The sequence below is a fragment of the Haliotis rufescens genome, unplaced genomic scaffold (assembly GCF_023055435.1).
Source record: "Haliotis rufescens isolate VD_foot unplaced genomic scaffold, xgHalRufe1.0.p SCAF_30, whole genome shotgun sequence".
NCBI classification, from domain to species: Eukaryota; Metazoa; Mollusca; class Gastropoda; order Lepetellida; family Haliotidae; genus Haliotis; species Haliotis rufescens.
This window is the reverse complement of record NW_025964002.1, coordinates 5,482,724-5,554,812: the sequence shown is the minus strand read 5'-3', so window position 1 is coordinate 5,554,812 and position 72,089 is coordinate 5,482,724. Positions and strand designations below refer to the sequence as shown.

Sequence of the window (72,089 nt, the reverse complement as noted above, 5' to 3'; positions counted from 1 at the left end):
TGTTATCTCACCCATCTACACCTTCATTATCGTAGCTAACTGGCTTCTACAATCAAAACACTGAAAATGAGGTGAGGTGAAATAGGGTTTAACGTCACGTCCAAGATTATTGCACTTTTATAGCGACGTACATGCACGTGTGAGTGTGTGTGTGTGTGTGTGTGTGTGTTTGTGTGTGTGTGTGTGTTTTTGTGTCTGCTTGTACTAGTCCGGATTGATGTTGCCTTATAGTGCTACCCACTGCGATACCATACCGCAGTTTAACGTTAATACCCCATTCAGACACAGTGTACTGAGTCCCAGCCGACCAGTCCTTGTGTTAGCTCCTAAATACCGACGCGCAGACAGGGTAACAACAAGTACCATCTTTTAACAGGGATCCACTGAAATGAGATCTTTTCATTCAAGGTAAAGTTTATATAATGGATTTGTTAATAAAGGTTCACTGTCTGTTTTTATAGATGTGTAACACGCTTCGTCTAAAGTTAATCTAACTAGCTACTACAATCCAAACATGGAAACACAAGCACAACACTAATACGTTTAGTTCTCCACAAATCAAAACATTATATATATAGAGGCCGTTTTGTCCATACGTGATGTCAGTTTTAACTGACCCTATTGGCCGTTTTCTCTTATGCCGTGACCGTTTTCCATTATGCAGTGTTTGTTTGTTTGATGCATTCTGCAATATTCCATCTATATGACGGCGGTCTGTATATAATCTGGACCAGGCAATCAAGTGATACAATGACATGCATCAACCAAGTCAGAGCCTGATCACCCGATCCCCAAGTCACCCCTTACAACAAGCATAGTCGCTTTTTACGGCAAGCATGGGTTGCTGAAAACCTATTCCACCCCGGATCTTCACGCGTTTTCCCTTATGCAGTGGTCGTTTTCCCTTATGCAGTGGTCGTTTTCCCTTATGCAGTGGTCGTTTCCTCTTATGCAGTGGTCGTGTTGTCTTATGCAGTGACCCTTTTCTCTTATGCATTGGTCGTTTTCTCTTATGAAGTGGTCGTTTTCTCTAATTGCCCGGTGGCCGTTTTCTCTTATGCAGTGGTCGTTTTCTCTTATGCAGTGGCCGTTTCCTCTTATGCAGTGGCCGTTTTCCCTTATGCAGTGGCCGTTTTCCCTTATGCAGTGGCCGTTTTCCCTTATGCAGAGGTCGTTCTCTCTAATTATCCGGTGGCTGTTTTCTCCAGTTCCCCGTTAAATCCAACCTTATGTTCCAACATCCAAGAATATATATTTTATAGATCCACTAAAGGAGAATTCTTTGAAAGTCTATATAAGTTTTAGATGGTAATATCGTTTACCTCTCGCATGCACATATACTGAACCACAAAAGAAACGTCACCCCAAGTAACATTGCATAAAAACTTGTCATTTAAATATCTGGGTAACTTTTGTCAAAGTTTCTAAAATCTAACATTTCCTTGTCCGGAAAAATGTAATTTGATGATAAAAAACAAAGCAGATGACAATAAAACCGATCGCCCAAACGCATCACGGCAACGGCAATGGTAACCCGATGCACGTGAGTTCCGTGCAAATTGAAATGCACATGCGTTCCCCCATTTCTTACCCTATACAAATCCACCAAGATCGGATAACATTCATTCGTTATTGAATTGCTACCACATGTCAAGATTGAAAAGAAATCATCGACACCAAGCCCTTGGATGTTTGCAAGCTGGACAAACCGCCCGGCAAGTTGCCACTACATTTCAAGTCCACGTAAGGACCATATACAGGCTCCAACAACAGTACCAAACCACCAACACTCCAGATGACCGACCACGTAGTGGAAGACCAAGGGTCACCACCCGACGTCTGTATCGTCAGATTGTGCGACAGCATCTTCAAGATCGCTTTAAATTGTAACTTCTGCGGAAAATACTCGACTGACCATGGGGACACAAGCGACACATTAGTGCGGACACCGTGCGTCGACGAATGACGAGCAGACACCTCCACGTCACAGGCTACACCGAGGATCCATTGTGACACCACGTCATCGCCGGGACCGTCTTCAGTGGGCAACACAGCACCAGCATTGGCGCCACTAGCAGTGGAGAAGAGTCCTCTTCTCAGACGAGAGCCGTTACTGTATCTCAACAGCAGATGGCAGAGAGAGAGACGTTATTCAGATACTTGTATTGATGAGAGAGACTCGTGGGGTGGTCCGAGCATCATGGTGTGGGGTGGAATTGGTCTTGCACAGAGGGTCATCCCTATGGTCTTCCTGAACATCGGTCCAGGGAGAGGCAATTGTGTCACAGCATCTCGGTACATTGATCAAGTCTTGAGACCACACGCCATACCTCATTTGGTACATAGTCGCAACCACGAGTTTCAGCATGATAACGTCCGTGCCCACACTGCGAGACCAACAAGAGACTTCCTCCAGCCGAATGGCATCAGAACCATGCAGTGGCCTGCCATCAGTCCCTATTTAAATCCCATTTGGCACCCGTGGGACGAGATTCAAAGACGGTTGAATGACGTCCGACCAAGGCCGACAACTGCAGCTGCACTGCGTCAGGCGTTCCTCCGTGTGGACTCAAGTGCCTATGGCCTTCATCAACCGCCTCAACCATTCCGTGTATCGACGTTGCACGGCAGTCATGAATGCACATGGTGGACACACGAGATACTGACCTATGACGCCATTTTCACACAGACTAGTGTTGTGTTTCACTTTAAGAACATTTGACACTTTAATTTCAACTTTGATAAGTTTTGCCAAGTTTCATTTTTTATATATGTCTCAAAGTATGTTTTCAGTGTTTCTCATATATCTATCCATGGTGACGTTTCATTTGCGGTTAAGTATAGGATCGTGTCATTGTGTTTTTAAGAATCCTTCTATGTAGTCATATATATTTAAAAAACAAAAACCTGTTCTCATCGAGCTATGCTCATTGTACGGGGACTGTGTGACAGAAATCAGAAGCGAAAGTGTCGAGGGGTTTCAAAAACCTTGCAGGAGGTATTCTCTGGGGAGTAACATGATCTATCATTTTATTTTCTAAAATGAATATAATTCTCATTAATAATTTATGCCATTTTATTGCTGGCATTATTTCACGGGTGTGTGAGCAAATTGAATATCTGCACACAATGTGGAAGTCTGAAAGAGTGTTGTTTGTCAGGAAAGGTATTTAAGCCAGTTACAACGATGTCCTTGTGTCATGGAAGTCCGATCACTTGCGAAATGTCGCTGAATATTCACAGTGATATTCATGCAATCTAATATTCAAACATCTTACCACTAGACTTCTTTATTTATGTCAAACATTTACGAAATCCAGGTATTGCTACTGAAATTGACATTCGCGGCATGGCCACCCTCTCACTGTCAACAGACGTGACCCAGAAAGCCACGTCACACAAGTTCGATCACGTGATGGGCTGGCTTGTCGCGTAACCGGGATGACACGTGTGGACGATCTCTTGTGAATAAAATAATAAAATCCGAATTAGAGCAGTCAGCAATAGTTTTATATTTCTTGTTCATGTAACGGTCATTTTATGTTTTTAATATTGAAAAAACGATGAAAAAATCCAGCTTATTTACAAGTATGATGCAGGGAGTTGTTCGTCAGGCTCATCGTGACGGGGGCAAAAACTCAGAATGTCATCGCTTGTCCCGTCACTATCGTACGAATCAATACGTATCACCCTAATCCGCGTAGTCCGTGAAGTTCCAAAAGTACTTGCATACGTCGCAATGACAGCAGTTTTTTCGCAGATTAGGTACTTGCATACAGTTTTGGGGTGCCGATTTCACAGTCTGGGGGGAAATAATTCTATTCAGAACGACGTCTTCGGTGACAGCCTTTTCCCCGGCAACAGCGCTCAGAACGTTTCTCTTTTTAGTAGTCACAGCTTCCTTGAAAAGTACTTGTCTTTAAAGAATCCTGCTACATCATTGGCCTCAGTACGTGAAGTGACGTTCTTGTCTACAACTGGCTCACTTCATTCGACTTAAAAACTATTGATGGCGCAAAGTTGATATTGGCGGTGGCAGACATGTCAAATGGGGACTCCACATTTCCTGAAGAAGATTTGTTGGTGTCAGCGACAGGTTGTGAGCTCTAAAGCCAAGTTCACGAACCGAATGTTTATCAACTGAACTTGTGGCATTTTCCCGCATATACTTATGACGTAGGTTGATGTAAATTTTAGCAAAAGGTCCAATGCAACCAACATCCATTGGCTGTGACACATGGGACAAATGTGTAGGCAGTACAAACAAAATAATGTGATGCTGACGTGCCCATTCGATAAGTGGAATAGATACGTGGGATCTATGACCATCGTACACAAAAGAAGTGGACTATCTGCAGACGCGGCGACAGCATGCTTCAGGAAATGCTCGGTCAGATAGCGTTGAAAAATCTCCGTGTTTGACCAGCCAGAGTCGCTCACAGTGCCTGCTGCTCCAGGGGTACTTCCTGAAAGGAGTTCTTCCCGCATCCTCTTGTCCTTAAATACAAAATACGGTGGTATAGAACTACCAGACGCACTGCCGCAACCTATAACAGTTGTACTTGATCTTGATGTTGTGACTGCAGCTGGAGTACTCTCACTCGATGTGACTACTGATGGTGGGGTATGATTCTCCACAATTTACTTTTCATCAACATTATCAATGCGATGAGGGCATGTCTTCAGGTTGTACTTATCCATGATGTGTCCAAGCTCAATAAGTGACGAGTGACGATCTCCGCTGGGGTAGCTTTCGCTCTCTGTATCTCAAGGGATCGTGGCTTCTTCACTGATAGATCAGGCCATCGTTTCAAAAATCCGATGAACCACAGTGACTGAAGTGATAGGCTTTTTTCATCCTTTGACTTCCCTCACTGTGCTCGGGGCTGTACTGGGGCGACTTATACTGTTGTACTCGGGGCTGTACTGGGGCGTCCCTCACTGTTGTACTCGGGGCTGTACTAGGGCGTCCCTCACTGTTGTACTCGGGGCTGTACTAGGGCGTCCCTCACTGTCGCACGCGGGGCTGTACTGGGTCGTCCCTCCCTGTTGTACTCGGGGCTGTACTAAGGCGTCCCTCATTGTTGTACTCGGGGCTGTAGTTGGGCGTCCCTCACTGTTGTACTGGGGCGTCCCTCACTGTTGTTCTCGGGGCTGTACTGGAGCGTCCATCACTGTTGTACTCGGGGCTGTACTAAGGCGTCCCTCACTGTATCACGCGGGGCTGTACTGGGGCGTCCCTCACTGTACTCGGGGCTGTACTGGGGCGTCCCTCACTGTTGTACTCGGGGCTGTACTGGGGCGTCCCTCACTGTTGTACTCGGGGCTGTAATGGGGCGTCCCTCACTGTTGTACTCGGGGCTGTAATGGGGCGTCCCTCACTGTTGCACGCGGGGCTGTACTGGGGCGTCCCTCACTGTTGTACCCGGGGCTGTACTGGGGCGTCCCTCACTGTTGTACTCGGGGCTGTACTAAGGCGTCCCTCACTGTTGTACTCGGGGCTGTACTGGGGCGTCCCTCACTGTTGTAGTCGGGGCTGTACTGGGGCGTCCCTCACTGTTGTACTCGGGGCTGTACTGGGGCGTCCCTCACTGTTGTACTCGGGGCTGTAGTGGGGCGTCCCTCACTGTTGTACCCGGGGCTGTACTGGGGCGTCCCTCACTGTTGTTCTCGGGGCTGTCCTGGGGCGTCTCTCACTGTTGTACTCGGGGCTGTCCTGGGGCGTCCCTCATTGTTGCACTCGGGACAGTTCTGGGTCACGATTCCCATTCCACTAGGCGGCGATCCACGATGATCTACGCGATCTGAAGGAGCGCCATAGATCGCCTTAGAATGAGGCGATATAGGGGTACTTTGATCCGATTGCGATCAGATAGCGATCCAATAGCGATCTATGTGATCCGATAGCGACGTGATGGCGCTTGATCGCCACCCAACCACCCCAAAATGTGGCGATCTTGCACGATCAGTTCCCGCTCCATTCGCGATCCGATGTGATCAGGATGCGCTCCAATGGCGCTCTATTGGCGATCCGATGGCGATCATTGTGATCTATGGCGCTCTTCTCTGATCCGATAGCGATCGAGTGCGATCTATGAAGATCCGTTAGAGCTCAAGTAGCGCTCTAGGCGATCCGATTACGACCTGATCGCCGCAAAGGGGCCTGATCCTATAAAAACCTGTGGCGTTCAGCCCCGCTCTTCAGTTCTGTGCTTGGCAGCAGACGGGTATCACCATGAACCATAGAGATGCTGCCATATCACAAGTGATTTACAATCTCGTGAACCATGCCATCGTGAACCAGCAGATTGCTATTCTGGCCCAGCAGCCTCGAAGAAGAAGGAGAAGGAAGGCTTTTTGGGTGAGACCCTGGAGCGCCATTGGAGCGCCACAGAGTCCAAATCGTGAACCAAACAGTGAAGCACAATCAGATCGCCATCGGAGCGCAATCGGAGCGCCAATGCATCTTCGAGGAGCGCCATCAGATCGCCATGGAGCGCCGAATTTCGGTAAGCCAGCTTTTGTGGCGATCGGCGGCGCTCTATGGTGATCCGATAGCGCTCCGATTGCGACCTTGGCGATCAAGTAGCGCTCTGATGGCGATCTCGGCGACCAAGTAGCGATCTGACGGCATTCTTGGCGTAGCGCCGCGGATCTTTGTGCAGGGGAGTCGACAGGCGGCGACCTTGACGATCATGAAGCGATCCATTAACGGTTTTGGAGATCTAAGCGCTCTATATGGCGATCTATGGCGATTTGTAAGAGCGCCACAGAGCGCCGCTTATTGGGATGGGGTATTAGCAATACCTTGTCAAAATATGATGTTAGCATAATTTATAATGGAAACACAATGGCGTGGTGCCGTTAAGTTGCAGTGCACTATATTTAGTCTACTTGTGTGGAAGGTTCGTCCACAACATTACTCTGCCATCTCACAATCCAGCGATTGACATAATCAGCATCGATTGGAATACGACGGCATGCATCAACAAACCAAGCGCGCCTAACCACCCAATCTCGTAACAGGCTCTCTAAATCGCCTGATCCGATAGATAACCTATGAGTTGGACTGCCTCATCCTGAAGCACAGACAATGTTGCACTGAGTGCAACAGCTTGCACATGCACTATGGTATGGTAGCCGAAAGGGGACATCGCTTTATCGACTTCAGTTACGGCGAGATAACGACAAGAAAGCGTTATTGTTGCGCGAGAAACTTTCGCTTTCTCGTGACCGTACTTCAATACCAATAAGCGATGGCCATCTTGGCCACCATACTACAGGCCGAGTAGGCTAACTTTCCCAACTGTGTGATTCATACTCTAATTCGTCCACGGGCAGCAGGTGCCCGACAGTACTAGACAATAACGGTGGACACTGCTGTCCTATGTGCAATAGGTCATCATTCATCAAGTGCTCATATGTGCAGGAAATACTTTGTTACTTTAGTAATGTGTTTCCTTTTATGATGCGTAGGCATTGAGTAATGCCTTCTTGAAGTGATTCTGTATCGACCGTTTCAGCGGCATTACAACCCTTGCAAGTCCAAGAGAGCTATGTCTAACCATGTATATTAAATGCGTAATACCAGAGGGGTGCTGGACCTGCGCACTCTCGTACCTCCACCCTCCCCCTCCCTCCTTTTCAGACACCTTACATGTTGACTGCCCCCTCGGCCTTGGATGGTATGCGCCCTCTTTACAAAGCACGTTACAAAGCACGTGCCTTTGTATGCAGTCCGTGACACTGTCTGCATATCTCATCCGGGATATTCATTGTGCACACATAGACTTGTTTTCGTCACCTTGAATAATCTTTTCAACAGTAACAGCTCGAGCCCGTAAACAAACCGCTTTCTCCAACTTGATATGCAAAACAATATCAACAATCTGCCATGGTAAAAAACCGGCCCAATGTAAATTCAACCCTCAAAGCTACAATGATTAATACACACTTTCCTACACATGACAGTACTTAAGACACAGTTGCCTACACATGACAGTACTTAAGACACACTTGCCTACACATGACAGTACTTAATACACACTTGCCTACACATGACAGTACTTAATACACACTTGCCTACACATGTCAGTACTTAAGACACACTTGCCTACACATGACAGTAATTAATACACACTTGCCTACACATGACAGTACTTAAGACACACTTGCCTACACATGACAGTAATTAATTCACACTTGCCTACAAATGACAGTACCTAAGACACACTTGCCTACAATTGACAGTCATTCATACACACTTGCCTACTAAACACGACAGTGATTAATACACACTTGCCTACACATGACAGTACTTAAGACACACTTGCCTACACATGACAGTAATTAATACACACTTGCCTACACATGACAGTACTTAATACATACTTGCCCTACCACAACAGTAAATAATACACACTTGCCTACACATGACAGTAATTAATACACACTTGCCTTCACATGACAGTAATTAATACACACTTGCCTACACATGACAGTAATTAATACACACTTGCCTTCACATGACAGTAATTAATACACACTTTCCTACACATGACATTAATTAATACCTACTTGCCTACACATGACAGTAATTATTACACACTTGCCTACACATGACAGTAATTAATACACACTTGCCTACACATGACAGTAATTAATACACACTTGCCTACACAGGACAGTAATTAATACACATTTGCCTACACACGACATTATTTAATACACACTTGCCTACACACGACGGTAATTAATACACACTTGCCTACACATGACAGTAATTAATACACACTTGCCTACACAGGACAGTAATTGATACACACTTGCCTACACACGACATTATTTAATACACACTTGCCTACACACGACGGTAATTAATACACACTTGCCTACACATGACAGTAATTAATACACACTTGCCTACACATGACAGTAATTAATACACACTTGCCTACACATGACATTAATTTATACACACTTGCCTTAACATTACAGTAATGAATACACACTTGCCTACACATGACATTTATTATTAATACACTTGCCTACACATGACATTAATTAATACTAACTTGCCTACACATGACAGTAATTAAGACACGCTTGCCTACACATGACATTAATTAATACTAACTTGCCTACACATGACAGTAATTAATACACACTTGCTTACACACGACAGTAATTAATACTCACTTGCCCACACATGACAGTAATTAATACACACTTGCCTAAACATGACAGTAATGAATACACACTTGCCTACACATTACATTAATTATTAATACACTTGCCTACACATGACATTAATTAATACTAACTTGCCTACACACGACAGTAATTAAGACACATTTGCCTACACACGACAGTAATTAATACTAACTTGCTTACACACGACAGTAATTGATACACACTTGCCTACAATTGACAGTACTTTAGACACGCTTGCCTACACATGACAGTAATTTATACACATTTGCCTACACACGACAGTAATTAATACAAAATGACCTACTAAACACGACAGTGATTAATACACACTTGCCTACACATGACAGTAACTAATACACACTTGCCTACAAACGACAGTAATTAATACTCACTTGCCTACACACGACAGTAATTAATAGAAACTTTGACTCATACGACAGTAATTAATACACACTTGCCTACACATAACAGTAATTAATACACACTTGCCATTTTTGTCACTGATGCGTCAAATTTGAAATTTTGAAAGCTTTACTGATCTATGGTCAACACGTTTTGTAAAAAATCCCGTCGACCCCGGAAAAAGACTCATCACATTGACGTTGGCAGTTCGCTGCTTAGAAAGACTACCAACGATCGAATGCAATGATTTTCTGTGGACCTTCAATAAAGTCATCTGCAACTTGGGCTATAAGATGGATGGTATATTTTATCTAATATCGTAGTTTGCATGCAAAAGATCGAGCGATTTTCAGAATTGAAATGTTGGTAAATACAGTTGGATTTGGTTTGGTTTGGTTTGTTGTTTTACGCCGCACCAGACATTCCAGTGAGTGATAGTATGAGCATCGATCCACGCAATTGGGTACGATGACATGCTTCAACCAAGTCAGCGAGCCTGACCACCCGATCTCGTTAGTCGCCTTTTACGACAAGCATAGTCGCCTTTTACAGCATGCATGGGTTTCCTGCTTCACTGATCTGACGCTGCAAACTCCGTCTCTCCCTTCCCCGTATGTGACCCAACAACGCTGCACAACTCCGTCGCTCCCTTCCCCGTATGTGGCCCAACAACGCTGCACAACTCCGTCTCTCCCTTCCCCGTATCTGGCCCAACAACGCTGCACAACTCCGTCTCTATCTCGCCCGTATCTGGCCAAACAACGCGGCAATGACGTCATTACTCTCTTCCAAGTATCTGGGCCAACAACGCTGCGGCAACGTCGTTTCTCTCTTCCAAGTATCTGGCCCAATAAAGCTTCACTGATCTGACGCTGCAAACTCCGTCTCTCCCTTCCCCGTATGTTACCCAACAACGCTGCATAACATAGTCTCTCTCTTCCCCGTATGTGGCCCAACAACGCTGCACAACTCCGTCTCTCCCTTCCCTGTATCTGGCCCAACAACGCTGCATAACTTAGTCTCTCCCTTCCCTGTATGTGGCCCAGACCAGAAATGGGCTTCACACATTGTACCCATGTCGGGCCCTTCCAAGTAACTGGCCCAACAGCGCTGCATAACGTAGTCTCTCCCTTCCAAGTAACTTGCCCAACAACGCTGCACAACCCCGTCTCTCCCTTCCAAGTAACTTGCCCAACAACGCTGCACAACCCCGTCTCTCCCTTCCAAGTAACTGACCCAACAACGCTGCATAACTTAGTCTCTCCCTTCCAAGTAACTGGCCCAACAACGCTGCAGCAACTTCGTCTCACTTTTCCAAGTTACTTCGACTGTCCCTTCCCCGAATCTGTCCCAACAACGCTGCAGCAACTTCGCTGTACCGTTCCCCGTATCTGGCTTCGTCTTCCCTTCCCGCCCCGACTCCCCCCCCCCCCCTCTCTCTCTCTCAGTTATTCTCTGAGAATAGTGACAGCGAACAAAGTGAGTCAAACATTAAACGGAAAATAGATGACAGTTTACTTCTAAAAACCTTCTTAATGAGAGTTAAGGGGAAAAAATTATTTTCTTTCATTGAATAAAAAAAATAAATAAAAAAAATAAAATAAATAATTTGAAAGTAAGATACAAATCACCGAGAAGATGACTTAAGGCGAAATTTTCAACATATGGATTAAAAAACCCTATCGGAACTATCAAACTACACATTAGACCTGGTACAAATAAAAGAAGAGGAAGTAAGAGAAATAGAAGGCAATGGTATCAGGATGGAGAAAATCCAACAAGTTATTTCTGTCACTGAGAAAATGGAAATTATGTCAGTAAATTAATAATACAGTTATAATAAAAGTTATAATATAGTTATTCGGTAATAAAAGACGACAATTGTACTTTGGAAGAGTTAAGAATTGTTTACTACAAAAATATATACATCTGATCGCAATGAAGACAGAATTTACGTAAAATTCACAAATTTAGAGACTCCAACGTTAGAAAACCAAACGAAAAACTTATTAGTAAGAGAAACCGAGCCTCAAAAAATGTCATTTGCAGTTCAAAACATGAAAAAAACAATAACAACCCTGGTGTTGAAGGCTTTCCGATAGAATGATTTACATTTTTCTAGAAATAGTGAGTGAGTGAGTGAGTGAGTATACTTTTACGCCGCTTTTAGCAATATTCCAGCAATATCACGGCGGGGGACACCAGAAATGTGCTTCTCACTTTTCTAGAAATAACTTTTATTCTTGATATAGAGATTTGTAACAAAAAGCACTTCAGCTAAAGCATGACAATGAAAAGGGGAGTTATATCTTGTGTACCAAAAGCAAATGAAAACAGATCACAGATTGACATAGCGCCTCTCCCGAGGTACGTCAGTTATCACAGATTGAGATAGCCCACCCCAGCAATGACAGGAGGATACACTGCCTCAACTTCAACACACCAGGAATCATATAGTAAGTCTCGGATAATTCCATTAGTGAAATGATAAGTTCCCGTACAGCTTACCAATAGGATTTAGTTTCTGTGTCGCCAGTTACATTCAATGATTTGTGCAATCTCATTAAAATCAGATCTTAGTTCTCGCTATCGCTAAACAAAGATCTGAGGACATCCCATTACGGGTCACGTTAGAACGACCTTTCATCCGACCAATCAAAGCGTCGCTTATCAGATCATGAAAGTGACAGTCCGAATGTGTTTTCTGATCGTGCAACCTCGAAAACGATTTTTTTTATCACGGGGTATTCCAAACGGCAGTTACGGCCCGTACGACTGATTCCGTCAAAATCATCGTCTATCACTCGCTTCCTTGGGATAAACATTTGAACAGAAGAGGCGTTGCACAGTATGTGGGAAGCACTGCCATACAAGCTCAACCATATATTAGACATTCCAGAATGTTTGTTTGTTCAGTTTTCAAACAGGGTCAACATAGTTTTCAAGCGTAGTCTGAAATTGAAGTCGCCAGGTTTGAAACGAGTGTCGTAAAGCTCGAGAAAGCTGCTTTCTAATTGGCTGATGTCGACTTCTTGTTAGTAATTTCAGTGGTCGGTCAAAGTTCGCGAAAGGTCGTTCTGACATGACCCGTTGTGGGAGGTCCTCAGATCTTTGTTTAGCGGCAGCGAGAAGAGAACTTAGATCTGACTTTAATTAAGAAGTGTAGTCAGATGTACACACAGCGACAAAACGAAACAAGGTAACAATTCAAACATATTTCGGCCAAATCCAACTATTTTAATTTGTGGACAAGGTTTCAAGCCGCAGAGGTCTACAAGCATAGATATGGCTACTGATCCCGCTTGGCTAGGCCTCGTGCCCTCGCAAATGTTTCGAAATTTATATCTCCAAAGTTTCAGTATATTAGACTGTTCTTTTGATAATGATAGCAATTATCCCTGTAGTTTATCCAGATTCACGATGGTTAATTCTAACTCGATCGCCGAATGACGAGGGCGACGCCATGTTTGTTTATAAACAGTGAAAGTAATCCCTACTTGACCTTTGATATTTGCATCTCTATCCGCATATGACCCCAACGGATATCGTTTTTATCCGTTGGCTTTATCCTGCCGAGAAACCTACCCATTATATGATAAGTGGAGATATCAGATATGACGTGTGAATTGCAACATTGGCATCAGTATCTGGTTCACAACGATCATTGTCAGATCACGCAATTATCCTTGTCACCTTTCTTTCTTTTCATTGTCAAACTCCTACAAGGTTGGTATATATTTCATTCAGTGAGATACATATATAAATTCGCTGAAATGATTAAATTGTGGTTACATTCAGTCAGACTTACAGTCTTTATAGGCCACGATCACGCGAATACAAATTAGTGCCCATTTTTAATGAGAGTGAGTCAATGGTCAGCCAAGGACGTTAAGGAGGTCTTCCTCGTAAACAGCTATGGTCAACATGATTCCTGAACCAACACACACGCCTACACATTGCAGGAACAGGTCACGGAGTGGATTCTGGGTATCCATTGACGTCAGTTCCGGTACCATGGTTACCAAAGAGATGTAGATAAACATTCCACCAACAGATGCGAAAATCCACATGGAAGCTTCCTCAATGTTTCCCAGCGCCACACCAATAAGCATCCCAACAAAACACAGCACGGAGGACAGACAGTTGTAGACAACCGCTTGCTTGATTGACATGCCAGCTTTCAGAAGCACGGCGAAGTCCCCGATCTCGTGAGGAAGTTCGTGACAGAAGACAGCGATGGCGGTGCTGATTCCCCCAGTGATGCTGTTAGCAAATGCAGCCCCGATAGCAAGGCCGTCGCTGAAGTTGTGGACGCCGTCCCCAAGGATGACCATCCACGCTACGGCGGAGACTGTGGCGGGCAGAGGGCCGTCAATGTGGGAGTGCCCGTGTCCAGAGCGGGAGTGACCAGTGGCTGACTGACCCCTGACCTTCTGAGTTGTTTCCTGTTTCAGTGGCACTGCTTGTTCAGCTTGGGACTCACTGTTGACAGTTGTCACCATGTCACCGTCCTCTTCCGAATCAGACTCGCTGTACGAGGAAAGTTTCACAGCAACTGCGGACAGATCTGGTTCATCACTGAATGCATGTTTTGCCTTCGCCTTTTTCCTTTCCATCCTCCTGTTCCTCGCCCCTGTCAGGATGACCATCAGTCGCTGAACGATGAAGAAGAAGTAGATTCCTAGCAGCCCACAAAGTCCCTTCCACACACTGTCCAGATGGTCGTGGTCGTGGTCCTTGTCAGCGCCTGCTGCCGTCTCCCCGCCGGCGATGGCGTGGGGTAGCAGATGGAGCATGGCGTCCCCAGTGAGGGCACCGACCGCCATGGCCACGAGGAACTGCAACAGTTGGTTGAAGAAGAATTTCTGCATAATTGGAATGACAGCCACACCCAACAAGCCGACGAGACTGATGACGACGACGGCAGCTGTGCTGTATCCCCAAACTCGAGCAGCTGCAGGGACAGTGGACGTCGGCGCAACGTGGCGGTGGTGGATCTCGTCGTGTCGACGGCGGCAGTGGGGATTGTCAAGCTGGTACACAATGGCAGGGGACATGAATAAAAAATCCTTTTTGCCAATCTTACCTCTTTCGTCGGCATGGTAGAGTTGGATGAGTTGTTGTACAGACAGGCATTCAGTGTGCAGGTCGTGGGTGTGGATGACAACAGACTGGGCGTCAGGGCCACTGCCAAGCCTTGGAAAGTCACGGGATGCTTTCCTGTGTCTAGTTTGCAAGTCCCTGCGAACACGTGTGCTGCGGCCTTTATTAGTATGGTGACCAGTACCACCAGCGTGGTCAGGGTCACTCTTTGACTGATGACCTTTCTGTCCATGCCCGCCATGACCTCTCTTCACCTTCTCCCCATGGCCACTGTTCTCATGGTCGCGGCTAGCGTTGTCCACGCCATGTTTCACGTGTGTGTTTCCTCCACCCTCACCATCGCCATGTCCCCCCTTCTCGGTGCTCGCGCCTGGTTCAAGGTCACGGACCACTTGGTGTTCTGGTCCCTCATGTTCTTCCATCACGTGACCATGGGCATCATCAACCCTTTCGGGTTCGAATCCTATTCGCCCTAACAACAATTCAAAGTCAGCCAAGAGAATCTCTTTCTCCCCATGTCCATATTTCTCAAATATCTTCTTCAGGAAATATTTCCCTTCTTCTTTGATGTAAGTGGAGCTCTGGCTGTGCCGGGTGCCACTGGTATGCTTGTGTACGTGTACAGCTTGGCGCCTGGGACGGACGGGACTCTCTGTAACGTTCAAGGAACGTCTGGCTACACTCAGATCACAGAGTCCCCCAAGAACAATCACTAACATTATAAACACAGTCGCAGTCGCCATGCTGACGGACAGTGAGCTTCTACACTCCGTAGGAAGGAACAGAGGAAGACAAACCTCTGGATGAACCATTCACATACAGCTTTACCCTTACACTGACGGACAGTGAAAATTTGCTCAGGAAAGGCAGTGCCGTGTGCAGGAAGGCGAGACACTGGGTCAACCACTCACAACTACACCCGTTAGCTAACAGCGAGACTTCCTTTTAAGATCACTGACTATTATATAATCAAGCCAACAAGCGCTTCTCTGGTATTTCCTTTGAATGTCCACGTCTATGGGCCGTGAGGGGTATGAATATGAAACAAGGTAAACACAAGGTAAACACAAGGTAAACACAAGGTTAACACAAACTACTTCAGGAGTAAGCCTGTAGACAGCACGCACTTTGCCCTTATGAACATACCCGTGTTATTGTTGATATAGGAGTCGCAATACAATATGTGTAATCTTGAGTTAGCTGCAGGGCAGCAAGTACCCTACAAATCACTGACTCCAACATAGTGGATCGACCAGTCATCGCTACCCGGGTAGAAAAACAGAGAGTATGGGTCAGGTCATTTGAATCCCGAAATCCAGACACATGCCTGGTTGGGTAACACAACACTTTTATTTATTTATGTTCCTTATGTCTGAAGTGAGCGTGTGCGTTTGGTTTAAGTGCTTCAGGCAACATTTCAGTCACATCACGGCGTGGTAGGACACCAGATATTGTCTTGCTACATTGTACCGATGCAGGGAATCGTACCCTGCCTTCGGCGTGACGAGCGAACGCTTTAACCACTAAGCTACGCAACTGCCCCAATGATTTTTAGAAATGCATGCATATAATTGATATAACTAGTTGTTAGTTACTGTACTGTACTGTACTGTGTTACATAATAGATTACTATATGTTGGGTGGATTGTAAAGATGTTCCAAAAGTTACGTGACTATGTGATGCATTCGTGGAAGGTGTTTCTGTTTTTGCTTTTACCTACTCTCATTGTGCATTATGCGTTCATGTGGTACGAAGCCTTTCATGACTTCCGAGTCTCGACAAAATTGGCTTGATTGTCTTCGTCGGCACATTCGTGACCAACTCGTGTTATTCCGGGACAAGCCGAATAGCGACTCGTGACTCTTCTTGCAGGTTACGGAAAGGGGCGAGTGGTGACGAATGTTCGTCGGCAGTCTCATACGTCACTATATTTTTTCGCGGGGTCCTCTGTCCCATCTGCGCGTGCTATACATTTGACCCCGTCCAGTTGGAAATCAGGCCTTCGGGGGATTGAACAACAACTCTGGCATGGATGTTCCGTAACAGTGAATCACAACATATAAATAATAAAACAACAAGTACTATAGTGTGTTCTTTCAGTCGTCGGTTACAGTTTCATGATCTGTAAAAAGCAGATATGCCTTTATTGTTTTGTCAAGGTACTTGTCGTTAATGTGCATTTGATTTTTGTGCTGAAAACTATTGGGTATGTTTATTTGTAAAGGTAGCAATCACGTTGTTACGAAGTTGTTTTATTACTTATTTTCGGCTGTGAACGATGCCTATGAATAATGAATAATGTGTGTTCATCTCAAGCAGTCTATAGGTATATCTACCCGTGAAGATCCGGGGTAGAATAGATCTTAAGCAACCCATGCTTGCTGTAAAAAGTGGCTATGCTTGTCGTGAGAAGCGACTAACGGGTGGTCAGAGAGTAATTAATACACACTTGCCTACACATGACAGTTATTAATACACACTTGCCTACGCATGCCCGTTATTAATACACACTTGCCTACACGTGACAGTTATTAATACACATTTGCCTACACATGACAGTGATTAATACACACTTGCCTACACATGACAGTTATTATTACACACTTGCCTACACATGACAGTAATTAATACACACTTGCCTACACATGACAGTAATTAATACACACTTGCCTACACACGACAGTAATTAATACACGCTTGCCTACACACGACAGTAATAAATACATACTTGCCTACACATGACAGTAATTAATACACGCTTGCCTACACACGACAGTAATAAATACATACTTGCCTACACATGACAGTAATTAATACACGCTTGCCTACACACGACAGTAATTAATACACACTTGCCTACACACGACAGTAATAAATACATACTTGCCTACACATGACAGTTAATAATACACACTTGCCTACACGTGACAGTTATTAATACACACCTGCCTAAACATGACATTACTCAAGACACACTTGCCTACACATGACAGTAATTAATACACACTTGCCTACACATGACAGTTATTAATACACACTTGCCTACACATGGCAGTAATTAATACACACTTGCCTACACTTTACAGTAATTAATACACACCTGCCTACACATGACAGTTATTAATACACATTTGCCTACACATTACAGTAATTAATACACACTTGCCTACACATGACAGTTATTAATACACACTTGCCTACGCATGCCCGTTATTAATACACACTTGCCTACACATGACAGTTATTAATACACATTTGCCTACACATGACAGTGATTAATACACACTTGCCTACACATGACACTTATTATTACACACTTCCCTATACAACACAGTAATTAATACACACCTGCCTACACATGACAGTTATTAATACACAATTGCCTACAAATGCCAGTTATTAATACACACTTGCCTACACACGACAATAATTAATACACACTTGTCGTCCGTGAATATCCGGGTAGAATAGGCCTTCAGGAACCCATATTTTCCGTTGGCCTATGCTCATGATGTCAATCACTGGATGTCTGGCCCAGACTCTATCATTTACATATCGCCCTATTATAGCTGGAATATTTCTGAGTGCGGCGTTAAACAACAAACAAAACCATAATAATAAAAAATAGTATTAATAATAACGACCACGTCATTGGGTTTAGGGCGGTCGGGTAGCCTAGTGGTTAAAGCGTTCGCTCGTCACGCCGAAGACCCGGGTTCGATTCCCGACATGGGTACAATGTGTGAAGCCCATTTCTGGTGTCCCCCGCCGTGATATTGCTGGAAAATTGCTAAAAGCGGGGTAAAACCATACTCACTCACTCACTCATTGGGTTTATGTGAAGTGTGTTAAGAAGCACAGCAACCCCGCAGAGTCCTTCGCTTGGATGAAGTCGACTGGCCTGAAAAGTGAAACAGAAGGTTTTCTGTTTGCTGCTAAAGACCAGTCACTCCCCACTCGAAACCGGCAGCATGTGATTTTGCATCAAAATGTAAATATGAAATGTAGATTATGTAATGAATTTAATTAGACTGTCCATCACATTTTCAGTGGATGCCCAGCTTAGGCACAGACACAGTATCTTAAGCGACATGATTGAATGGCTCGATCCTTTTATTACCGTCCTCGCAATGCTTGTGGTTTTGACACAGGGATCCATCCATGGTGCGACCCAGAATATGTTGAGGGCGTCATGGAATATGATAAATACACAAGTCTTTGGAATAGGTCCGTATACATCGTCAGACGTATCCAGGCCAACAAACCTGATCTTGTCCTTTTTTGATAAATCCAATGAAATAATATATAATACAAAAAATTCAATGATATATATATATATCATTGAATTTTCTGTCCCTTTTGACACTAATGTCATTGTCAAGATTGAGGAAAAACATGGCAAATATGCGGACCTCGCTTTCGAAATGTCACGCTTGCATCAGTACCAAGTTGTTCTCGGTGCCTTAGGTTTGGTACCTCCCAATCTGTTAACTGACATTGGGAGGGTACTCGGGTTTGCTACCAGGAATACAGCCCTTCTGACAATCTGCAGAAGGCTGCAGCGTTGGGGAGTCTTCATATTCTCCGAAAAGTTCTGGGTGGGTTTGACTAGGCAGCGCTTTTTGGGAGAAGTCCCATTCGCTGTCTGGGCTGCGTGTAGAGGGGGAAAGGGCCCTGAGCTGATGATGAGCCTAACCAGCCTGACTGTGCCAGGACCACCCAAACCCTCTTTGCTGCATTTTTTATTTTAATCTGTATCTGGGGATAATTTCACATTATCTGGAAGAGTGTCATAGAATCGCTGCGGAATAGGAGAATGTTCTTTCGCCAAACGTGGATGTTCTGATTTTGGGAACAGAAAATAGTTTCTGTTGTTGAGATCTGAGAGTTCTCTATGGAGAGTAGAGTGGAAAGAGTTCAGTGAGATATTTGGGGGCAATGTTGTTGACACATTTGTATGCTGTTGAATTCAATGCGAGCTGCAACTGGGAGCCAAAGTATGGGAGTGACGTGGCTGATTTTAGCTGGCCTGTCGAGTTCTGGAGTTTCTGGAGTCTGGTCTGTACATCTGGTCTTTTGTCATTCGTAAGGAGGCTGATGCAATAAGCCATACTGGACATTACTGGAGAAAGAACTAGCTTTGCAGTTGAAGGTCTTGTGAGATGAGGTCTTAGCTTTCCGATATTTCTGAGGTGATACTTTGCTGTCTGACACACCCGTATAACATGATGGTTCATGGGAAGTTGTTGGTCTAGAACCACACCCAATACATTTACTGTATCTGACTGGTAGATGATGTTATTGTCAATATGAAGATGATGAAACTCTGTCTGTACAATGCTTAAGTTGGTGTTTGGATCCGATCAAGATGAAGTCTGTCTTGTCTTGATTGAGTTTTAACCAGTGAGATGCCATTCAACATTGAATTTCGCATTTCTTGCCCCACGTCTTCCTACCGAATCTTGTGTGAAATAGGTTGGACAGCGAGACATACATGTGCAACTGATCACATCATATAATTTTTTATATGAGAATTACTGTACTTCCAAACTGTGGCTGTGGATACTTTTAAACATGATCAGTGCGTACAAAATCCATATATTGTCATATCAGCAATACTACAGCAAACATTAAAATATATGTACTTGCATTGGTTGCTTCGTGGTAATGCCGCTCTTATGCCAAACATAAGTCTCATATCTGTAATGGGGCTGTCGGGACGTTTAATGGTTAAAGCGTTCGCTCGTCACGCCGAAAACACAGGTTCGATTCCCGACATGTGTACAATGTGTGAAACCCATTTCTGGTGTCCCCCGCCGTGATATTGCTTGAACATTGCTAAAAGCGGCGTAACACCACTCACTCACTCACTCACTCACTCACTAGCTCACTCACTCGCTCGCTCGCATCTGTAATGGCCTCAACAGAAATGTGTTCGCAGATATTTCGTGTTCCATTAGCCCAGTTCAGATGTAGTTCTCATAAACGTTTCCAAAAACATGTAATCGAAAAAGGACGACGCGTAGAAATATATGAAAATAGAATACTAAACGAGCTCCTGTGTAATACTAATTTCATGGCACGAGTGAATGAGTGAGTTGGGTTCAACGCCGCTTTTAACACTGTTTCAGTTTTATCACGGCGTGTCAGCTTAATTTGGGAGGAAAGCCCGAAGTAATGCAGGTCTCAGACGTTTACCTCTTCGGTGAAACCCTAGAGCACGGGTATGGTGCTGACATACCTAGAAACATTATTGGGGCAAACCGGGATTCGAACCCACAATTATAGGTTTCTGGCGTGCCCAAGGGACGCAACTCTGCACAGCGAATCGCAGTGCCTCAGGCGACTGGGCCACCCGTGCCCCCGACACGAGTAAAGGCGAGTCAGATACCAGAACTATTCACGGGTTCATAAACTTCATAAACGGGAGCGAGTCTAGTATTATAATTACTTGCCGTTTACAACTTTGGATCGAACTGTTTGAATTCCCGGGATAAACGAGGTCAAGCTTATAAATTCAATATTTCTCTGTGCTGTCTAAATAGAAAAAAACACCCTCTGCTTAATTCAATTGAGTTAATAGAATGATACAAATACAAACACATTATAAGGTGACACGTATTAACTTGATACCACACAACGGCTTGTCGTAAGAAGTCAGCACCGCAAAATTTACAAATTCGTCACAATACCCCTTGAAGCAAATGGTGAAATGTTTTTGACAGTCAGACACACCAGCGGAACAACGCCACGGGGCCATCGAGTGTGCACAAGCTCCTCTCACTGATCCGTCATCTCTGCACGCAATGTCATTCATAGGCTAACATTTAGTCTCTGAAATCTTATATTACACAATACCCTTCTTGACTCTAAAAATAAATTATTTTTTTTCCCTATGCTTATTTCAGAGCTAGCTTAAGCTGGATAGACTTGCTTTTGAAGGCGTTTCTAGATATTTTTTTTCATAAAATAAATATATTCAACGGTCATGTTGCAGGACTATGTCATTGAATACACAGAGCGATGTTGAAAGTTTTAAATATTTGTCAGTCATACTAGCTCCGGTGTAAGAGGATCAGGTCACTCCCTTGGATCAAATCACTCTTCATCCTAGGATGAGATCTCTCTCCTTAGGATCATAACACTCCCTCTTTGCAGGATGAGTGAGTGAGTGAGTTGGGTTTAACGCCGCTGTTAACAGTATTACAGTTATATCACGGCGTGTCAGCTTAATGTGGGAGGAAAGCCCGAAGTGATGCAGGTCTCAGACGTTTACCACTTCGGTGAAACCCACGAGCACGGGTATGGTGCTGACAAACCTAGAAACATTATTGGGGCAAACCGGGATTCGAACCCACAATCATAGGTTTCTGGCGTTCCTAAATATACAGTTGAAACATTTATACGTCAAGATTTAATACCAAAAAGAAAGACCCTAACTTGAAAGCTCTATTAAATATTATGCGCGATAAAATAAACATTGAATGATATGTACGAAGAGGTAATAATGAAAATTCCTTGAAGACATGAACATTTTATATAAGCCTTTGGTTTGTTTACTAATCCATATTCATATAAATCAAGAAATCAATGTATACTAGTGTATAATAATAAAAATTGTTCAAATCACTCAGTTGTTTAAATTAACAATATAGTGATGGCTTGGAATACTTTCCATCAATAGTCACTACGTTTTACAAACTCTCCCAATGTTTCTACTGTTTGATATGACACCGCTCACCTTTACCAGTATAATCTGAAGTGTATACATTAATCTTCAATGCTTTAATAATTAAGTGTTACACCAGTAACACGCTACTGCTTATTGTATTAAACAATTGAAAGATAAATAAAAACAGCCCAAACTCTGTCTTGTCAACACACTGCTATGATCAATAACGGTAATAAAAATGTATTTCATCCACATGTAAGTATGTTTGTTTGTTAGTTAATGCTGCACTCAGCAATTTTCCAGCTATATGACGGCGGTCTGTAAACAATCGAGTCTCGACCAGACAATCGAGTGATTGAAGTCATGAGCATCGATCCACGCTATTTGGATACGATGGCATACATCAACCAAGTCGGCGAGCCTGACCACCCGATCCCGTTAGTCTCGTCTTACGACAAGCATAGTCGCCTTTTACAGCAAGCATGCGTTGCTGAAGACGTATTCTATCCCGGATCTTCACGGGTCAGTGACATAAGAAAAGATAGAACAAACAAATCATTTTCATCTGTTCTTGAGACAAGAAATCAAAACAAATGAGAAAATTATTAATCCAATTATTATATAAATAAAAAACTAAATATACAGAAAATAAGAAGTTTAATTTCTCATTATTGGAGGGCGATGAATAATAGTTTGTGTTTGATTGCTTCTTGTTAAACCCCGCACTCTCCAATATTCCAGCTATGTGACGGTCTGTAAATAATCGAGTCTGGGCCAGACAATCACAAGGGCCAGACAATCTTGTGATTGTCATCATGAGCATCAATATACGCAATTGGGACATGCATCAACCAAGTCAGCGAGCCTGACGACCCGATCCCGTTAGTCTCCTCTTGCGACAAGCATAGTCGCCTGTTACGGCAAGCATTGGTTGCTGAATACCCAGATCTTCACGGGTAAAGTTTTGAATAATGAGGTACAGTGCAATTCTTTATATGCTCACTTTATATGAGTGTGTGTACGTGAGATACACTTTAAAGTTAAAATATGTTTCTAAACAGTGAGTTTGCAGGTTTCAAAATATACACTTCCGACATTTTAGGTAGTGACAGTAGTGACTGACATCTGATAGGTGCAAACAGGTGTCGAGTCGCTGTCTCAGATTGCTTAGCTCTAAAGATCATGACGGCAATGCAGACTGTGACGCAGTTTGCTCCTCGGTCCCTGAACCATATTATTTTCCTCCCGCCCAGCTGTTACTGTAATGCTATAGTCCTAAAGGAACAAATCTAGATTTTCCACAAGTTCAGGCTGAAATTTCCATCTCACCGGGGCTCCTTTTCAATTTAAATATAGTATCGTTTTCATCAAACTAATATATTAGACTAAACGTTAGTCTAACCGTGAAGTGCAACTATCCAAAAGATCCCATGCATGTCAAGATTTCTTCAGGGAGACTCTTCTCGATCCTTTTCGATATATGTCAAGAGAGAATTAAGTTTTTGTTATGAATTCAGAGTGTCTATGTTACTCTAGCTGCTTGCTAAACATATCCGTTTCAACATCTTCTCGAATTTGTTTCAACACTAGTGGACACATTATATGAGCATACCAGCGTAGATCCTTCAAGATCCTTTTTGCTCAAAACACATATACTGAGTAATTAAAGTTGTAATACCACGCAAATACATCAGTTTGTTCTCGTAATCTTTATTCGTGCTAGTGGCTCTTTTTCTGCAGGAGATTACGGGGTATAAACTACTGGTTACATCACAACAGAAAGCCAGGTCCAAATTCAAGTCATGTTTCATGGTCCGTCTTGTATGTGTGAAACCAATATCGTAACATGGCCGGATATTGCTAAACGTGGTATTAACCAGAGTGCTCTAACTTTTATTCAATTTTCTCTATGCATGTTACAATCATCTACAATCAGTATGCATGTATATAAGAAGGCATATCTATATTCATCCAAATATTAATCACTCTTTATTTCACATACTTAAAGGCCACAGGTCTATAGTACATTACAAATTGTCCAGTCGTGAGTGTTTTTTATCCAACAGATTTTCTAAAATTTATAAAATATATACAGTTTCGCAAATGTATGACATTGTCTGTTGACATGAGTACACTACAGTTTAAAAGAGAAGGATAATTTCTGAACTTTTTTAAAATACTGACGTCGTAGCTCCGTGTATGTAGGGCCAAAAAATAGTATTCGTCTTCTAAATTGTTTAAGTTGCAACACTGACAAATTCTGTGTTTACGTGGAATACCTGTATATCTTCCAGTCTCAAAAAAACAATTCATGTGAGCTGCAACGCAATCTTACAAGTTGTACTCTGCATTTAATAACGTTTAATTTAATAAATACTTTTCAGTAATAAAACGCTTCTGAAAAAGGAATAACACGTTAATGTACTAGACAATGAAAGAGACGGATGCCAATTCTGAATGTACATGTCCTTCAAGGTTTGCGAAAAACATTTAATAAAGTTTGATGATATGCCATTTTATTATAACATTTCTTCGGATACCTTTCAAATGGCATATGTATTAATTTTAACCAATATTTAATTACTCAATTAAAAACATGTAAGGGATATCGTCCACTTTCTCCATACACCATTAAAACTGGGGTGCTAGGTTTGACACCAAGGAATCGCTAACATGCATAGAGATGTAGTTTCGCCACTGAAACATATAATTCAATACCCCAAATCTAGGCTCCATGTAGTAAAATTGTACTTATTTTTGTATCAAATATTTTACAAAAAAGGTGGTATACGAAACATCCCGAGGGTTTTAATATTTTTAAGAATTCCAATGAAAATCCTTTTTGCTTGCGTTGCAGCAGTATTTGCATGCAAAGACCATGACAGCCTGTTTGTAAAATACACACTCAGATACTTATATGATGATACGCATTCCACTCATTTCCTTGGTAATTCCATTTTTCTCTCCGATAAAGTGCCCTAACTACAGTTTTGGTTTTATTAAGTTTAACCGACCAACCCCATTTTTGACAAAACCTTTCCAATTCATTAATTTGTTTTTGTAGATCAGGTATTATTGTGCTTGAAAGCATTACTATATCATCGGTAAATAAAGGGAGAAATATCTTTACTGTTTCGGGATGAAGCTGGATGCCATTATTACAATTTATTTGGATTTGCGGATTCATTAAGAAAGAATGAAAATAGAAAAGGACACAATATGCATCCTTGCTTCACGCCAACATTACTTTCAAAGGTATCAGATATAGTACCATTATTTCGGACACAAACCTTTACACTAGGAAACATATTGCACAACAACTTACCAATTTTACTACTAAGAGCATGCGCTTTGAAAAGATACCAGAGTAAAAAGCCCCGGATAAGTTGACAAAAAGCACATAGACCTTTCCACCCTTTTTGTCAGATATCTTTGTATTATTGACTGTAACATAAATAATTATCAATTGTAGAGTACCCTCTTCTAAAACATGACTGACCTTCATCAACTTTCTGAAAAGTCTCAGTCGAAAATATTTTTCTTTTCATTAATGATATAAGTAAATATATTTGTGTCATCCACAGAACGTTGTTTGTGATTTGGGATATTAATGCCAAGTACTCAGTCTTTTGGAAATGATGATGTTTCAAGCATATTGTTAAATAACGGGTCCAGGTATATGGAATAAGAATATCAGTAGAAGTTTTAATTAATTTTCCATTAACGTTATCATATCCAGATTACTTTCCATTCTGAAATGGTTAATACCCCCAGGATTTCTGCACGAGTTATTGAACTATCGAGTACCTCTCGTGGTATTACATAATCAGAATTATCTAATTGTGCTGGTTGCAATTCATCAAATAATAAAAAATCTTCTCCCTCTACCTGGTGTAGAAAATAAATTCTTTAAAATGCTCATACCAATCCTTAATATTAATATTATTAATATCCTTGTGCCGTTTCCCCCCAAAAAAACTTTAATTGTTGCCCCAAATGCTTTCGAATCGAGAATATTGTGTTCCACAAGGTCAGCTATTTTCATAATACTCTGATTTCCTACGTCTACCCCTTTCATTATATTGATTACGAACACTGTGTTAGTTTTCTAGTGAGGCCAAATCATTTTTCTCCTAAATGTATACTCACACGCAAAAGTCGAGTATGCAGTTTACAATGTCATGTTATTTATTTTCAACAGTAAAGACAAGAAATACTAATAGGGCAAGATTGACAAAAATTTGACTGAAGACGGATTAAAAGGCAGATGACATAATTGTTTTTTTCAAATGTTAAGGGCTTACACAGTTTCGGGTCAATACCCCAAATGTCAGTCAATTCCTGGTGTGACCACCATTAGCATTGATCACTGCCACACATCTCCTGTACATTGAGTGGATCAGACGATTTGTGAAGGCCCTAGGGATGCTCCTGCACACATCCAGAGCAACTGTGCGTAGTTCATCGGCAGTTGTAGGGACTGGGCGCACATTGTGCAGACGCCTTTGAACCTCATCCCACAAGTGTTCGATGGGGTTCAGATCAGGGCTGAGGGCTGGCCACGGTAGAACACGGATGTTGTGTTGTTGCAGAAAGGCCATGGTAGCTCTGGCAACATGGGGACGAGTGTTGTTGATGTTGTGCAAAAAATGGAACAACGTGGGGTCTGATCACTTGGTCGATATGCCGCTGAGCAGTGATGCCGTGTCCCCGACCTTGACCAACATTCAGAAAGCACATGGGCCCAAGTCTCGCATTAAGTCCAATCCCTGCCCATATCATGATGCTAGGTCCACCACATGGATCCCCTTCCACAACGTTTCTGTCAGCGAAACGATCACCCCGACGCCGCCAAATTCTGACTCTTCCGTTTGCATGGGAGACACAAAAGCGACTTTCATCAGAGAAGATGACACGCCTCCACTCACGATGACGCAAATTGTGATGACCCTGTGCCCACTGAAGTCGTGCTTGTCGATGCCGTGGTTGGAGAACAGGACGACGTGCTGGTCGGCGACATCTGAGGTTGTTGGAACGGAGACGTCGGATCACAGTGTCCCGGCTAATGTGTCGATTATGTGTTCCTATGGTCTGTCGAGCACTTTCACTTGCAGTTAGGAACGGATGTCGCTGGTGTTGACGGATAATCTGCCGATCTTGTCGAGGTGTGGTGACCCTAGGACGACAGCTCCGAGGAAGGTCATCTGTGGTCTGTGTAGCATTGTATCGATGCAGGAGACGGTAAATTGTGGTTATGTTAACGTTGAAATGACGGGCAACATCTTGGACAGACTCTCAGGCTTCCAAACGTCCGATAGCCTGGTTTCTCTGAATTTGAGTTAGGCGTGGCATTGTTGACCAAGGAGTGGTAGGTCCAAGAATCGGCCACAGTTTTATACCCACTACAGTTCGTGACAGTCGTGACGTTTTTACTCGGGGCTTCCAAAATGCAACCAAAAATATTGATAACACCATCAGGCTTCACTACATGCTAATACTCGTATCAATTTATGGTTCCGTGTTTGTTACCTATTTGCTTAAAACCACTTGCGTTTCTTTTGCGTGTGAGTATATTTAAACATCTGCATCTTTAAAGACTCACAGTCGATATCATACCATGGCTCTTTGTAGTTAGTATTGCCAGACCTTTTCTTCACATTTTCAGCAGCTATACATAACGCTTCAGTAATGCATTCCACGCTGTCATTAAGAAAAGACAACGCTGCATCTACTGCTTTTTAAAAATAATTCTACTTCATCATCTGTTGATAATTTTCCTATGAACTCTTCACATCTCTCTTGTTTCCAAACAAATTTGAGGGGGCACGGGTGGCCCAGTCGTCTAAGGCGCCGCGATTCGCTGTGCAGAGTTGCGTCCCTTGGGCACGCCAGAAACCTATGATTGTGGGTTCGAATCCCGGTTCGCCCCGATTATGTTTCTAGGTTTGTCAGCACCATACCCGTGCTCGTGGGTTTCACCGAAGTGGTAAACGTCTGAGACCTGCATCACTTCGGGCTTTCCTCCCACACTAAGCTGACACGCCGCGATATAACTGGAATAGTGTTAAAAGCGGCGTTAAACCCAACTCCCTCACTCACTCCAAACAAATTTGAATGAAGCATTCGTAAACGTGTTACATACGCTGTGCTGAGACATATCGTGACAGGATGATACGGAGATTCGGAGCGTGATACAAAGTCAAAATTATTACAAATTTCAAATAGGTCGCATGAACAAATGACATAGTCTACAATGCTCGCTCCCCGCGTTCCAATGAAAGTGTAATCTCCAATCTTCGAATCTGGACCGCATCTTCCATTCATGATATAAATGTTTTAACACTGCACATTTCTAACAAGCATTTACCAAACCTGTTCACCAAGGTGTCAACATGGTGGCACTTTAATGTAATGTTATCTAGCTAAAAAACCACGTAGATTTATCATGACGCTCTAGAAACTCTAGAATGTCATCTTCAACAAAATCTGCGTCGATACCTATTCTTGAGTTAGAATCACCTCCCAACAAAATTATATACATCCATACATTTACTCAGTTAGTGTCAAAATCTGACTTGCAATAATAATAGCCCATTTTTTACACTGACGTGATGGATCATTATACCAAGTTGAAAATTCAGGGTATATATAAACACATGAGTATAACATATTTTTTCGTGATCCAGACATATCTTTTTCGACAAATATGAAAATGCAGCTTTCACAAAACTCTGGTCATTTTATATATCTAGAAAGTGGTTTCTGATCAGAACTATAACACCACCTGACAGTCTTCCGAATTTTGAAATTCGTTCACCATATTTCAAGAATATATGAAATTCACTCAAAACAGTGTTTAAATCTGTATCGGGTAGCAATGTTACAGTTAAAAATTGACAAATAACAAAATTTATAAAACCAGACAAGACACATTCCAGAAACTAAATCTAATGTTGTCAGTATGGTTTCCAACACTTGTGTGAGGCAAAGTTTCTTCAGTATCAGTGTCGGTAGTATTTCGTACACTTTTAGTAGGTGAAATGTCATCTGTAATTTCACCCGAGTGAAGTTTCCTATAATCACAAACGTCCTGGCCACTTCCCCATGTACTGCCTGTTATTTCTCAATTGAGGGAGCACGAGGCAAATTTGACTACAAAATCCCGCACACGTCGATGACTGTCTACAGTGTCTCTACCTTACTGATCCTGCTCACGTCGATGACTGTCTACAGTGTCTCTACCCTGCTCATCCCGCTCACGTCGATGACTGTCTAGAGTGTCTCTACCCTGCTGGTCCCCCTCATGCCGAAGACTGTCTACAGTGTCTCTACCCTGCTGATCTCGCACACGTCGAAGACTGTCTAGAGTGTCTCTACCCTGCTGTTCCCGCACACGTCGAAGACTGTCTACAGTGTCTCTACCCTGCTTATCACGCACACGTCGATGACTGTCTACAGTGTCTCTACCCTGCTTATCACGCACACGTCGATGACAGTCTAGAGTGTCTCTACCCTGCTGGTCCCCCTCATGCCGAAGACTGTCTACAGTGTCTCTACCCTGCTTATCACGCACACGTCGATGACTGTCTACAGTATCTCTACCTTACTGATCTCGCACACGTCGAAGACTGTCTACAGTGTCTCTACCCTGCTGGTCCCGCACACGTCGAAGACTGTCTACAGTGTCTCTACCCTGCTCATCTCGCACACGTCGATGACTGTCTACAGTGTCTCTACCCTGCTGGTCCCGCTCACGTCGAAGACTGTCAACAGTGTCTCTACCCTGCTGGTCCCGCTCACGTCGAAGACTGTCAACAGTGTCTCTACCCTGCTGGTCCCGCTCACGTCGATGACTGTCTACAGTGTCTCTACCCTGCTGGTCCCGCTCACGTCGAAGACTGTCTACAGTGTCTCTACCCTGCTGGTCCCGCTCACGTCGAAGACTGTCAACAGTGTCTCTACCCTGCTGGTCCCGCTCACGTCGAAGACTGTCTACAGTGTCTCTACCCTGCTCATCTCGCTCACGTCGATGACTGTCTAGAGTGTGTCTACCCTGCTGATCCCGCACACGTCGATGACTGTCTACAGTGTCTCTACCCTGCTGGACCCCCTCACGCCGAAGACTGTCTACAGTGTCTCTACCCTGCTCATCTCGCACACGTCGATGACTGTCTACAGTGTCTCTACCCTGCTGATCCCACTCACGTCGAAGACTGTCAACAGTGTCTCTACCCTGCTGGTCCCGCACACGTCGATGACTGTCTACAGTGTCTTTACCCTGCTGATCCCACTCACGTCGAAGACGGTCAACAGTGTCTCTACCCTGCTGGTCCCGCTCACGTCGAAGACTGTCAACAGTCTCTCTACCCTGCTGGTCCCGCTCACGTCGATGACTGTCTACAGTGTCCCTACCCTGCTGGTCCCGCTCACGTCGATGACTGTCTACAGTGTCTCTACCCTGCTCATCTCGCACACGTCGATGACTGTCTACAGTGTCTCTACCCTGCTGGTCCCCCTCACGTCGATGACTGTCTACAGTGTCTCTACCCTGCTGGTCCCGCTCACGTCGATGACTGTCTACAGTGTCTCTACCCTGCTCATCTCGCACACGTCGATGACTGTCTAGAGTGTCTCTATCCTGCTTATCACGCACACGTCGATGACTGTCTACAGTGTCTCTACCCTGCTTATCACGCACACGTCGATGACTGTCTAGAGTGTCTCTACCCTGCTGGTTCCCCTCACGCCGAAGACTGTCTACAGTGTCTCTACCCTGCTGATCCTCCTCACGCCGAAGACTGTCTACAGTATCTCTACCCTGCTGATCTACCTCACGTCGATGACTGTCTACAGTATCTCTACCCTGCTCATCCCGCTCACGTCAATGACTGTCTACAGTGTCTCTGCCCTGGTCATCCCGCTCACGTCGATGACTGTCGACAGTATCTCTACCCTGCTGATCCCTCTCACGTCGATGACTGTCTACAGTGTGTCTACCCTGCTCATCCCGCTCACGTCATTGACTGTCGACAGTGTTTCAACCTTGCTGATCCCACTCACGTCGATGACTGTCTACAGTGTCTCTGCCCTGGAACCCTGCTCACGTCGAAGACTGTCTACAGTGTGTCTACCCTGGTGATCCCGCTCACGTCGAAGACTGTCTACAGTATCTCTACCCTGCTGATCCAGCTCACGTTGAAGACTGTCTACAGTGTCTCTACCCTGCTCATCCAATCATAAGACATCATTTCGTGTTGGTTACCCAGCCATTTTGGAATCATTGATTTGTTTGTTTGTTTGCTGTTTCACGCCGCACTCAGCAATATTCCAGCTGTATGACGGCGGACGGTAAATAATAGAGTTTGGACCAGATAATCCTGAGATTGACATCATGAGCATCACACGCAATTGGGATACAATGGCATGCATCAACCAAGTCAGCGAGCCTGACCACCCGATCCCGTTAGTCCCCTTTTACGGCAATCGTGGTCATCTTTTACGGCAAGCATGGGTTGTTCTACCCGGGATCTTCCGTAACACAATGACTGCTGCTGCAGCGCTCAACAAACCTGTCACATCACTTCTGATCCCATACACTAATCAGATATTATATCCGTGATCTAAAGCGAAAGTAGTAGGACACCCAAGTAGGTATAAATAACGTTCATGAAATTAAACCAATTATCGGTTACAACTACTTCGGTTGTCAGTCCAGATGTAAAGAGGTCATTTTACAAAGATGTCGTCTTTGCCATAGTAGATATACTCTGAATATCTATAGAAACGTGAGGATCCTCCACTCAGTATCCCTTGTATTGAAAGAATCACCACTAAACATGTCCTGCTTGACTGTGTTGATTTTTCCATCACAAGGGATAACTATTTTAAGGTTTCATCAATAAAGGATTTTTTTAATAATATAAGCTCTTATTTATTTATTGTTTTTTTTAAATAAATAAAATTGCATAATGAAATTTTGTTAATGTTTTGTATAAAATGAATGACCTTTTATAATTGGTAGAATTAATTTATATCTGAGATTGTGAGTGGCTGTGTCCTCGAAGGGGGTTGAAGAAGTATAAAATTATTGTCCCCCTGAGAGAATATCCAGAAGTCCATGTCCTTCAAAGAATATTTCTGTCTGCTACTCTTTTAAAAGTAGAATATTTGTAATTTTAATTGTGGCTGAAATTGCGGATAATCGCCAGCGACTGTAGGGATGGTGTAAATCCTGCTGGGGCCCATGCAAGGCAAAGTCCCCATGGTCCCTAGTGTGGTGATCTCCCTTCAGTTGGTGGCGATCTTTTGCCCGTTTTCATATTGTGTTGTTATGTGTAGTGATATCTTTTTATGGTTACATACTAGTTTTAAAAATAAATTGTGATGGTCAAATTATTTTATTGTCCGACGACAGTTTTGTATACAGTCTAAATATATCTGTTATTAATGTATAAGTTTCTCTCGTCACCATCTGGCTGAAATTTGCCGATGTGACGTAAACTTTTAACGCACTCCCTCACGGCGTTGTAGGGATGTTCATACAAAACCCTAACGTTATCACGGAGTTGTAGGGTTGTTCGCACTAACCGATATCGTTATCACAACGTTCCACGGATGTTCACACAAACCCATAACGTTATCACAACGTTGTAGGAATGTCCACAAAAAACTATTTCGTTTTCACAACGTTGTAGGAATGTCCACAAAAAACTCTATCGTTATCACAACGTTGTAGGGATATTCACACACAGCCACAACGTTATCACAAGGTTTTAGGAATGTCCACAAAAAAACTTTTTCGTTATCACAACGTTGTAGGAATGTCCACACAAAACCCTAACGTTATCACAACGTTGTAGGGATATTCACGCACAGCCACAACGTTATCACAACGTTTTAGGAATGTCCACAAAAAACTTTTTCGTTATCACAACGTTGTAGGAATGTCCACACAAAACCCTAACGTTATCACAACGTTGTAGGGATATTCACGCACAGCCACAACGTTATCACAACGTTATAGGGATGTTCACACAAAACCCTAACGTTATCACAGCGTTGTAGGTATGTTCATAAAACGTTACTGCTGAGAAAGTGTGAGAGTATCGGACTTATGCAACATGAGTATCAGCATTCATACTGTCGTCTTTGCGGACGACTGCAAGACGACATCAGTATATTCTGTTGGTAACAATAATCCAAACAACGATGAAGATGATTGGTGTTGACTGAAACGCGATACAGTGTTTGAAACAGACTTCAGAGCAATCTGTCCGGACCTCATTTGATTATAGCCGTCATATAGCTGGAATATTGCTGAATGCGGCGTTAAACAAAAAAACAACAAAAACAAACATCATTTGAAAAAAACGATAAGACCATATATATTCATGGGTTGTCATGATTATGCATATGAGCAGCTAAATCTAATATGAACATATTGACAAGTTAAGCCCGCTTACTGTATATTTCGACATAAATAACCGTTTATTATAATTCCTATCCTGTTTTATATTTCTGAGAAAACGTCTCTGTTTTTGCTTCCAAGCTCTTATAATGAAATACAGAAACCGTCATTATTTATGCGTTGCCATGCCAACTGTTCCGTGGCACTAGTTCTCTGACTAATGGTATCCTTCAAAGTTCTTCCTCTGCTTCTTTGGTTTACATGCTATGACGCTGTACTTGCAGTCAGCCAATGAAACATGCAGGTTTTGTACTAGGAATCGGTTTTACCTTATGACGCGACGACAAACACAAGTTTGCCGACTTCTGTTTACAAGCATCTTTGTGTATATGAACAGTGCGAAAACAGTATACAATCTACTTTGTGAAGTTTGAAAAAGTGTTGGCCAGAAATTAATCGGCTAACATATTTTCACCAACTTTTGACTGTTTTTAAACTCGTATTTGGCGTGTGAATGGTTGTCAAAGATATGTTAGTCGTATACAATCGATCAGACACTGTTAGATACCACATGATTTTTACTTACGTCTATAACAAAATGGCGTCGGCATTGAGAACCTGTGATTGCAAACTTATGTTGTTCGTCATAAACCGCCTTTACATAGTTATATAAATGCGATCTATGTCATGTATAGATATTTCCACAATGCACAAAAATCACTTCGAGATATATGAAATTGTATAAAGATAGGAATAGTGCCAAACGCTTTCCCAGATGTATTTAAATAGTGTGAATGTCTGTTGATGAATTTGAACAATGATTCAGTTCCCTTTAAATAGTATATTGACGTAATTCACATCTGCCTGCAAAGTCCAGCTTTCTTCTCCGTACTTTCTGTTATGAAAGTCGGCTCTAAATGTGCGTAATCCCTTGTCTTTCATGCCCTGCACACTAGTATAAAACTCCACGTATTTGTCTTTGCTGGGATAGGCGGGAAATAGGTGCCACTCCACGGCGAACTGGCGAACCTTGGACAGCACGCCGGACTCTGCCAGGTCCTTCGCTGTCGGCCACTCGCTTGTCTCCACGTCAATCTTCAGGACATCGATGTGTCTCTAGAAAAAAACAAACATTTCTTATTTTATATTCTCACATCTTGTTCTCACATTATGATCTCGCATCTTGTTCTCACATTATGTTCTCACAACGTGTTCTCATTCCATGTTCTCACATCTTGTTCTCATTCCATATTCTCACATCTTGTTCTCATTCCATATTTTCACGTCTTGTTCTCTTATGTTCTCACATCTCGTTCTCATTCCATGTTCTCACATTATGTTCTCATTCCATGTTCTCACATCTTGTTCTCATTACATGTTCTCACATCTTGTTCTCATTCCATATTCTCACATCTTGTTCTCATTCCATATTCTCACATCTTGTTCTCACATGTTCTCACATCTTGTTCTCATTACGTGTTCTCACATCTTGTTCTCATTCCATATTCTCACATCTTGTTCTCATTCCATATTCTCACGTCTTGTTCTCTTATGTTTTCACATCTTGTTCTCATTCCATGTTCTCAAATTATGTTCTCATTCTATGTTCTCACATTATGTTCTCACATCTTGTTCTCATTACATGTTCTCACATCTTGTTCTCATTACATGTTCTCACATCTTGTTCTCATTACGTGTTCTCACATCTTGTTCTCATTACATATTCTCACGTCTTGTTCTCTTATGTTCTCATTCCATGTTCTCACATCTTGTTCTTACATTATGTTCTCACATTATGTTCTCACATCTTGTTCTCATTCCATGTTCTCACATCTTGTTCTTACATTATGTTCTCACATTATGTTCTCACATCTTGTTCTCATTCCATGTTCTCACATCTTGTTCTTACATTATGTTCTCACATTATGTTCTCACATCTTGTTCTCATTACATGTTCTCACATCTTGTTCTCACATTATGTTCTCGAATCTTGTTCTCACATTATGCTCTCACATATTGTTCTCATTCCATGTTCTCACATCTTGTTCTCATTCCATATTCTCACATCTTGTTCTCTTATGTTCTCACATCTTGTTCTCACATCGGGTTCTCACGTCATGTTCTCATATAACACTGGTGCCATTTATTCCATTTCTGATTCTTTCTATCGATATGTTCATTTAAGAATTGACCTTCACTTTGTGTGATTTCATTGGAATATAAACCTTTAGAGAGTGAGGGCCAAACTGAATGAACGTCGGAGCTTGCGACACAATTATCACAATTTCTTACCTCAAAACATTATTGAGTACGTGTGAATTCATGTTTACACTGACAACCATACAACAACCAGCTATATCGCGGAATATAATAGTTCCTCAAGAAGAGAGGTGACATGAGCGTATGGAGAGAGAGAGAGAGAGAGAGAGAGAGAGAGAGAGAGAGAGAGAGAGAGAGAGAGAGAGAGAGAGAGAGATCTGTTGGCTAAGTAGAACGTACTTTCGGACTCGGTTATATCGTGAGTAAAAACAACACTTACATTTGTATGACCTAGCATCTTCATGATACTCTCGAGGCGTCTGATTTTCCAAATCTGTTTGTTTTTTACATATATGTCTTTAGTAGCGACATACGAGTCACTGTCCGTCCCTGAGAGTCCAATGTCGTGGAAGTGGACATTCTTGCTTCTGTTGAAGTCCTTCAAGCCAATACTGAAACAGGATAAAACCATTACCTGCGTAGCATACATTGCCAGTCACGCGCACGGGTGGCCGGCCCCACCGTCTAAGACGCCGCTATACACACACCGTGATGCAACAGAATTACTGTTCAAAGCGGCATTAAACTCACGTTTCAACTCTTTTCTGAGTGACACAGTGGGTATGTTAAAAGTATGCTGCAACTGAGGACATTCTAACACTATGCTTCTGCTGACCTGGACAAGGTTTAAGGTGAGGTCTCTTTGCTGCAAGGTCATACTGAATATTATAGCTAAAATGGATAGAATTATCAGTAAACCGCCCGCATGTTATCAAGAATCAGCGGGCCACTGTAACTTGATAATGCCCTCATATGGCTTGACGACGGGCCATTATCACGTCCGTTGTTGGGTGACGTCATAGGGTAGGCATAGGTGACGTCACGTTAAATAGGGACGTCATCTGGTTTGTTCTATGACGTTTCCATATTTGTAATAGTGGGTCAGTGACATTTGTGTTGATTGTTGTAAATGTTTCAAAACCGATATTGTTGTTTCTTTTTATTTGATACAAAATTCCATCCATTTTAGCTATAATAACGGTAACGCTATTCTTCAGGGCATTATCATTTGCAGAAGCCCTCGGCCTTTTCAACTGCCCTCCTTCGTCGGGCAGTTAATGGAAGACCTCGGGCTTCTGCAAATGATAATGCCCTGAAAAATAGCGTTACCCTTATATTAAACCTCAAACACCAAACGGAATTCCAAAACATCTCAAGTTTGCCTTTATATAATATCTGGACCTGGCAACTCCACCACAGATCACATAGTCACTCTGCAAGGTGAACAGATGAACCTTTCGGAATCTAAGGCAGATTTTACTGTATCTTCACTGACTGTTAAATCACTTATGTCGGTGTTTTACTTCATAATGAAGTTCTCTTTACGAGTGAGTGAGTGAGTGAGTGAGTGAGTGAGTGAGTGAGTGGGTGAGTGGGTGGGTGGGTGGGTGGGTGGGGTTTTACGCTGCTTTTAGCAATATTCCAGCAATTACAAATCGAGGGACACACATTGTACCAATGTGGGGAATGAAACCCGGGTCTTCGGCAGTAGTATAGTCTAAGTAAGCAGAAGGTAGTTTTGGTTGAGGGAGGTTGAGGGAAAATAGGGAAGGTGATCCAAGTCACGTGATCAGATAGGATGACTCATGCATCAACAGCGCGTCGGGAAAGGGGGGGAATGAAAGGTGTGTGTTTTTAAAGGCAGCAAACCCTTTATAAGAAAACAAAAGCAAAGGGTTATGAATAGAGCTATGTGTATAGCGTGCTGCCCTGAATAGACAAGCAGCCCAGTTTGAATTGAGCGCGCTTGACAACTCACGTGGCCTCGTCGTTTCAAATAGCCCGCGCTCGCTAGAGCGTGCGACCTGGTTTGATAAATACAGGGCGTGTGTTGAAAGTACATCATACCACAATAGAGACGTATTTTTGTGAACCATTTGTAAAGAAATATTCAGCCCTGCCCCGACTTGCATAGTTGATGTTTCAATGCTAGCTTTTCCTTTTAACGCGATGACAAATAAACCGTACGGTTTGAGTTTTAACCGTGTAACATGATGTGCACAGTTTTACTTCAGAACGTGCTATTTTGAAAATAGATTGAAAACTGATAAGTACATGTACCAGTGTGACGGCAAGAAGCTAGGTTTGTCGGGAAAGTGATGGAAGCAATCTATAGGACATTTTCATGTTTACAATACTCACCCTTAATTCGAAGAGAGAACAGAGTTTATCATGGAAAATTGTTTGATGAGGAAAATGTTTTATTGGAAATATATGTCGAAGCAGGTTTATTCATAGCTAATGTATAGCAGAGAGACTAAGCGACCGACCGCCCATAACAATGTCAACATACCCCGGCCTTACAATTAATGTTAACATACCAGCCTCGCCTGAAGCTTCCCATTCATAAATTGTGTGACCAGTGTCCCGTATTTATGATATGTTAGGGAAGATGTGTTGTACATTTGTTATTTTAAAAGGGAGTTATTTCAGAGAGGATATATATGGGTATTCCCTTCATTAAACCTTTCTTTCGTTGGTGTCTATTAAACGTATCCGGTATTTAATACATTTGAATGATGTAGGAAAGTATGTGCGTGTAGATGTTGTACCTATATCCGAACACGAATGTATGACACCTTTCAATAGATCAATTACGGTTCTAACCACGACACGCAACATGACTATGAGCATGGTTAGCAGTTCATATTTATAAACACATCATAAATGACATATTTCTGATGAATGAACTCGCCCGCACACATGTCTATAGGGTTATGTTCGCCCAAACAGTGACACATTGATAACAGGAAGGGTGTGTGGAATGCACTCGTCCTTGTAAGGGTAGAATACGCGTTTAAACTCACCATTTAAATGATGACATTACTTTTTAGATGTATTGGTATCAGTGAGTGAGGGAATTTAGTTTTACGCCACACTCGGCATTATTCCAGCTCCACAATAGAGACGTATTTTTGTGAACCATTTGTAAAGAAATATTCAGCCCTGCCCCGACTTGCATAGTTGATGTTTCAATGCTAGCTTTTCCTTTTAACGCGATGACAAATAAACCGTACGGTTTGAGTTTTAACCGTGTAACATGATGTGCACAGTTTTACTTCAGAACGTGCTATTTTGAAAATAGATTGAAAACTGATAAGTACATGTACCAGTGTGACGGCAAGAAGCTAGGTTTGTCGGGAAAGTGATGGAAGCAATCTATAGGACATTTTCATGTTTACAATACTCACCCTTAATTCGAAGAGAGAACAGAGTTTATCATGGAAAATTGTTTGATGAGGAAAATGTTTTATTGGAAATATATGTCGAAGCAGGTTTATTCATAGCTAATGTATAGCAGAGAGACTAAGCGACCGACCGCCCATAACAATGTCAACATACCCCGGCCTTACAATTAATGTTAACATACCAGCCTCGCCTGAAGCTTCCCATTCATAAATTGTGTGACCAGTGTCCCGTATTTATGATATGTTAGGGAAGATGTGTTGTACATTTGTTATTTTAAAAGGGAGTTATTTCAGAGAGGATATATATGGGTATTCCCTTCATTAAACCTTTCTTTCGTTGGTGTCTATTAAACGTATCCGGTATTTAATACATTTGAATGATGTAGGAAAGTATGTGCGTGTAGATGTTGTACCTATATCCGAACACGAATGTATGACACCTTTCAATAGATCAATTACGGTTCTAACCACGACACGCAACATGACTATGAGCATGGTTAGCAGTTCATATTTATAAACACATCATAAATGACATATTTCTGATGAATGAACTCGCCCGCACACATGTCTATAGGGTTATGTTCGCCCAAACAGTGACACATTGATAACAGGAAGGGTGTGTGGAATGCACTCGTCCTTGTAAGGGTAGAATACGCGTTTAAACTCACCATTTAAATGATGACATTACTTTTTAGATGTATTGGTATCAGTGAGTGAGGGAATTTAGTTTTACGCCACACTCGGCATTATTCCAGCTCTAGGACGGTGGTCTGTCAATAAACGAGCTTGGACCAGACAATCCAGTGATCAACAGCATGAGCAGCGATCTGTGCAACTAGGAACCGATGGCACGTGTCATCCGAGTCGGCGAGACTGACCAACCGATCCCCGTCAGTCGCCGATAAGCATGGGTTACTGAAGGTCGATTCTATAACCCGGACCTTCACGGGTGTAGTATGACGAAGACTATATACTAATATGCAAAACTGAGAAAAAACAAACTATTCTTTCGTATCATTTATTGATTCGAGTCAATCGGTTCCATACAAAGCCGTGATATACGAATGGACAATAGTATTCACTCTGGAACATTATTTAGTCACTCATATACACATGCTGCTGCTGCTCGAAGGCCCTATTGTTTAAACAGCGAGTCCATGTTTTGAAACACATTTCGCACTGTTGAATGTTTCCTTTCCTACGCTGTTTTAAGGTTGAATGGTTGTCTATAGTCTATGCTTTATCCATTGCTCGATTTCCTTCCAGGAGGTCCCAGTTTCACAATTCCTCTCACGTAGAGGGAAATTCGGCGTTTCTTATCGTTCAAACGCCTCAGTTTACGAGGTGTTTTCAAAATATGAATCAAACTAGACGCGTGGCGTTGACTCGGCATTCTCTTCTGACCGTTAGACTGATATAGTAGTGATGGGTATTTTTGCCTAATCGTTCTGCTCACGATCATCACCTTCCTCCTCGTCATCACCGTCGTTATCCTCTGCAACGCTATCAGATTCAGTCTCACTTTCTATTTCCGGCATATCCATCAAAGGCAGGATCTCTTTCATCTTGGGTTTTAGGAGGAGTTTGATTTTATTTTTGAGAACTGATTGTTCCGTGGAAGGATTCATGTCTCCCAGGTTGTATAGCATGTTTTGAAACAGAGGTGCCTCTTTAAAGTACGTGGTATATTCCATCGCATAGTTGAGAGTACTACGCACTAGATCCTTCCACCTCAGTTTCAATCTTCTCTCAATCCATTCTTGCGTTCGTCCCTGTCGCTTGTACTGTTTTTTCTGCAGTTTCATCTTGTCATGAAACGTATCGTACACCTGCTTCCAGATGCGTTGTAAGCCTACATTTGGCCACTCCTCGGCTTCCATATTAGTGAATGTTGACTTCCAACGTGGAGGTTTGACGGCAAGACCACTGCCTTTCTGGGAAGAGGCTAGGTCGTCAAAGTTACTGTCATCGTCATCATTCTCGAGTCTGGCACGCTTTCTCTTAGGCTATTGGCCGGACACCAGTGTTTGATATGTCGCTGTAGATCGTGCATGTTATCTATCAGCACCCCGCAATCTGCGCAAGCCGTAGCCATAGTCAATGATGTCTCACTACTCGTGTCTGAATCGGTTTCAATTGGAGTGAGCTGATGTTGGGGCAATCTCTCTTCTTGTGTCAGAGGACTATCCAGAGATTCTGTTGTAGTCAACTTCTCCCTACGCAGATCAGGTTCAGACTGTGCTGTTGTTCTCCTGTTTTCCTCATTTATGAGGTTAACATGCAGTCGATCCTTATCTTTGGTGGTAGGTTTTAGATCGATGGTGAGTTGTGCATAGAGTGTTTCAGCAACCTTTTCATACATAGCCATAAAGTGATCCATATGTTCGGGGGAAATTCTATGAGCGAAGAGTTTGATTTGCTGTTTATCTATGGGGGAATGAAACAGGGTGACATAATGCGCGTTCAAAGCAATGTCTCTCGATTCCTTACCTCTCGGAAACAGATTTTGTATCAAGAGAAAGATCAATACATTCTTGTGATGAGAGGTTTGAGTAAACAGCCGCGAAATACGCTTGTCGTGCTTTGCTTCGGCCAGGAAATCATCCAGGACCAACACGTTCTGTTGACGAGCATCAAAGTAATCCTCGTCCAAGATATCGTAGGGAATTCCTTTTACAAAGGTCAGCTGAGGCAGCTGCTCATCGAGGTCCTTATATAATGGCTGCCATTGAGTATAACACCAAACGATGCAGGTAGGTTGGGGTTGGATCAGGCCATGCCGGAGAACATGAGAGGTAAACACAGACTTTCCACAACCACTGGGTCCCACAACGAGCGCATTTGAGGGAATCAGGAACTAGAATTGTTCTCGAATATCAGATATACATGGTAAATGAGGCAGCCACGAGTGCACTTGCGATGGCGGCCGCGGCGGCGGATGTGCTTGTAACGGCGGGTTGGCTTGACGCAGCGGCGGCGATGGGTGGACTTGCGGCGGCGGCGGCGTCGTTAGCGGGTGGGCTTGTAATGGCGGGTGGATTTGCGGCGGAGGCGGTAGCGGATGGGCTTGCGGCGGTGGCGTTAGCTGGTGGGCTTGTAATGGCGAGTGGACTTGCGGCGGCGGGTGGGCTTGTAACGGCGGCGGTATGCTATGTTTATTTCTCCTGTGTCGTAACATGACATCTCTCCTTGAAAACATTTTTTCACAGTCCGGACAGGTGGCAACCCCCATGGTGATCCAATACGGTGTGCTATTAGAGGGTATGAAGCTTTCTTTTATACCCTTGACTCTGTTGACGCTTCAAGGCAGCAAGTGCCCGTTCCACCACAGCCTTCACCTCCGACACATGTTGTATTTTCACGGGTTGGGGTGTTGTCTTCGATCCCTGTTTGGTTGTCATCGTTTTCATTTTAGGGGTTACCTGTCTCTTCTTTGTCTTCAGCGTCGACTTCTTGGCTGCTTGTGGTTTCTTTCTCTGTTGTGATTTTCTCAACGTAGTCTTCCTAAATATATCTCTAGGGGGAAAGTCTAATATCTGATGCTTTCTTCATGTTGTTCACGTCCAATCCGTTTGCTGGCGAGAGTAAAACTGTTTGTCGGGCTACACAACTGTAGAGTTTATACTGTCTTACACGTGCAGGGAATCTTGGAAGACACTCTTTTCTTCACAGCACACTTGTGAGTATGTTAAAAAAGCGATCATATTAGTATATAGTCTTCGTCATACTACACCCGTGAAGGTATAGAATCGACCTTAAGTAACCCATGCTTATCGGCGACTGACGGGGATCGGTTGGTCAGTCTCGCCTCTCTGAAATAACTCCCTTTAAAAATAACAAATGTACAACACATCTTCCCTAACATATCATGAATACGGGACACTGGTCACACAACTTATGAATGGGAAGCTTCAGGCGAGGCTGGTATGTTGACATTAATTGTAAGGCCGGGGTATGTTGACATTGTTATGGGCGGCCGGTGGGTTAGTCTCTCTGCTATACATTAGCTATGAATAAACCTGCTTCGACATATATTTCCAATAAAACATTTTCCTCGTCAAACAATTTTCCATGATAAACTCTGTTCTCTCTTCGAATTAAGGGTGAGTATTGTAAACATGAAAATGTCCTATAGATTGCTTCCATCACTTTCCCGACAAACCTAGCTTCGTGCCGTCACACTGGTACATGTACTTATCAGTTTTCTATCTATTTTCAAAATAGCACGTTCTGAAGTAAAACTGTGCACATCATGTTACACGGTTAAAACTCAAACCGTACGGTTTATTTGTCATCGCGTTAAAAGGAAAAGCTAGCATTGAAACATCAACTATGCAAGCCGGGACAGACCTGAATAAGTCAACGCCTTCTTTACAAATGGTTCACCATAGTAGGCAGCGCGGGGTGATTCGAAATCCGGCTGCCTTCAGAGTTATAGTCAATGCAGGGTGACATGACTACCTCGTTCTTGCGCGCTAAATGTAATTAAACGCTTCTAGCTTGCTGATTGTGTAGTCTTATCTATTTTGTCTATATTTTTTTTCCATACAGGTTGTCTAACGTTCATGATGTACAACGTGTAGACCGTACAAGATGAATTTGATCCAGCTAGACGTACATTTTATATTCCTACATTACCCGGCGTATATCATGTTGACACAACCCGTCTCTATTGTGGTATGATGTACTTTCAACACACACCCTGTATTCATCAAACCACGTCGCACGCTCTAGCGAGCGTGGGTTATTTGAAACGACGAGGCCACGTGAGTTGTCAAGCGCGCTCAATTCAAACTGGGCTGACGGGTACGGACTGTCTATTTAGGGCAGCACGCTATACACATAGCTCTATTCATAATCCTTTACTTTTGTTTTCTTATGAATTCCTTTCTGCCTTATAAACACACACCTTTCACCCCCCCCCCCCCCCCCCCCTTTCCCGACGCGCTGTTGATGCATGAGTCATCCTATCCGATCACGTGACTTGGATCAGCCAATCACCTTCCCTATTTTCCCTCAACCTCCCTCAACCAAAACTACCTTCTGCTCACTTAGACTATACTACTTTCGGCGTGACAAGCGAACGCTTGAACCAATAGGCTACCCACCACCACGTTTACAAGTCTGAGGAGAGTGGGACTTAAATACACTTTATATAAACTTAGCCTGTGATATATATTTAAGCCTGTTAAACAGCCCCGACCTCTGTGATACAAATCCATACTATTTGAATGAAACATTCCTTCTAAGTTGCACTTATCCATAATTTGACATTATTTTCTCTTACCTCGGATCAAAAGAATGAACTTCACAGCCAAGGGCCCCCATTGCATCATCAAAAGACCAGTCGTCCCAGATTCTGTATCAATTAAAACACTTCGTATTGAATTCATAATCTTTATGAATTATGGTATGGGCACTAGCTAGTCCCGGGTACACGGGGATATAATAAGACTACTTCTCAGTTGAATGTACTTGGAGTATTCAAGACTTCTGACAACGAGTTTTCCTAAAATCCTAAGATTGACAAGATTCAGGAAAAACATGGCAAATATGCGGACCTCGCTTTCGAAATGTCACGCTCACATCCCAAGTAACAGGTTGTCCGATTCCCCATTGTTCTTGGTGCCTTAGGTTTGGTACTTCCCAATTTGTTGACTGACATTGGGAAAGTACCCGGGTTTTCTACCAGGAATACAATCCTTCTAACAATCTGGGTAATGCAGAAGGCTGCAGTGTTGGGGAGTCTTCACATTCTCCGAAAAGTTCTCGGTGGATTTGCCTAAAACCCAAACCCAAACCCTCTTTCCTGCATTTTTTATTTTAAACTATATAACCGTAAATAATAATAATAATAATAATAATAATAATAATAATTATTAAGGAGTGAGTGAGTGATCGATAATAATTTAATCGTAAAATGTTGAAATTTGATGAATTTTAGGATATAATGAAACAATTAAATTTAAATAATTAATAATAATTATTATTATTAAGGAGTGAGTGAGTGATCGATAATAATTTAATCGTAAAATGTTGAAATTTGATGAATTTTAGGATATAATGAAACAATTAAATTTAAATAATTAATAATAATTGTAATTAAACATTTATCATCCAAAACTGGCTCCCACAGGAGACACTGAAGCTGTTAGCAGTATCTTTTACACTTAACACACTGCTTATTACTGTCTACAAACTGGAAAAGTTGGAAGAAAGATGTTGGATGATGAATAAAATCTCACCCTCGTGTCTTTTGACATAAATATATGAACACTCGTTGATAAAAGTGGCAAAACTCCTCGGCAAGCCTAGGAATTTTTCTTTATCAACTCGTGTTGACATATTTGATATCAAAAGACACCCCGGTGAGATTCTCCATGTACACATAGGGTACACCACACAAGGAAGACGGGCCTTGCTCGACACGTGCTGCTGGAACCAAAAGTGATGTTGGAATTTTATGACAATGCATTATGAAAAAAATAGAATTTAAATAATTAATAATTGCTGTAATTAAACATATATCTCCTCACCCAAACGAGTAGACCAGACAAGGCGGTTTCACAGCGTAGTTCCCGTCCATGCAGACATGCCAGTTACCTTTCCTTACTATAGGAGTGCACTTGTACTCAGGTGGTTTCTCCCAGTCCCTGTAACACGACAATTGAATGGAGTCGTCAGTAAAATAGACAGAGTGTTATATAAATCTGTCTCACTGCCGGTGTCCCGGTATAAACTCTCCCCCGTACAAATACTCCCCCCTGAGATTTTATATGGGTACAGATTCTCCCACGGAGAATCTGTTCTGAAATAAAATCTCCCCCAGGCGGATATATTTCGCGCCCCCCTGGGGGAGATTTTATTTCGTAGGGCAGGGGGAGAGTTTATTTCGAGAGGGTGGGGGAGAATATAAATTCGCGGGGGGGGGGGGGGGGGGGGGGGAGATTTTATTCTAGGGGCGAATAAATTTCGTGACACCGCCACGTATTGTTCAAGTGATTTCTGCAATAAGAACTCATTCACATTATAACAAAACAAGACATCCATATTTATGTAAAAATAGCATATACATGGGAATAAGATTTGTAAAAAGGAAAACTTTATCAAAACGGTACTGGGCTGAAAACAGTCACCGAATCACTGCAAACGTTAGGTCCAAAACACAAATTACTATACGCGTATCAAATACATCTTCGAATAACCATTTCTTGTTTGTTGCATTTTTTGTACCATCGATCATGGGTGTGTACTTTATTCTGCCCGGCAGTTTATTCATTGAGGATCTAATTATCTATCTGACAAAACAAAGTCGATGTCCCACATGAGTGATATAAGACTTTATGCTGAAACTACTTTCAGTCTGCTTCAGTGGCTCTGTCGTTTACTGAGTAAGATCGCGAAGATCAGTAAGAAACTTGATAATAAATATAACATTTGTGTTCTCATGTCACATAGTATGGTCCTCACATCTCGTGACCACTCGAGAAAATATCAGGTCAGGTAATTCGATGAGCCAAATATTCTCTCTATATTTATTTGTTATATTAATATTGCTGTATTTATTTATCGGAATAAAACCGAAAGTAGACGGACGACTAACTTGTCAGTGAGAGAGCGTTTGGCAAAGTCAAAATAAGGTTATTTGGCCAAGAAGTTGAACTTGTGCTTCAGGTACAGTAAACTACGGTTATAACGAACACGCTTATAACGAACTGACGGATATAACGAACTTACTTTTTAGTCCCGACTATTTGCTGTAATTATGCTGTATATATGCTTATAACGAACTACGGTTATAACGAACTAAAAATAGTAGTCCCTTTGAGTTCGTTATAACCGTAGTTTACTGTATATCGATGATCTAATATCCTTCGATAACAATCACAAAGCCAATTCCCTCCCCCTGATTTACCCACCTGAACTAGAAATAAAGTAGACCAGTGAGACCGCCTCGTCCGTTTCATATTTACATCTATGCGTAAAGATTCAGGGTGACAAAACACAAGACTGTATGACAAGAGGGATGACTTCAACTTTCCAATAGTCAACTTTCCCTTCCTGTCGAGCAATATTCCGGCAGCTCCAGCCTTCAGTGTTTACATTTCACAACTCTTGAGGTGCAATCGAGCTTGCTCTTTCTACCACGATATCACAGAGCGTCATACGTCTCTTGTTTAGACGTTGGTTCATCAAGGTAACAACATTCAAGTCCTCAGTAAAGCTATCAAAACGTTTCATGGTAGACATGTGGAGGACATTTCCAATATCAGTGACAAAAATGATATACAGTAGACTACGGTTATAACAACCTAAAGGGACCACTAAATTTAGTTCGTAATAACCGCAGTTCGTTATAAGAACATATACAGCATATATACAGCAAATGGACGGGGCCAAATAAGTTCGTTATATCCGTCAGTTAGTTATGAGCGTGTTCGTTATAAACGTAGTTTACTGTAGCCGGAATCGTACTATCGACTCTGCTTTATACAGAGATTCTATTAGATATAAATGTGAACAACGATGGCTACTTAACAAAGAATGTTTAAATATTTTCTACTAATATGGATTTTAAATATTTCTTTAAAATTTTATTTTTTACATTGTTCTAATAACATAACAAACAACAAAACCGATATGATTTGAACAAAATATGATATGATATGATATGATTATTAGAAGGAAGATGCATACTAAAGTAAAAAATTCATCAGCACTGCATCATCACTGAAGCCCAGAATGACGCTAGAGTGAATATGAATTCTGAACGAAACCGCCGTCTATTTGGCGTTGATATATCATCTCACAGCTGAGTAAATAAAAACGACAAAACCTTTCCATGATCATAGGAAATATCCGCTGAAAGAAACGTCCGTTGTAGGATTCCGATAAGATAAATAAACATTCGTCTAGAATCACTATAAAAATGATGATACCAGTTCACCTTTTCACGAACACCTGGGCCCACTTGCACAAAGCGATCTTAGCGCTACGACTATTGTACGCCTATGTTAAAGTATGGGAGTTACAATCATCTTAGCGCTAAGATCGCTTTGTGGGATTGCCTAAAAGTCGGGCCAAGAAAAGTCGGGCCGGGCAGGGCCGGGCCAGCGGGTAATACTAAAAATGGATTGCAGAATAATAAAACGAAACATGCATATCTAGGCAGATCTCAAATGTCCAGAAACGGATAGTTTTGCTCATTTAATTGAGTTTGAATCAAAATGTATCTTCAGCAATGACTGACTGACTGATATAGAAGATTTAACGTGCGCTTTCCGACTGTAGCGTATTTCGCACACGGGCCTGGCCAGACCATTTAGTGTATTCCGAAAAGGGTGAAAGTGGTGTGTGCAACCCAAGAGGGGGCTTTTAGGGGTTGCTTAATTATATTTAATTTTTGGAATTTTTAAATTTGGAATAAATGCCGAGGTGGGTGGAGGAGGGAACTAAGGGTGTTTGTATGTTTATTGGATTTTGGATTGGTAGATTAATTAGTTTTTAGATGCGCTTAATTAGGTCTGTTTTGATTAGGAATACGCCTAGGGCCTTGAAGTTTTCTAGTTTATTTTGAGGGTTTAGTATTTCATCTAGAGTAGGAACCTTATTTAGATTGAGGGTGGTTTGTAGTGTGGTTCTGTGTGTTTGGTAGTGGGTGCAGTGGATGAGTGCGTGTTCTGTGGTTTCGGGTTGTTTGCAGTGGGGGCAGTTGCCTGTGGTGTGCCTTTTAAGTTTTTTAGGTGGTTAGTTAGGTTAGTGTGTCCTGTTTGGAGTTTTGTAATTAATCTGTCAATTTTTTTTGAGGGGTGTAGGATTTTAGGTTCGGCTAGTGGTTTTCTGAGCACTTTTTTGATTTGGCTATTTGGGTTTTGATATTGATTATGCCATTTTTTGGTTAATTTTTGTTTGTTTACACTTTTAATTTCTGATTTTGAGATGGGTAGGTTTAGGCTTATTTCTGGTATTTTGAGAGATAATTTAGCTGCTTTATCGGCGCTTTCGTTGCCGTAAATTCCTACGTGGGCGGGGATCCACAAGAAGGTTATTTGTTTGCCTGCTTTTGTTAGGTCGTTGGAGCTTTTAAGTATTTGGTTTATTAATTTAGGTCGTTTTTTGGTATTTTTGTTTTGGAGGGCTTGTAGTCCACTAAGGGAGTCGGTGAGAATTAGGATTTTATTGTTGTTTTTAGATTGTTGGTTATGCAGGGCTGAGGCCATGCCCATAAGTTCGGCCGTGAATATAGATTGGTTGTTAGGGAGTCGGTAAGATTGTGTGGATATAACTGGTTGTGTGGTATGGACTCCGAAGCCTGTGTGGTTGGAGATCGGGTCTGAAGATCCGTCAGTGTATATGTGACACCAATTTGGCCAATTTTCGTGTATGTATGCGAGTGTGGTGGTTTTAGCTATGTTTGGGTCGGTTTGTTTATTTATTTGGTTTGCTGGCGTTGTGTTTATTTTGGGTATTTTGAGTTTAGGGGTGAAGATATTTGATTTTTTGCAGTTTTGTTTAAGATTTTGAGTTTGGTGTTCATTGAGGTAGTTAGTTATTCTTTGGGATATTGGGGTGAGTAAGGGGTGTTTGCGAGCTAGAGCTTGGTTTCTTGGGCTAATGTTTTGGTTAAATAAGTTTTGGATGAGAGGGTTTGTTTGGGACGCGGCCCAGCAATGTAATAAACTGATAATTATAGCTACATACCGAGAGTTCATACCGAAAAGTCAGTGTCTTGACTGTGTCTTTACTTTGATGAGAATGTTTCTCACCGACATTAGCGTGCAGGGGTGTGACGTCCTCGGCAGGAATTCGAAATGACAGTGTTTTGACTACTCTTCTTTCATTAATTAACGTGTTTGGCATACCTAATTAACCTTTACTAATTCATGTTAAACCAACACAGGATGTTTTCTGCAAGTGGATATTCGCGAATGTCATAGGACTGACACGACACGTGTCAATAACTGTCAAAGCGCTTCTAAAATTACAACACATACTTTACATCTATAGACTAATTATAATATCATATCTACCTATATAACACTTTAGTGTCTCATATTGCAGTAGCAAACACGGTGCTCAAAAGTGAAGCCCTTTTCCCTCTACATTCTCTCTATCAGAAGTGTTTGGCTTGTGTTGGGTCCGACTTGGCCAGGGCGGTCAAAATCAACTTTAAACACACAGATCTATCTTCAAATGTGTTTACATCTATAGACTAGTGTTATATCTACCTAAATACCACTTTATAATGTCAAAGTTTATCGCATTTAAAGAAAACAAGGGGCTCAAAGTGAAGCCCTTTTCCCTTTACATTCTCAACATAGTCTCTATCAGAAGTGTTTGGCTTGTGTTGGGTCCGACTTGGCCCGGGCGGTCAAAATCAACTTTAAACACACCAGATGTATCTTCAAATGTGTTTACATCTTTGGATTAGTGTTATATCTACCTATATACCACTTTATAATGTCACGGTACATCGTATTTAAAGAAAACAAGGGGCTCAAAGTGAAGCATTTTTACTGTATTTTCTTAAGAAAATCTATGTCAGAAGTGTTGGGTCCGACTTCGCCCGGGCTGTCAAAATCAACTTTAAACACACAGATCTATCATCAAATGTGTTTACATCTATAGATTAGTGTTATATCTACCTATGTACCACTTTATAATGTCACAGTTTATCGCATGTAAAGAAAACCATGAGTTCAAAGTGAAGCCCTTTTTCCTCTATATTCTCAACATGACTAGTATTATATCTACCTATATAACACTTAATAATGTCGCACGATACCTCAAAGAAAACTGGTCTGTTTAAGTCGAGCACTTTCACTGTATCTTCTCAAGAAAATTTCACCAAATGTGTTGGAGTGAAGTATACTCTTTAAAGTGAAGCCCTTTTTTCATGGTATGTGTCTGGTTTTACTCACTTACTTACTTTGGAGATTTAACGTGCGCTTTAAAACTGATGCGTATTTCGCACACGGGCCCGGCCAGGCCATTTAATGTGTTTCCGAAAGGGGTGAAAGTGGTCTGTGCAACCCAAGAGGGGGGTTTAGGGGTTGCTTATATAGAATTTGGGAATTTTGAGATTTGGAATAGATGCCGATGGGGTTGGGGAGGAGAACTAAGGGAGCTGGGTATGGTGGATGTTTGTTTGTTTATGTGATTTTGATTTGGTAGGTTATTGTGTTTTTAGATGCGTTTTATTAGTTCCGTTTTTATTAAGAATACGCCTAAGGCCTTGAAGTTTTCTAGTTTATTTTGTGGGTTTAGTATTGCTTCTAGAGTGAGAGCCTTGTTTAGATTGAGGGTGGTTTGTAATGCGGTTCGATGTGTTAGGTAATGTGTGCAGTTGATGAGTGCGTGTTCTGGGGTTTCTGGTTGTTTGCAGTGTGGGCAGTTACCTGTAGTGTGTTTTTTTAATTTTTTTAGGTGGTTATTTAGGTTGGTGTGTCCTGTTTGGAGTTTAGTGATTACTCTGTCGATTTTTTTTGATTGATGGAGAATTTTTGGTTTGTTTAGTGGTTTGCTGAGCACTTTTTTGATTTGGCTATTTGAGTTTAGATATTGATTATGCCATTTTTTGGTGATTTTTTGCTTGTTTACACTTTTAATTTCTGATTTTGAGATGGGTAAGTTTAAGCTTATTTCTGGGATTTTGGGGGATAGTTTAGCTGCTTTATCGGCGTTTTCATTACCGTATATTCCTACGTGGGCGGGTATCCACAAGAAGGTTATTTGTTTGCCTGCCTTAGTTAGGTCGTTGGAGCTTTTAAGTATTTGATTTATTAATTTAGGTCGGTTTTTGGTATTTTTGTTTTGGAGGGCTTGCTGTCCACTTAGGGAGTCGGTAAGTATTAGGATTTTTTTTGGTGGTTTTTGGATTCTTGACTATGGAGGGCTGAGGCCAGGCCCATTAGTTCTGCCGGGAAAATTGATTGGTTGTTTGGGAGTCGGTAGGATTGTGTGGTTTTAGTTGGTTGTGTGGTATGGACTCCGAAACCTGTGTGTTTGGAGGTCGGATCTGAGGATCCGTCCGTGTAAATGTGACACCAATTTGGCCAATTTTCGTGTATGTATGCTAGTGTGGTGGTTTTAGCTATGTTTGGGTCGGTTTGTTATTTTATTTGGCGAGCTAGTGTTGTGTCTATTTTGGGTATTTTAAGTTTAGGGGTGAAGATATTTGATTGTTTGCAGTTTTGTTTAAGATTTTTAATTTGGTGTTCATTTAGGTAGTTTGTTATTCTTTGGGATATTGGGGTGAGTAAGGGGTGTTTACGAGCTAGAGGTTGGTTTTTGGGGCTGATGTTTTGGTTTATTAAGTTTTGGATGAGAGGGTTTGATTGGGACGCGGCCCAGAAATTTAAGCTTAGCTGTTCCCTGCGTAGACTTAGTGGCATTTCTCCTGTTAAGGCCTGAAGTGAGGTGTAGGAGGTGCCATGTTGGGTGCGTGTAATTAGTTTGAGAGCCTGATATTGTATTGAGTCAAGTTTTTTAGATAGAGAGTTGTTTAGGGTGTTGTATATGGCGCAGCCGTAGTGTGTCTGGTCGGAAAATCCCTTGCTATTACCTAATCCGTCGTGTTTTTTTTCAAGGATCATACTCACAGGGTAACCCCTAGAGAAGGTAAGGTGAGACACTTTGCATTTCAGGATAAACCTCTCCCTCAACCCTGCTTAATGCTTCTATTATCTATGAGTGTGTTTAGGAAAACAGGATTATCTGAGACAGTTGTAATCTGCCATACCGCGAGAATACGTGCTGCATCTCCGAGCAGCTCGTTCTGTGAAAACACACTTCTCCTGAACCTGACTTGGACCACTCAGTATTATTGTCGTGATGGTTAAAAGACGCCATAAATTAAGGTTCTCTACATATCTAGCAACTTTTTTTATATAAGCAACCCTCTTGGGTTGCACACACCACTTTGGCACCTTTCGGAAACACATTAAATGGCCTGGCCGGGCCCGTGTGCGAAATACGCATCAGTCGGAAAGCGCACGTTAAATCTCCAAAGTAAGTAAGTAAGTAAGCAACTTTGTTTTACAGTCGTGATGTTTAAGATCATTAACCACCCGGGACAAGTCGATCCGACAGGTTGAATGATACGCAGGATGCAAAAGGAGGTAAGCGCAAGTACGGTACAGAAACTGAAGTAAGTTGGGCGCTCTTAGTTTTCTGTATGCTTACACATCATCACGTCATACTGGAATTAATTTAGTTTCTTATTCTAATACTGCTTATCTTTGTCAGTGGCCAGTGAAAGTATCACAAGGGAAAATTCCAATATATACAAAATATACAATTTGTATATATGGTATATCCAAAAATATACAATTTTGTATATATGGATAGATTTCACCACTGCTTTACTCAGTTCCTTTTTACTGGATTCTCACAATATGTGGTTGATATTGAAAATATTAGTAATAATACCGGACATTATTATTGCATGTGACAAATATACTTTAAAACTATGTTCATTATGACAACTATATTTGGAGTGTTATGAAATAATTGGCATTTATTCATGTTGACAGCATTTTACATAATAAAGAAATAGAAGATTTCAGCAGACTTTTGTAACTGTTAGATATATAATACGTCCGCCTACTGTTTACAAATAAGATGATCTATACATCAGTAGTTCAGAGTAGTTTTAAACAGTGACGGTAAAATAAATTTATCGTGAATAGCGGCAAATATGAATATATACAATTTAATATATATGTTTCTGTTATGTCATGGTATGTTGATTCTGAATCTAAAATATTGCTTGATATTGTTTGCCAAACAGTTGTATGCACTGTCCATCGTGATACTTCTACTTAAGTATATAAAAAAGGATGTTTGTTTAGACATGCGTTCATTGTAAACAACGCCGTGTTTTCGTTTGCTGGTTAGCTTTTACAGGTCAAAAGCAAAGTTAATCGCATTACTTTCGTGACGCATTTTAGGCCTGTCATACAGTTCCTAAAACAAATATATCCAATACAGCCGATGCAAGTCAATCATATTTGGCAAGACTAGATTACTGCAGTTATATATTTTATCAATATAATCAAACAATTGTTTTTTGTGTGTAAAATATGTTCATTTCAGAAACTAGATGTTAGTCTAGCCAGCGGTCTAAACTCGCATTAATTTGGTTACACGTTTCATGATTTACAGTATTCGTGAAGAATATGTAACAATTAGCCACAATTAGAGCCTTTGGTAGGAGTAGAGGGAATGATAAGCATAGACTTGCTAAGTATTTTATGATATTCATGATAGCTCAAAAGAAACTTTGATTTATGTTTGTAGTACACCCCAAAAAGAGGGATAACACAAGTGATATATTAAGATGACATACAACTTATACATACTTACGTGTATAAACTACTATCAAACAGTGAGGATAACAGGTGTTTGCATAGAGGTGAGCGTATCCTGCACCACCGGTGGAACAAACACACGCAAAGGCAAGTTAGTTGTTAAACCCGAAAAACACGGAAACGATTAGCACAAGTCAAAACAGAGAATTTCATCGGACATAACTCCATTTGCTACTTCTGTGGTAGTCACCAATCAACCCATTTATACTTCCAAAAATAGCTTTAACCCTTTTAAAGCTTTTGAGAAATTCAACAGTATGGGTTTGGTCTGACAAAGCAAGAAGCACAAATGGGGCATGTTTCGGCCAATGATTAGAGTATTCTTGCAAGTCTAAGGGTCCAACAGGAGTTATTTCTGCGACATGCTATTTCAAAACCCAAAATTCAGAGGGATATATATGAAAAGAAAAATTGAAATCATACAAATATAAATTCCTTCCAGGTGAAGGCTATCACTTGAAATCAAATTAACAAAGCAGATTTTAGTAAATGACACATCTCTTGGGGTAGAAGTTCATCTCTGTCACCATGCTATGGTATTTCTGGAAAGGAAAGTTAACTTACAAAGTTGTAATATACGTGAAAGGCTTAATGTTGCTGATTAAGCGCAAAGATAAAAACTCTAACTGACTGCTCAGTAACATTCATGTAATATTAGTAATATTCAAATAAGTGTACTTGTTCTAGGTGTGTGTGACGTGGATACATATATCTAAGCGTATAGAAGAAACGTCAACAAACTTGTAACTATGTATAAAATAATAAATAAGCCATGTCCTTCATATGTAGTTCCATTTGCACGGACATCTACGTTTAAAAGGTCTTATATTATAGATACATTAGGCCAATGGATTAATCTATCATCAGGAATCAGGGATAGTCCGTCAATATCTTATTTTAAAGCTGTCGCATCTGAGCAGCCTACATCACCACCTATGCACTATAATTGCGGTGAGAGATCTACAAACATATTGCACACTAGATTGAGACACAATTGTAGCACACTAAATTCCAAACTGTTTCGTGTTAATTATCTGATACTATTTCCTGTAAATGCGGAGCTCCTTGTGAAAATTCATTCCATTTCTTCTTCCAATGTACCTTATATGATGATATTAGGGAGACATTACTGACAGCTATCGATAATCTTGGAGGACAAAAAACTCTAAATAGTATTCTTTTTTGAGATCCAAACTTAGATGTTTTCCTGAATACAAAAATATTCTTGTCTGTACACAAATTTATAGAAACGACTAACAGATTCAGTTGCTAGCATATTATTGTTTCCAAACTGTTAATCATTAATATTGTTAAATCTATATACAACACTAACATGTATAATATTAGCATATGTATGAGATGCACACTGTCTTCACTTTCCAGCACATTGTACATATCCTTCATATGAGCACTGTATATTAATTTATATTGCGCACTATGTTTCCACAATGTGATGCTTCAACTGTAAATTGTTAATTTTCATTATGCGATATTATGTATAACTGCATATAGGGAGAAGGTGGCAATAAGTGCTGCACTTGTGCCCAATCCCTTTGTCTTTTTGGACAATACAATATGTTTAATAATAATAATAATAAGCAACCAATGTATTATGATCAGGGTCCATTGGTATCCCTTCAGCAAGTGCGAATCAGGTCCTAACACATCTGTTTTGTCATGTATCACGCGCTATACAGTCGAACCTCGCTTATCCGGACAATTGCTTTTTCGAAAATGTTGTCCGGATAAACGAGTTTCTGGATATCTGAATACCTTGTTATCTGACCAGACGTCCTTCCCCTACCTCAATTCTACCGAGGCATATCGTCAAGTCACACAAGTTCGATCGACATGTAACTTCGATCGGCCATTTTGAATGATATTTCTCGCGAAATGTAACGAGAAATGACGGTACCTGCAGCTTTGATCTTCTGACAACACCGCTTTCGTTCGCTTGGACCGGAAAATGCTTCGTGTCAAGTTACCAAACGTAAGTAATAGCTCATATTCAGCAAACAACTACTTTTTAACCCGAGATCACTAATGTAACTTGATCAGCTCAAATAGAATGTCAGTTGTAATAAATGCACACGTTGTAAATCGACGGCACACCTGTCGTCTGCTTGTTTACGTTCATGGTGTAAATGTCACGTGATGAGACACGTGATGTGCTCGCCAAAATTTAAAACTATGGAAACAAATTAGGGTCATTTCTTATTGAAAATGTTATACTTTTTGAGAACTTCTGTCTCTGGAGTTTTGGTGATATATAAAATAAACCTTTATTTTTACAGGTTTTGACCAATGGTGAACCAACCAGAAGAGGCCAATATAGGCAATATTTGTCTGCAGCCCTCGACAAGGCATATAATGCTGTTTTAGATGGAATGGCAATTAGGAAAGCTGCCACTACCTTTGCTGTTCCATTTGCTACACTGCATGACAGGATGAGTGGGAAGGTTTCTATTGAATGTAGTACCACTGGTAGAGAACCACTATTGTCCATGGAAGAAGAACAGGGACTTGTTTCACATATTGAAGCCATGGCAAATTTTGGGTATGGCTATACAAGGGCTGAGGTTACTACTATTGCCACAGACCTAGCAATATATGTTGGAAAGAAGTCAAAGGATGAACAACCCCTATCACTTCAGTGGTTTTATGGGTTTATGAAGCGATGGCCTGATCTGTCAGTGAAGAAGCCACGATCCCTTGAGATACAGAGAGCAAAAGCTACCTCAGAGGAGACGATCACTCATTTTTTTAATGAGTTTGGGCACATCATGGATAAGTACAACCTGAAGACATGCCCTCATCGCATTTATAATGTTGACGAAAAGGGACTTATAGAGCATCATACCCCACCATCAGTTGTTACATCGAGTCAGAGTACTCCAGCTGCAGTCACAACGTCAAGATCAAGTACTACAACGGTTATAGGTTGCGGCAATGCGTCTGGTAGTTCTATACCACCGTATTTTGTATTCAAGGGCAAGAGGATGCGGGAAGAACTCCTTTCAGGAAGTACCCCTGGAGCAGCAGGCACTGTAAGCGACTCTGGCTGATCAAACACGGAGATTTTTCAGCACTATCTGACAGAGCATTTCCTGATGCATGCTGTCGCCGCGTCTGCAGATAGTCCACTTCTTATTGTGTATGATGGTCATAGATCCCACGTATCTATTCCACTCATCGAATGGGCACGTCAACATCACATTATTTTGTTTGTACTGCCTGCACACACGTCCCATGTTTTACAGCCAATGGATGTTGGTTGCTTTGGACCTTTTGCTAAAATTTACAACAACCTCCGTCATACGTATATGCGGGAAAATGCCACAAGTTCAGTTGATAAACATTCTGTTTGTGAACTTGGCTGTAGAGCTTATAACCTGCCGCTGACACCAACAAATCTGCGATCCTCTTTCAGGAAATGTGGAGTCTATCCATTTGACAAGTCTTCCACCGCCAATATCAACTTTGCGCCATCAACAGTTTTTTAGTCGACTGAACCTTTGCTGCATCCTGATACTGGTGTTATTGATTCATGTGTGCCAGTTGGAGACAAGGTTGTCACTTTACCTTCTGAGGGCAATGATGTAGCAGGATTCTTTAAAGACAAGACGACTGTACTTTTCAAGAAAGCTGTGCCTACTAAAAAGAGAAACGTTCTGAGCGCTGTTGTCGGGGGCAAGGCCATCACCGAAGACGTCATTCTGAATAAAATTATTTCCCACCAGACTGTGAAATCGGCACCCAAAAAAAGAAAGCAAGCACCTAAACCAAGTAAATCTTAAAAAAAAAAAAATACTGTCACTGCAACGAATGCAAGTACTGGAACTTCACGGTCCAACGCGCATCAGGACGATAGTTTTGATAGTGATGTGACAAGTGATGACGAACTGTGCTGCAAATGTAGCAAATTTGTACCTGATGAGGTTCGAGCTAATGTCTACCTCATCATAACAACCTGGGCACAATGTACCCACCCTACATGTCAGCACTGGACACATTTACGTTTCTGCACGCCAGTTCGTGTTGTGCGTCGACATTCTGAGTTTTGGTGCCCCTGTCACGATGAGCCTGAAGAATAACTCCCTGCATCAACCTTGTAAATAATCTGGATATTTGTGACTTTTCGTCGTTTTTTTTCAATATTAAAACATAAAATGAACGTTTGATGGACAAAGATGTAATAAAACAACTGCGGACTGTTCTAATTCGAATTTTGACACAAGAGACCGTCCATACATGTCATCCCGGTTATGCGACAAGCCAACCAATCAAATGATCGAACTTGTGTGACGTAGCTTTCTGGGTCACTTCTGTTGACAGTGAGAGGGCGGCCATACCGCGAGTGTAAATTTCAATGGAAATACGTGGATTTGGGAAATGTTTGTCACAAATAAACAAGTTCACAGGTAAGATATTTGAAAAAAAGATTATATGAATGTTACTATGAATATTCAGCGACTTTTCGTAAGTGATCGAACTTCCAGGACACGAGGAAGAGTAGCTTGACATTTCGTTAGTACGGTCCTCATACTGTCTTTGCCTTGTTTCTCCTGAATCTCATTAGTTTCAAAAGAAACAGATAAATCGGTCATACAATGCTTTCATTGGATTTATCAAAAAGGACCATATCAGGTTTGTTCGCTTGGATACGTCTGACTCTGTATGTGGGCGTATTCCAAAGAATTTTATATGTAATTATCATTTCCCACGACGCCCTCTGCATATTCTGGGTCGTACCATTGATGGTCTCGGAGTCAAAACCACACATTACGGTAACAAGAGGATCGAACCATGCCAAAGATACTGTGTTTGTGTCAATCTGGACATCAACTTTGACACAAAATCACACATTGACGTTTTCGAGTGGCAAGTGACTGGTTCTGGGTCGATTTGATATGGCACTTCGCTTGATTGACACTCATTTCTGTACCGTCCAGCACCATCAACAAAATAAACATTAACATTGATATTCAGTACTGCATCAATGGGTCGTTTAGGAAAATCTGTTGAATGACTTGTTTTCAGTCTTGACATTATTCACAAGAGGATCTTCAGATAAATAAATATGTGCAATAGTGCACGATTAAATTCAATCATGAAATGCCACCTTGTTAATCACACCATAGACGTTAAAATATGGGCGATGATCCTCATCATAAACAACTATCATCATCATTATCATTATAATGTTTATGTTCCCGTCACAGTACATCGTATTTAAAGAAAACAAGGTATAGATATAAACACATTTGATGATACATCCGTGAGTTTAAATTTGATTTTGACAGCCCGGACCAAGTCGGACCTAACACAAGCCAAACACTTCTGATAGACACTATGTCTAGGATGTAGAGGGGAAAAGGGCTTCACTTTGAGCACCTTGTTTTCTTTAAAGACGATGTACTGATACATTATAAAATGGTATTTAGGTAGATATAACACTGATCTATAGATGTAAACACATTTAATTATACTGTTATGTTTTTAAAGTTAATTTTGACAGCCCGGGCCAAGTCGGACCGAACACTTTTAACAGAATGTTGAGAATGTAGAGGGAAAAGGGCTTCACTTTGAGCACCTTGTTTTCTTTAAATACAGCGAACGGAGACTCTTTAAAGTGGTATATAGGTAGATATTAAACTCGTGTATAGATGTGAATACATTTGAATATTCATCTATGACGTTTAAGTTGATTTTGACAGCCCGGGCCAAGTCGGACCGAACACTTTTAACAGGGATTTTCTTAAGAAAATACAATAAAAGTGCTTGACTTTAACGGCCCAGTTGTCTTTGAATGCGATATACTGTGACATTATAAAGTGGTGTATAGGTAGATATACCACTAGTCTATAGATGTAAATACATTTGAAGATACATATGTGTGTTTAAAGTAGATTTTGACCGCCCGGGCCAAGTCCGTCCCAACACAAGCCAAACACTTCTGATAGAGACTATGTTGAGAATGTAAAGGGAAAAGGGCTTCACTTTGAGCACCTTGTTTTCTTTAAATGCGATGTACTGTGACATTATAAAGTGGTATTTAGGTAGATAGATATTATACTAGTTTATAGATGTGAATCCATTTGATGATACATATGTGAGTTTAAAGTTGATTTTGACAGCCCGGGCCAAGTCGGACCGAACACCTGTGTGACTGTTGAGAGTATAGGGAGAAGAGGTCTACTTTAACCAACGTGTCTGCTTTAAATACGACGATCAGTGACATTATAAAGTGGTATTTACTTATATATAGAACGTTCCTTTAAATATAAACACTATGCTTACGGATGGAAATTTGTATCACGATAGCTAGAAGTATTTAATACGTTTCAAATCTTACTTCGTTTAACGATTGCTCTTTTACATGTTACCAAGATCAGCGACGCTTACACACTGCTCCACTTTCTGGTTTTCAAGCGATTTACTCCGAATTACTTATTTATGGTGCACTTTTTTGTTTGGTGATTGTTCATTGATGTTATGTGTGTATGTTGCATCAATTATATGTAGGTATGATCGCCGATAATGAAGTAATTAGCCAGAAACACTTTGGCACGTCTTGACCCGGCCCGGCCCGACTTTTAGGCAATGCCTCGCTTTGTGCAAGTGGGCCCTGGTATGATCACCAACTGATGGTCATTCCTGAACACATGCTGTTAATATAGTCTGAAAAGTAATTTACTTTTAGCAAAGATTTCTTAAGAGACTCTTAAGACGCTTGTATTTATTATAACATGTGAACAGAGAGATGCGGCAGAAACCAGGACACCATGACCTTCAGCTGATTCCCATACGACATTGACACCCCCCCCCCCCCCCCCTCCCCCCAAACCCTACCACCAGCGAACCAGCGAACCAGCCCCATCCTTGATGACTGGAGTCTGTCCCATACACTCCATACACGTTGAATAACTTATCAGACACTCTGGTGGCGATGATGATCACATACCACTTCAAGAGAGAGGATGCCTGCCACCATTCTGTAATCTTCAAAGGATCCTTATAATTTGTAAGTGTTTTCACTGGCAATGATGGTGGTGCTTGAAAACCTGGAACGTAAGCAGCACTGCATTAAACCTTACCAGAACATCGCACCGACAACAACATTAAACACCACCTCTCATATAATTGTGAATGATTTTACAATAATTTGCATAACCGCTTAGTCAACAATAGATGAGGTGAGGTGACAGAAATAAAATACAGCAAAAGGGACGACTTTGTAAGAGACTATTACATCTTTATTCAACGAAACTGGTTCATATTAGGGACAGCAAAAGCGTGGGCAGATTGCTGATACACAAAGAAGGACTGATGCCATCATAGACAATACACCAAGTCAGTAACATGCTGCTCTACATAGAGCTCTGGGGAACTTTGGAGTCAAGATTAGTGTTTGGATAAAGACAAACGCGTTGCATGTTCAGATGGTTTGCAGTCGACTGCCGTAAAAAAGAAAGTATACTCCCAGTTTGATGGTAGCTAAAAATGAAAGGAATGGTCACTAGTACACGATGTTGATGTAGTTGATACGGATATCATTGTTGTGTTTTTGAACCTTTCCTCTGTTTCGGCGACTGTTTTCAGCTTTGACAACATTTGTAATTTTTTGGTCAAATCCAATTTGCAAGTGTCTACTATATTTTGCCCGGTAGTGTATTCTCCCCTCTCCACTTACACTAATGTTTCATGACCGTCTTCCGACAAGCAAACGCCGCTTACTCTGACCTATGCATCACGACAATATCCGCATAGATACAGACATATGTCATATCTGGGACGTGTGTGCCTCAGGCTGAATACAGGCAGTAGACCTTGACGCGTGGTGAAGATGGTGGTGGTGGTGGTGGTAGGGTGGTGATGGTGATGGTGATTATGGTGTATTCAAACTGAACCAATTTTCATTTAAACAACAAAGATCCTTGGCAACTGGGGATGAACTATGGCCGTTTCATGTAAAAGTCATCCGTTTCACTTGGAGGGTGGGTGAAATGTACATGCATTAGTTGCTATTGTTCAGATTTTGATGAAGACGACTGCTATGTTTTGCTATACTTCTCTGTCTATGAAGCTGAGCGTTATAATGAGCTAAAAGGGGCGTAAAATTAAACTCACTCACTCACTGAACGTTATGCTCATACTAATTAATGTATCAAACTGCATCCAAGTTGTAAAGGTTGCTGTGATGTTAAAGAGTGTTTTATGTCATCCAACGGAATTATAGTCTGGAAGGTAATTTAAGGTACCGACGTTTACTACAATTTCTGAAAAACTACATCTTCAGCTCCGACGTTCATACAGTTTGGCCCTCACTCTATGCAGGTTCATACTCCAATGAACTAACACAAAGTGAAGGTCAATTCTTAAATAATGTTGAATTATTCTTTTTATAATGTTCTTTATGATAAAACTTTGAGGAAAAGGCTCGCGAGCATATCATACATATCAAGTATTGAAATTATTCAGCATGGACAGCATTGTCAGCAAATGTGCAGTTTGTATGGAATTTTTAAAAATAATACAATTTTGAGTTTCTTTATTTTGTCTTTTATCAAATTATGTTTTGAACATTTGTATTTGTATCTTCTGTATGGAATACTGTAAGGGACAATCCCGGGTCGCCCCGATTATGTTTCTAGGTTTGTCAGCACCATACCCGTGCTCGTGGGTTTCACAGAAGTGGTAAACGTCTAAGACCTGCATCACTTCGGGCTTTCCTCCCACATTAAGCTGACACGCTGCGATATAACTGGAATAATGTTAAAAGCGGCGTTAAACCCAACTCACTCACTGTAAGGGACATTGTCGCGTTCTCGCATTCTCGCGATCTCGACCTTTGGAAACGAACTAAATATGCAAAAAACACGAGAATGCGAGATCGCCAGAGCAGAGATTTGGCCAAAATATCGCGTTCTCGCGATCTCGCATTCTCGTGATTTTGATACATAGCACTATTGGTCAAAAGTGGACAACGCGAGAATGCGACATTTGGACATGATGAAAAATCTCGCAATCTCGACTTGTCAAATAAGTCCACAAAAAGACGAAATCGCGAGAACGAGAGAATGGGACGTTTTAGACGCTGTCCGTGCCCATGCGTGATATCATAAGGTCAAGGCGCATGCGCACGTTAGTAGTCCGATGGTCATGCTCTCATGCTCTTTATTCTCCAGTAGCATTCAGCAAACTTATGACTTGAGCTTGAAAATGCTATGTAATTTACATACACAAAGTCCCATGTAGAGTAGAGTAGAGTAGAGTAGAGTAGAGTAGAGTAGAGTAGAGTAGAGTCCTCTCCCTTTGGTACAGTTTCCTATGTACTTTAAGTTAAAACCCTTAACATGCTCAATATAATTTAACAAAAGAAATTGGGTACGTGAATGTCCAGTAATAGTTAAAACATTAAAGTGTGAGGAAGCTGGAAACAAAATATCACATCAGCAGTATTGCAGCTATTCGCGGCTGCACTGTCAGTTATGGAAATAATCACAGGCCAGTGATTTTCTCCACGAAGCAATATCATACACGTTAGCATATTCATAAAACAAAATTCGCAAAGACCAATTTGTAGCATTCGTCTAAAATGAGATTGTCCGATGTTTTTACTCGACACCATAGTCGCTAATTATAGGCCATACAAAATTAATTATTCATAGATTTTCATCCTCTCCCACCTGACTACAAAACATCCTGCCTTACACTCTTCTATTGCCTCAAAGTTCCTAGAAATAGAAATATCGCCAATATGTGTGTTCCTACTCCGTACACGTAGCCCTATTGAGCACGCATGATGCATGTGAACCGCCCTCTTCGACAGCAATTGTACACATATGCCTTAAATAATTCGAACGGACAGCGTCTAAAAAACGAGAACACGAGAACGCGAGATCGCGAGAAAATGAATATTCGCGCATTATCACGATTTCGTGTTTTTGTGGCCTAATTTTACAAGTCGATATTGCCAGATTTTTCATCATGTCCGCATTCTCGCGTTGTCGACTTTTGATAAAAACTGCTATGCATCAAAAACGAGAGAACGTGAGAACGCGACATTTTGGCCAAATCTCGCGTTCTAGCATTCTCATGTTTTGGGTATATTCAGCTCGTTTCCCAAAGTATTCCATAATCCAGAGTCCAATTTTGTACGCAAATAACCGATAACCTATTTATGCGAAATGAAATATAAACTACACAAAATGCTTCTTTTATCCGGAAAGTTGGTTTCCGGATCCGGACAGACAATTTCAATTTCCAACCGTGCAAAACACACACCATTAGGTCACACTTACCGGTCAGCAAACACGCTTGTTTTACAATTCAAACCCGGCAGTCAAATATTTGACATGTATAACCAGTAGGTTGGTTGTTGGTTGGTTTGTTGTTTAACGCCGCACTCAGCAATATTCCAGCTATATGACGGCGGTCTGTAAATAATCGAGTCTGGACCAGACAATCCTGTGATTAATATCATGAGCATCGATCCACGCAATTGGGATCGATGACATGCATGAACCAAGTCAGCGAGCCTGACCACCCGATCCCGTTAGTCGCCTTTTACGCCAAGTATAGTCACCTTTTACGGCAAGCATGGGTTGCTTAAGACCTTTTCAACCCCGGAATCTTCACGGGTCGTATAACCAGTAGGAATTGGAACATATTATTCTACATGTCCATGTTTTTGATGGACAAAATGTTGTTCATGCTCGGTAATAGTGAGGACTGGCATCACTAAGTTTGTACCCAAATGTTTCCGTGGTTTGTTTAGGTGAACAACTGACTTGTCTTTGCATGTGTGGCAGGATACGCTCACTTTATTGCGAACACCCGTTTGAAGGCCTGCACTACTTTGGGTTTTTAGCAAACATCAGTCTGATACGCCGTGATATAACTGTTTGTTTGTTTGTTTGTTGTTTAACGCCGCACTCAGCAATATTCCAGCTATATGACGGCGGTCTGTAAAATAATCGAGTCTGAACCAGACAATCCAGTGATTAATATCATGAATATCGATCCACGCAATTGGGATCGATGACATGCATCAACCAAGTCAGCGAGCCTGACCACCCGATCCCTTTAGTCGCCTTTTACGACAAGCATAGTCGCCTTTTACGGCAAGCATGGGTTGCTGAAGACCTATTCTACCACCGAATCTTCACGGGCCGTGATATAACTGAAATGCTGTTCAAGGTAGTGTTTATCCCACTCTCACTGTATTGTGTGTTACTGCACCTGTCAAAATTATGTGTAGTGATGTCATGTTATATGTGCAAAAAAGCACATTCAATTATCCAGTTGATTTGATAAGAATATACTTCCGTCAGTGCGTATTTTAAGAACGCCCCCAAACCGTATTTTTTAAACACATATTATATCGCCATATCATATCCTGGTGACTTGGCTTACTGCTTTATACTCCAGTAGTGGGAATATGCTGGGATGGGAGCAGAGATTGTAGCGGTTGAAGTTACCAGAGTATATTCCATTCACAGGCCCTGGCCCGGGCCTTATGCTGCCCCTTGCAACATGGTGACAGCAGTTGATTCATGTCAATAAGATGACTTGTAGACGAGGCATTTATAATTAAAAAAGAGAGGCGTAAGAACATCAGAACAAATGGATCGACTCATCTTGTAATTATAAGAATTCAAGATAACAAACTGTACTTGAGCTTTTTAATTTTCTGAATTTTTATTGTATTTACATATTTCTAGTTCTTGATTCGAGAATTAATTTTGGTGTTTATTTTCTTAATATCTACAATGTATGCATGCTTTGTCAAAGAGAGGAACTGTTTTGCACAGTTCCACATTTGTAAATGGACTCTTGTAATTGATCAATAGAACCTGTTTCAGTGAAAGAAATAACCTGCATGAGTTTTGTTACTGTTTGGAGTCAGTCAGAGACTGTCTTTGTGCTTCTACAAAGAGTTTCGGGATTTGTCGTTAATCACCGAAAGTGATTATACAGTTTGCATTTCATTCAATTATTTCACAGTATTTATTTTTCATGTTGCTCAGGATTTCTAGAGGAAAAATGGTTGTGTTCATTCAATAGAAAATGATAGAATAATAAACCAAAATAATCTCTTATCTATGTTTTTGTTGTTATTATTTACATATTTGTCATGAGTGCTGAGTTCCAGTACGTATCACAGGTGATACATGGCAAACCCAAAGCACTAATACCCATCGTATCACAGGTGATACAACAATATTTTGTAAACAATTGAACAAACAGTGGAAATCAACACATCTCTGTCTTAGTTTGACCACAGGTGTGTCAAATTAGGATTTTAAGAATTTTTGGACAACTAGAAATAGTTCTGGTTACTAGAGGGTTAAAAAATCGGATTCTTCTTGCATGTCTATGTAGCTCAGTATGGTTAGGTCTACTTTCGCACTTTCGCCTACAGTACTTTACAGAAATAGTGATGTGATGTGCAATGTGATAGAAAGTAAAGAATGAAATAGTTCATTACTTAACATTGAGTAGAGGACATGTTAGACACAGTTATTAAGATTAACATATTAAAGAAATGCAACTGATCTGAAACCAAACATAGTTACAAGAGATTTATAAAAGAAACTACAATATCTCCTGAGTAGATTCCCATTGTTGTTCAGTAACACAAGACTTCTGATCACACCAAACACTAAGATTAACAAGCGCTTCAAACAGGTTAATTATTTAACATACTTTCGTTAATTCAAGATAGCATAAGCGTCAATGGGTGAACCCAGGTTGTACTTGTAAATCACATGAATTTTTATGGTTTTATTTGCAATGTGAATTCATTGGAGGTTTTTGGAAGATGGGACAATATTTTAGCAAGACGTGTTTTTATTCACATGTTTTTATTCAGTAATACATTGTTCTTAGATTGTTGTGAGATCTTATTGTTATAGATGGAGACTGTGTAATTGAACAACTGTGCCCTTTTTACGATGCCATCCGCTCTGCAGATTTTCCCGTCATATTTAACCAAAACTTTGCTAATGATATGAATATGATATTTAATAACACCAATCTAGTACCTAAAATAGCTACGATGTCAATCAGTTGAAAAATGCTTCGCCCATTGTATCTCAATAAGAAGGGGTTCTGCCCGTCATACCAGGCAGGATATGCTGGCACTATAAATCGGAAATAAGTCCGGACTAGTACAAGCAGACACACACATACACACATAATGATACTTGTCTTTAGCCTTTAAATGCTATGGACTGTACAAATGGCTATTATAAACTATTTTGCATTATTATTTACTATATTTTCACCCGCTGCCTGGGCGAGTCTAAATTGTTACTGAAGTAGTAAACTTGAACTAACATAAATCACCGGTGCATAAACTTGTTGGCGATTGTAGACGACGACCTATGTATGGTTCTATTGTCCACAGTTGGAAAATTCGAATAAACGAATATCCTGTAATTAATACTTGCTCTCTGAATAATACACAGAATTCGTATGTACAGTGAATATATACTGTACTGTATATGCTTTCAGGATTGTGGTATGAATCACACAGGTGATTGATACACTGTACCTACCTCTGTTACAAGCAAAGAAGGATGTGGCCCTCCACACAGCATGTGTCTTGTACTTCACAATCCATCTACTGGAATCCCTATCATGTCTTGACAGTGAATGATTAATTAATATACTGTCATCTTCTCGGTCACATGTCAGGGCTTCCATTTTATTACAGTTACAACATCAGTGAGTCACTTCAGAATACGTAGATTCATTTCGTGCACTACAAATAGCAAGTTTTAAGATTGTAAGTGCAGACCAATCTAAACTTCATATCCGGTAGCATAGAAAATACCTGTATCAATTTGGCTTGCGTTTTTACAAATTGACCATTGCTTGTCCTTTCTGTCAATTCTTATCAGCTCATAATGAAACTACATCACGTAATTAACAGCTAAGGTATGTAGTTTTGTTTGTTGGTTCAAGTCACAATCAGTAATATTCCAGCTATATGATAAACATGTAGTTAAACTACAGTTATCCACAGCTGTTTTTTGATAACAAATAACATAGGTTCAAGGTGGAATATTCATATCATGGTCTTCATTAACATGCAGAACATCACAGCACGACCAAACACATGGTCATATCATATTGGTCTCCCAGGTTAAAGTTCCCGTGAAGCCAATATATTAATGCATGATTATTTTAGAAAAAATCCCATATGTTTTCCCTTGATTTGAAAGCTACTTGTGATTTTAATGAGGAGACAAAGAAACACATGTTTTACCTGCATTTGAAAAGCCGCTTGGGCCTTTATCCCCAGTGTATCCAGTCTGTTCCCGTGTTGAATAAAGGACAAATACTAGAAATATTAGAACGCCTACAAACGCTGCGGCTACTGCCTTGATTCCGAACGCCATGGTCCTGCTCTTCACCTGTCTGAACTGTGACGTGGAGGGAGGCGTCAGACACATGTCAAGAGTGGGGCGGTGTGGCTGAAGGATTTATTGCCGTCACGTGTAGGCGCCTCTGTTCAACTGCCTTGGGTGTTCTACAGGGGCGTCTCAAACCTCTGTACATGGAGCATTAATAACCCATCAGCTGATATTCTGTACAGTGGGTCTGTTTACTTGTACTGTGCCTGTGAACATGTCTCCTGTTCAGTCCAGTGGTTCTGTTTACCTGGTCTCGTTTGCAATCTAATGTGCCCGTGGAACGTGTTTCCTGTGCAATCTAATGTGTCTGTTTACCTGGCCTCCTGTGCAATCTAATGTGCCTGTAGCATGTCGCCTGTTCAATCCAGTGTGTCTATTTACCTGGCCTCCTGTGCAATCTAATGTGCCCGTGGAAAGTGTTTCCTGTGCAATCTAATGTGTCTGTTTACCTGGCCTCCTGTGCAATCTTATGTGCCTGTGAACATGTCTCCTGTTCAAACTAGCGTGCCTGTTTACCTGGCCCCCTGTGCAATCTAATGTGCCTGTGAACATGTTTCCTGTTCAACCCAGTGTGTCTGTTCACCTTGCCTCCTGTGCAATCTAATGTGCCCGTGGAAAGTGTTTCCTGTGCAATCTAATGTGTCTGTTTACCTGGCCTCCTGTGCAATCTAATGTGCCTGTGAACATGTCTCCTGTTCAATCCAGTGTGTCTGTTTACCTGGCCTCCTGTGCAATATAATGTGCCTGTGAACATGTCTCCTGTTCAATCCAGTGTGTCTGTTTACCTGGCCTCCTGTGCAATCTAATGTGCCTGTGAACATGTCTCCTGTTCAGTCCAGTGTGTCTGTTTACCTGGCCTCCTGTGCAATCTAATGTGCCCGTGGAACGTGTTTCCTGTGCAATATAATGTGTCTGTTTACCTGGCCCTCTGTGCAATCTAATGTGCCTGTGAACATGTCTCCTGTTCAATCCAGTGTGTCTGTTTACCTGGCCCCTGTGCAATCTAATGTGCCTGTGAACATGTCTCCTTTTCAATCCAGTGTGTCTGTTTACCTGGCCTCCTGTGCAATCGAATGTGCCTGTGAACATGTCTCCTGTTCAATCCAGTGTGTCTGTTTACCTGGCCTCCTGTTCAATCTAATGTGCCTGTGAACATGTCTCCTGTTCAATCCAGTGTGTCTGTTTACCTGGCCCCTGTGCAATCTAATGTGCCTGTGAACATGTCTCCTTTTCAATCCAGTGTGTCTGTTTACCTGGCCTCCTGTGCAATCGAATGTGCCTGTGAACATGTCTCCTGTTCAATCCAGTGTGTCTGTTTACCTGGCCCCCTGTGCAATCTAATGTGCCTGTGAACATGTCTCCTGTTCAATCCAGTGTGTCTGTTTACCTGGCCCCCTGTGCAATCTAATGTGCCTGTGAACTTGTTTCCTGTTCATCCCAGTGTGTCTGTTCACCTGGCCTCCTGTGCAATCTAATGTGCCCGTGGAAAGTGTTTCCTGTGCAATCTAATGTGTCTGTTTACCTGGCCTCCTGTGCAATCTAATGTGCCTGTGAACATGTCTCCTGTTCAATCAAGTGTGTCTGTTTACCTGGCCTCCTGTGCAATCTAATGTGCCTGTGAACATGTCTTCTGTTCAATCCAGTGTGTCTGTTTACCTGGCCTCCTGTGCAATCTAATGTGCCTGTGAACATGTCTCCTGTTCAATCCAGTGTGTCTGTTTACCTGGCCTCCTGTGCAATCTAATGTGCCTGTGAACATGTCTCCTGTTCAATCCAGTGTGTCTGTTTACCTGGCCCCTGTGCAATCTAATGTGCCTGTGAACATGTCTCCTTTTCAATCCAGTGTGTCTGTTTACCTGGCCTCCTGTGCAATCGAATGTGCCTGTGAACATGTCTCCTGTTCAATCCAGTGTGTCTGTTTACCTGGCCCCCTGTGCAATCTAATGTGCCTGTGAACTTGTTTCCTGTTCAACCCAGTGTGTCTGTTCACCTGGCCTCCTGTGCAATCTAATGTGCCCGTGGAAAGTGTTTCCTGTGCAATCTAATGTGTCTGTTTACCTGGCCTCCTGTGCAATCTAATGTGCCTGTGAACATGTCTCCTGTTCAATCAAGTGTGTCTGTTTACCTGGCCTCCTGTGCAATCTAATGTGCCTGTGAACATGTCTCCTGTTCAATCCAGTGTGTCTGTTTACCTGGCCTCCTGTGCAATCTAATGTGCCTGTGAACGTGTCTTCTGTTCAATCCAGTGTGTCTGTTTACCTGGCCTCCTGTGCAATCTAATGTGTCTGTGAACATGTCTCCTGTTCAATCCAGTGTGTCTGATTACCTGGCCTCCTGTGCAATCTAATGTGCCTGTGAACATGTCTCCTGTTCAATCCAGTGTGTCTGTTTACCTGGCCTCCTGTGCAATCTAATGTGCCTGTGAACGTGTCTTCTGTTCAATCCATTGTGTCTGTTTACCTGGCCTCCTGTGCAATCTAATGTGCCTGTGAACATGTCTCCTGTTCAATCCAGTGTGTCTGTTTACCTGGCCTCCTGTGCAATCTAATGTGCCTGTGAACGTGTCTTCTGTTCAATCCAGTGTGTCTGTTTACCTGGCCTCCTGTGCAATCTAATGTGCCTGTGAACATGTCTCCTGTTCAATCCAGTGTGTCTATTTACCTGGCCTCCTGTGCAATCTAATGTGTCTGTGAACATGTTTCCTGTGCAATCTAATGTGTCTGTTTACCTGGCCTCCTGTGCAATCTAATGTGTCTGTGAATATGTCTCCTGTTCAATCCAGTGTGTCTGTTTACCTGGCCTCCTGTGCAATCTAATGTGTCTGTGAACATGTCTCCTGTTCAATCCAGTGTGTCTGTTTACCTGGCCTCCTGTGCAATCTAATGTGCCTGTGAACATGTCTCCTGTTCAATCCAGTGTGTCTGTTTACCTGGCCTCCTGTGCAATCTAATGTGTCAAACAAACAAACAAAACACAGGAAACGGACG

General features: G+C 41.6%; 3 protein-coding genes across 3 annotated transcripts; all 3 read right to left on the bottom strand.

The window, feature by feature from the left end:
- Positions 1–13,341: 13,341 nt before the first annotated feature.
- Positions 13,342–15,791, bottom strand: LOC124143296 (zinc transporter ZIP10-like). The gene has a single exon (XM_046512212.2). The coding sequence runs from the start codon at positions 15,528–15,530 to the stop codon at positions 13,491–13,493; it is 2,040 nt and encodes a 679-aa protein (XP_046368168.2). The 5' UTR covers positions 15,531–15,791; the 3' UTR covers positions 13,342–13,490.
- Positions 15,792–29,994: 14,203 nt separating this feature from the next.
- LOC125384516 (trichohyalin-like) lies at positions 29,995–31,262 on the bottom strand. Its single transcript, XM_048404003.1, has 3 exons — positions 31,254–31,262; positions 30,534–31,074; positions 29,995–30,428 (listed from the first exon to the last, which is right to left on the bottom strand). The coding sequence occupies exons 1-3, from the start codon at positions 31,260–31,262 to the stop codon at positions 29,995–29,997; spliced, it is 984 nt and encodes a 327-aa protein (XP_048259960.1).
- A 2,497-nt stretch (positions 31,263–33,759) lies between these two features.
- Positions 33,760–69,128, bottom strand: LOC124143247 (probable methyltransferase-like protein 24). The gene is made up of 6 exons (XM_046512140.2): positions 68,955–69,128; positions 61,641–61,740; positions 45,842–45,958; positions 44,593–44,664; positions 36,338–36,509; positions 33,760–34,914 (listed from the first exon to the last, which is right to left on the bottom strand). Exons 1-6 carry the CDS (start codon positions 69,085–69,087, stop codon positions 34,621–34,623), a joined length of 888 nt encoding a protein of 295 aa, XP_046368096.2. The 5' UTR covers positions 69,088–69,128; the 3' UTR covers positions 33,760–34,620.
- Positions 69,129–72,089: the final 2,961 nt, after the last annotated feature.

Bases quoted from the DNA above. Each gene is read 5' to 3' on its own strand.
- LOC124143296 (XM_046512212.2), bottom strand. From the start codon at position 15,530: ATGGTTCATCCAGAGGTTTGTCTTCCTCTGTTCCTTCCTACGGAGTGT.
- LOC125384516 (XM_048404003.1), bottom strand. The intron at 30,429-30,533 runs GTAGAGACACTG...GACACACTCTAG, and splicing joins ACGTGTGCGAGATGAGCAGG to ACAGTCATCGACGTGAGCGA.
- LOC124143247 (XM_046512140.2), bottom strand. From the start codon at position 69,087: ATGGCGTTCGGAATCAAGGCAGTAGCCGCAGCGTTTGTAGGCGTTCTA. The intron at 45,959-61,640 runs GTATGTGATCAT...GTCGTGTTACAG, and splicing joins GCATCCTCTCTCTTGAAGTG to GGACTGGGAGAAACCACCTG. The intron at 36,510-44,592 runs GTAAGAGAAAAT...ATCCTGTTTCAG, and splicing joins GTTCATTCTTTTGATCCGAG to TATTGGCTTGAAGGACTTCA.